Below are 72,089 nucleotides of genomic sequence, written 5' to 3'. Positions count from 1 at the left end.
TACATGGTATGTTTTTATTTCTATATTTTTAGGTGATCGTGATGTTGTGGATCCAGGTCATTTCACCAGTGAGAGTGCCCAGATCCTGATCGGGGAGATCATGGGGTGTAATAGGGACTTGGAAAACATCCAGTAAAACATCAATGATGTTAAAAACAAAATGAAGAACATCATTGATGTTTTAGGGAGAGTTTAAAACACCTCCAAATCCCTTCCTTTTTTGTGGTATTTGGAATGTAAAAATTTTAAACATTTTTTGCCATTTTATCGAAAAGCCAAATTTTGAAGATGCACACAGTGTGTCAACATGTGCTATCTGCCATCACGGGAGATCAATGTAGGCGTTTTGGGGGTGCAACCCCTTCCTCAATAATAAAGTAGCTGAGAGGAAGGGGTTGCATCCCCAAAACACATCCCTTGATCCACCGTGATGGCAGCTAACACATGTTGACATTCAGCAATTTGTGTGCATCTTCAAAATTTGGCTTTCCCAGGGGTGACTTCACCCCATCTGAACGCAATATTAAACACAGTTTATAAATACTCATGTCTGATATTGTCTTCAATTTCTACAAAAGTTGAACTTTGTAAGTTCCAGATTTGTGTATTTCTTGTTTGTTTGAAACATGCCTGTTTTACCTTAAATGGACATTTCATTATTAATTAATGTGACCGAAAAAATTGTTATACAAAAAACATGTTGGTTTGTTTTAAAAACCTTTTAGAAATGCACATGTGATTGTGCTGGTATTAAAAAGATTGATACTCAAGAATGTGTGGATTATTGTTTCAATGCTCCTAAAATTTTGTTGTGCTAAAATTTGTGTTTTCATTGACAATGGGGGTTATTTCCTAAGGGCAAATCCACTCCAGTGCAGTTTCAGTGCAGGCTCAAGTGCACTTGTAGTGCAAAGTGTATTTTCCTTTAGTAAATAACACCCAACAGTGCTTTTTAATGTTGCACAATCATGACATTTTCAGGACTCCCCACATTTCTGTCAGGGTCAGCTAAAAGAAACACAAGCAGTAAATGTCACCAAAGATTTTAGTAGTTAAAATGATTTTTTTTATTTTAAAAATGTATCAGACATTGTCTGGCATATTGATGGCCCCCCTACCTGCAAAGTAATCAAGGTATCTAAGACAGACCTCGCGGGCACTCAGGGGGGCAAGCCAGGACGGCCACTTTCAAGCGCCATCAGGGTTGGTTCATTTACATGAATTCCGGCCTCAGGCCCAACTGAGACAGCATAGTTGGCAGAATTTCTCCTTAAAAAGTTGTGGGGAACACAGCACGCCAGGATGATATGATTCAGTTTATACTCCGCCATGTGTATGGGTGTAAGAAATAGGCGGAACCGGCTGGCCATGATTCCAAACGTGTTCTCCACCACTCTTCTGGCTCTGGCCAGCCGGTAATTAAAAACCCTCTGGTCCGGGGTGAGGGTCCTCATAGGGAATGGCTGCATAAGATGGTCCCCCAGCGCAAACGCTTCATCCACAATGAGGGCGAATGGGAGTCCTTCCACATTGTCTTCTGGAGGTGGCAAGCCCAAGCTGCCATTCTGGAGATGCCTGTAGAACTCCGTCTGAGCAATGACTCCACCATCGGACATCCGGCCATTCTTCCCCACGTCCACATACAGGAACTCATAAGTAGCCGACACCACTGTCAACATCACAATACTATTGAACCCCTTGTAGTTGTAATAGTATGACCCCGAGTTGGGTGGTGGGACGATGTGGACGTGTTTCCCATCAATTGGCCCTCCGCAGTTAGTAAAGTCCCACCGCTGGGCAAAGTGGGAGGCCACAGTCTGCCATTCCTGTGGGTTGGAAGGAAACTGTGGAGTCAAACAAGAAAAAGAAATTAATCATTTTGCACATAAACATGGAAAGCAGATTAGACACAAACATTCTTGGCCAACATCAGTAAAACATTTATTTTAGGGAGTATTTAAAGACCAAGGTATAAGGTCCACCTATCAGATTCCTCCTCCCCCCTCTCATGGGCCATTTGTAAAATTTTATGGGGGGGATATGTTTTGGACAGGTAACCCTCTCCACTTCATTGAGAGATGAATGCCTAAATAATGTGTATTACTTTGGCCAGCCCCTCCTTGCTGACACTATTGGCAGCCCACTGGACAGGTAAGAAGTGTCATAATACAAAGAGATAAATACACACTGTACACATTTGAGCACATTTTTACATTCTGCTATTACCTATCAAGATAATAATAGGATACAAAAACTTTAAACAGTACCATTTGAAAGTATTCAGGCAGGCCCTTGCACTACATGCTTTAGGGAATTCATCCATGAATCTGACCACAAAAGAGGTGGATATAGTGTGTATGGGTTTGGCAGAGTCAGCAGATAGAGGACTGGTATCAGCTGAGTTAGCAGTTGGGGGGAGGGAGGGTTCCCAAAGATTTTGGGAGACCAAAAAAAAGCCTATGGCACTCTGCCTGAATTTAAAGCACAAAACACATTTTTAGACATTTTAGGGGGTATTTAGGGTAAAGCACTACTATGGAGCTGACAAAATACATTGGTGACTACATGAGGTGGATATAGGGCCAGGAGAGCATGCTGGGGAGGTAAGCGAAGGCAAATATGTATGAAGGTCAAAAAATAATTACCTAAAAATCCAACATACATGAGGACAAAGGGGACACATACATACAACATATTACAATCATGGTAATTAGGGAATGAGGAAAGAAATACAATACATTATCAAACATTAAATACAATAAAATGTGACGTTAAAGGATAAAAATCTTACCTTAATATACTCCTTCTGCAGGACCTGGATGATGGCAGAACAGGTCTCTGGGATAATGATCCCCAGAGCCTGGGGGGAGATGCCTGTCGAACTTGAGGTCCTGCAGGCTTCTCCCTGTCGCCAAGTACCACAGGGTGGCGACTAGCCTCTGCTTCGGAGTGATGGCTTGCCTCATGCAGGTATCCTGCCTGCTGATATAGGGGGTCAGAAAAGCCAACAAACGGTGAAAATTTCTCCGGAATTGGAACCCTGGGTTCTGGAGATAACATCATTACAGGGAGTGTGGGGGAAGCCTCTGATGACATCCCACTGGAAGAAAGGTTTGTAATACTCGTCAGGGACTGCACTTGTCTCACCAGGTGTTCATAGCTGTCCTGAAGGGATTTCACCTCTTGAGTGAGGACGGAGAGTAATTGGCAGATTTCATCAGTAGCAGAGGTCCCTCTTGCAGGCTCAGGCATGGCTGTTTGATACTGACACGTACCTCGTATGTGAGCCTGACGTGCAGAGGGAGACCTCTCGTACAGCCCTGGTTCCCAGATCACTGGAGTTGAGGACAGTGACCGTAGGAGCACAGCGGGGTATGAGTGCCTGGTGGATTCTCTGGAACTGGAGATGATGTCCACTGGGAGACACTGGAACTGGCTGGAGTGCCGGGTGCAGGTAAGCTGGATGCAGGTCAGCAGGGTGCAGGTGAGCTGGATGCAGGTCAGCAGGGTGCAGGTAAGCTGGATGTAGGTTAGCAGGGTGCAGGTAAGCTGGATGCAGGTAAGCTGAATGCAGGTCAGCAGGGTGCACACAGCAGGCAGAAGCAAGGTCAGACAAGCCGGGTCATACACAGTGGATCAGTTCAACAGAATCGGCAGGCAAGGAATAGTCAAGTTCAGGCTGGTTTCTGGTAACAGGAGATCAGGCAGGCAGGTAAACAGAATCAGAGTCAGGGAAAGCCAAGGTTCAGGATTGGAGACAGCAGCATGGTCAGAGAGCCAGGTCAGGTGATCGGATGCTGATTACAGGAACAGGTCACAGGTGAAGCTGCAGATCAAACAGCAAGAGCTGAATGGTGGAAGCCCCTCTTAAAGGCCACTGTGCGCCAAAGCCGCGTCACTGTGCGTGCGATCTCCACGATCGGCACATGCGCATTGGCGCTCGCCTGTTCGTTACTGGGAACCTGTTGGTGGGGATGCGCCTGAGCCCTGTTGCAGGTCTGGAAGTAGTATGTCCATGACACTGTCATCCGGAGAAAGTTCCTGAAATCATCAGGATTATTCTCACGGATCTCACGGAGCAAAGGCATGTGACAGAACTGGTCACGGTGGAGCAACCAATTCTTGGTCCATGAACTCCTCCCCACCCTGTTCATGGACTGGACTTGTGTCAAGGTAAGGACCCCGACACCAAGCCCCCGCACAGAACGAACTCTACGAGGAGTACGTATACGCAACATGGCTAGAAAACGGTTGGCTGCTCAGAACGAAGTAACAGAACGCACTGAAGAACAGCAAGGCCTGTGAAGAGCGACCTGAAAATCAGTAACGAGCGAACACGAACACAACGTCAAGTCATTTGTACTCGCTGCACGCACTGAAGAGCAGATACAAACCCACAAGCACAAACTGAACAGCAGAAAACGATCTGAAAACCACGAGTCTGAAAAAGCGCGAATCGTCTCTCACCAAACTAGAGATTAGCAAAAGCAAAAGGAGCCCAAAGGGTGCCGTGCTCGGTTTTGAACTGCCCTTTTATAGTCTTGTCGTACGTGGTGTACGTGACCGCGTTTTTGGCGATCGGAAATTCCGACAACTTTGTGCGACCGTGTGTATGCAAAACAAGTTTGAGCCAACATCCGTCTGAAAAAATCCATGGATTTTGTTGTCGGAATGTCCGATCAATGTCTCATCATGTGTACGGGGCATTAGGATAAATAGACATCCAGAAGTCCCATAAACGCATATGCAAGTAAGAAAGCACTAGATCATGTAAAACTTTTAAAATCATGGGGACAGCGTGATTAAAGACTTTAATGGATTGTTATGTTTAGCTCGAGTCTTGGTGGCTGAGCTTTGGTGTTTGGTATTTATTTCAAAATTACTTTTTTTGGTTATTAAACACTTCAATACTAGGCACGTGGTGCAGATGGGCTGTGATTGACCCTGTCTGTGCCATGTGATTACTGTGACTCATCACAGCTAGCAATACAATTGTACACAATGGACGGCATGAAACAAAGCCATCCGTTGTTTACAATTATCCTGTGATCTGCTGTGATTGGTCACAGCAGTCACATGGTACCGGCAGCGGGTCTGTACAGTGATCAGTCATCGACTGTGTCCGGCGGACACAGCTGGTGACAAATCACGCTACAGCGCAGCCACTGTGAAATCCACCTGGAATGACAAAAGTCCTACCCGACCATCAATTGACTATAGGTCAATATGATGTCCTGCGGGAATGCATCTCGCGCATGGCTGCCAGACACAGCCGATGACTGATCACTGTACAGACCCGCTGCTGGTACCATGTGACTGCTGTGACCACAGCAGCTCACATGACAATTGTAAACAATGGATGGCTTTTTTTCATGCCATCCATTGTGTACAATTGTATTGCTAGCTGTGATTGGTCACAGTGATCACATGGTACAGACAGGGCCAATCACAGCCCATCTGCACCATGTGCCCAGTATTAAAGTGGTTAATAACCAAAAAACACATTTTGAAATAAATACCAAACACCAAAGCTTAGCCACCAAGTCTCGAGCTAAACATAACAGTCCATTCAAGTCTTTATTCAGGCTGTCCCCCCACAAATGTGGGCGACAATACCCCCAACAAAGGATAGCTGTGACAGACGGAAGTGAGGCCAGGACAGCTTGTCTTGATAGAAGGTCAGTCTGCTAACAGACACCTCAGAGAGGAACTATTTAAAGGTGAGTTGTGATCTTGATGACAGGTTTTCCCTCCAAAAGTCCATGGCAAATTAAAGTTGCCAGGAGACTAGTTGATCTGCCCAGGTGACAGCTGATAACTGAAAGCCTGCCCGGATACATCAAGGGGGCACCTGAAACACAAAAGAGAGCTAAGAAACTGCCTGATACAAAAGACCCCTGGAAAAACTTTACATAGGCTTTCATTAAACTAAGAAGGGGTGCCAAGGACTTGCAATCCTATGGGGCCACTTCATAATACTTGTGGCCCTACCCTTAAGTACAGTACATAGGCCCCTACACTATGCTTGGGTTTATGAGAGTACCATCATATACCAGAGTAGAGGCCTGCACAGCCATTTATGCATGCTGCACCTGGACTGCTCAGATGGGGGGAAGATACTGAAATTTACGTTGAATGGGCTCAGTCCCCTGTGTGCAAAGACCCAAAAAGAAACTCATTAACAACACAATCTGTGTGTTCACTTCAGCATGTGCGTTTTCATGCATTTGCAGTGTATTACATAAGGCGACACACCAAGGATCATTAAAGAAGCCCTGCATGTACTTAAAAGATTGCACATTCCACTGTGATGTAATCACAGAATAAACTCTTGGACTTTAATTCAAAGATCTGTGGTGTTCTGGCGTTATATACTCTTGCTTATGATACTGGTTTACAACTGGTAGTTGCTTTAGCACCCGCTTAGGCCTCAGTCACATGGGGCGTATCAATGCATACCCTCTATGAAAGCCATGTTTAACCGCATGGTGAGGCATAGGTATTTCATGCAGGCAGTCAATTTGGAGTGGCTGCATGGACATGGCTGCTGTTCCCAATATAACATTTAAGTGTGTGCTGGTCCCTGGTTTACATCAATATGTGTGGTGATATGTGGGTGCTGGTCCCTGGTTTACATCAATATGTGTGGTGATATATGGGTGCTGGTCCCTGGTTAACATCAATATGTGTGGTGATATGTGGGTGCTGGTCCCTGGTTAACATCAATATGTGTGGTGATATGTGGGTGCTGGTCCCTGGTTAACATCAATATGTGTGGTGATATGTATGTGCTGGTCCCTGGTTTACATCAGTATGTGTGGTGATATGTGGGTGCTGGTCCCTGGTTTACATCAATATGTGTGGTGATATATGGGTGCTGGTCCCTGGTTTACATCAATATGTGTGGTGATATGTGGGTGCTGGTCCCTGTTTAACATCAATATGTGTGGTGATATGTGGGTGCTGGTCCCTGGTTTACATCAATATGTGTGGTGATATGTATGTGCTGGTCCCTGGTTTACATCAATATGTTTGGTGATATGTGGGTGCTGGTCCCTGGTTTACATCAATATGTGTGGTGATATATGGGTGCTGGTCCCTGGTTTACATCAATATGTGTGGTGATATGTGGGTGCTGGTCCCTGGTTAACATCAATATGTGTGGTGATATGTGGGTGCTGGTCCCTGGTTTACATCAATATGTGTGGTGATATGTGGGTGCTGGTCCCTGGTTTACATCAATATGTGTGGTGATATGTGGGTGCTGGTCCCTGGTTTACATCAATATGTGTGGTGATATGTGGGTGCTGGTCCCTGGTTTACATCAATATGTGTGGTGATATGTGGGTGCTGGTCCCTGGTTAACATCAATATGTGTGGTGATATGTGGGTACTGGTCCCTGGTTTACATCAATATGTGTGGTGATATGTATGTGCTGGTCCCTGGTTTACATCAATATGTGTGGTGATATGTATGTGCTGGTCCCTGGTTTTCATCAATATGTGTGGTGATATGTGGGTGCTGGTCCCTGGTTTACATCAATATGTGTGGTGATATGTGGGTGCTGGTCCCTGGTTAACATCAATATGTGTGGTGATATGTGGGTACTGGTCCCTGGTTTACATCAATATGTGTGGTGATATGTATGTGCTGGTCCCTGGTTTACATCAATATGTGTGGTGATATGTATGTGCTGGTCCCTGGTTTTCATCAATATGTGTGGTGATATGTGGGTGCTGGTCCCTGGTTTACATCAATATGTGTGGTGATATGTGGGTGCTGGTCCCTGGTTAACATCAATATGTGTGGTGATATGTGGGTACTGGTCCCTGGTTTACATCAATATGTGTGGTGATATGTATGTGCTGGTCCCTGGTTTAAATCAATATGTGTGGTGATATGTATGTGCTGGTCCCTGGTTTTCATCAATATGTGTGGTGATATGTATGTGCTGGTCCCTGGTTTTCATCAATATGTGTGGTGATATGTATGTGCTGGTCCCTGGTTTTCATCAATATGTGTGGTGATATGTGGGTGCTGGTCCCTGGTTTACATCAATATGTGTGGTGATATGTATGTGCTGGTCCCTGGTTTTCATCAATATGTGTGGTGATATGTGGGTGCTGGTCCCTGGTTTACATCAATATGTGTGGTGATACAGTGGGGATGGAAAGTATTCAGACCCCCTTAAATTTTTCACTCTTTGTTATATTGCAGCCATTTGCTAAAATCATTTAAGTTCATTTTTTTCCTCATTAATGTACACACAGCACCCCATATTCACAAAAAAACACAGAATTGTTGACACATTTGCAGATTTATTAAAAAAGAAAAACTGAAATATCACATGGTCCTAAGTATTTAGACCCTTTGCTGTGACACTCATATATTTAACTCAAGTGCTGTCCATTTCTTCTGACCATCCTTGAGATGGTTCTACACCTTCATTTGAGTCCAGCTGTGTTTGATTATACTGATTGGACTTGATTAGAAAAGCCACACACCTGTCTATATAAGCCCTTACAGCTCACAGTGCATGTCAGAGCAAATGAGAATCATGAGGTCAAAGGAACTGCCTGAAGAGCTCAGAGACAGAATTTTGGCAAGGCACAGATCTGGCCAAGGTTACAAAAAAATTCTGCTGCACTGAAGGTTCCTAAGAGCACAGTGGCCTTTATAATTCTTAAATGGAAGACGTTTGGGATGACCAGAACCCTTCCTAGAGCTGGCCGTCCAGCCAAACTGAGCTATCGGGGGAGAAGAGCCTTGGTGAGAGAGGTAAAGAAGAACCCAAAGATCACTTTGGCTGAGCTCCAGGGATGCAGTCGGGAGATGGGAGAAAGTTGTAGAAAGTCAACCATCACTGCAGCCCTCCACCAGTCGGGGCTTTATGGCAGAGTGGCCGACGGAAGCCTCTCCTCAGTGCAAGACACATGAAAGCCCACATGGAGTTTGCTAAAAAAACACCTGAAGGACTCCAAGATGGTGAGAAATAAGATTCTCTGGTCTGATGAGACCAAGATAGAACTTTTTGGCTATAATTCTAAGCAGTATGTTCGGAGAAAACCAGGCACTGCTCATCACCTGTCCAATACAGTCCCAACAGTGAAGCATGGCGGTGGCAGCATCATGCTGTGGGGGTGTTTTTCAGCTGCAGGGACAGGATGACTGGTTGCAATCGAGGGCAAGATGAATGTGGCCAAGTACAGGGATATCCTAGACAAAAACCTTCTCCAGAGTGCTCAGGACCTCAGACTGGGCCGAAGGTTTACCTTCCAACAAGACAATGAGAGCCCATTCACACAGGGGCAACTTTGGATCCGACTTCAAGTCGCCCCTAGTCGCCTCAAGTCGCGCTACATGAAAAAATAAATGTAAGTGAATGGATCTGTCTTAATGCACACTACTGCAGTCGCTCCGACTTCAGAAAAGGTTCCTGTACTACTTCAATCCGACTTGAAGGCAACTTGTACCCATTGATTTCAATGGAAGTTGCCTCCAAGTCTGATCACTGTTCATACTGAGGCAACTTTACAGGAAGCAGAAAGGAAACAGAAAGTAATTTCCTCCACTAAACAGCCAGCCCCCTCCTTCTCACACACAGCTGATAAGCTCTGATTGGCCACTTGTAAAGTTCCCTGTCCTGGAGGCGACTTCAAGTTGTGTTGTAAGTTGCCCCAAGTCGTGCTGTGATTCATACTCAAGTCGTGTCCAAGTTGCCTCCCAAAGTCGTGTTGGAAGTCGTGTTGCCCCTGTGTGAATGGGCTCTGACTCTAAGCACACAGCTAAAATAACGAAGGAGTGGCTTCACAACAACTCCGTTACTGATCTTGAGCCCTGACTTAAACCCAATTGAGCATCTCTGGAGAGTTCTAAAAATGGCTGTCCACCAACTTTTACCATCCAACGTGACAGAACTGGAGAGGATCTGCAAGGAGGAATGGCAGAGGATCCCCAAATCCAGGTGTGAAAAATTTGTTGCATCTTTCCCAAAAAGACTCATGGCTGTATTAGATCAAAAGGCTGCTTCTCCTAAATACTGAGCAAAGGGTCTGAATACTTAGGACCATGTGATATTTCAGTTTTTCTTTTTTAATAAATCTGCAAAAATGTCAACAATTCTGTGTTTTTCTGTCAATATGGGGTGCTGTGTGTACAATAATGAGGGGAAAAAATGAACTTAAATGATTTTAGCAAATGGCTGCAATATAACAAAGAGTGAAAAATTTAAGGGGTTGATTACTTTCCGTCCCCACTGTATGGTGCTGGTCCCTGGTTTACATCAATATGTGTGGTGATATGTGGGTGCTGGTTGCTATCAATGGGACTGCCTGCACGGAACTCCTGTGCCTCCTTGTGTGGGTAAACACGGCCCTCACAAGGGGTGCACATTGATATACCCTGTGGGAATGAGGCCTTTTCCGGGAGCATGTGTGATGGCAATATTTTTTTTTAGGAATATATATATTTTTTTTTTTAACCAAGTTGCATTTACATGTGTTTGTAATGCGTTCTATGCATGTTACGTTACATCTTCATGCGAAAAAATGCAGCATGCTGTGTGTGTATATGTGTGTGTGTGTGTATGTATGTGTGTGTGTGTGTGTGTGTGTGTGTGTATATATATATATATATATATATATATATATATATATATATATATATATAATGAGGTACACATAGATACACGAGGTACACATAGATACACGGGGTACACATAGATACACGAGGTACTCATAGATACACGGGGTACACATAGATACACGAGGTACACATAGATACACGGGGTACACATAGATACACGGGGTACTCATAGATACATGGGGTACACATAGATACATGGGGTACACATAGATACACGGGTTACACATAGATACACGGGTTACACATAGATACACATAGATACACGAGGTACTCATAGATACATGGGGTACACATAGATACACGGGGTATACATAGATACAGGAGGTACTCATAGATACATGGGGTATACATAGATACAGGAGGTACTCATATATACACGGGGTACACAGATACACGAGGTACACATAGATACATGAGGTACTCATATATACACGGGGTACACATAGATACACGATGTACACTTAGACATGGGGTATACATAGATATGTATGAACGAGGCCTTACACCTTGTCTTTTCCAGGAATGTATGTGACTGGAATAATGTTTATTGAGTTGCATATACAGGGATGTGTCATGTTCTCATGTGTGTCTTATCCCGTGTACATGTAAAGAAATGTTGTACTTGTATGTAATACATATGAAAACACCACAGTTGTGTGACGTAAGCTATGTAAAGTCCATGGATTTTCTTCCATATGGGTTTGTAGTGTGTGTAAAGGAGTCCTAAGAGAAGAGGGAATGTGGAACAGGAAGTGAGAGGAAATCCCCTAATGGACGGTTGTCACCATATTCCTATTGGAAAATTGGTGACAACTTTCATGATGTCCCAGTGATAATGGTCAGTGGGTGAGTGGTGGGGGGGGTCTCCTGAGTTCTGGTAATGTGTGAAGCAATTCCAGGATTGTCCCTGATGAAACAGGACAGCCCCTCCCCTCCTCTCCTCACACGTCACAGTTCGGAAATAAAAGGGCCGAGCAGGGAAAATTCCTGCGCTGAGAAGTGAGTGAGAAAGAGAAAACGTCTATTATGTCATTTCCCCTTTAACTGAATGAATCCCTAGACAGGGAAATTCCGGCAGTGGGGGAAGGGAGTTGTGCGGTGAGTGGGCGGGGACTGGACGTACAAAACCCTTTGAAGGTGTGTGAGCACATCAGAGGGGAGTGTGAAGAGACAGAGAGAGGAACGGACGGGGTCATTGTTTTCTACAAAGTTTTCATAGTCCGGATTAACTACACCAAGAGACGCAACATGAAGGTGTTCATCATTATCGCCGTCCTCATGTGTACAGCCGCCGCTGAGTCGGTGAGTGACCCGCCATGGACTGGAGACCGGGACTATCTATACACGGGGGGGGGGGGGGTGTACAGTGCGGGACTTCTCTACAATGAGAGTAAAGTGGAGGGGGATACTGATAGGAAGTGATTTGGTGGGAGTGGTGGTGATAAACATGGAGGTGTTGTGGGAGCATTTCTATAAAGTACAGTTATTTTTGGGGGGATGATTTAGTCAATTGAAATGTTGTATATTGATATGATGCTTCTACTTTTGTATGCGCCCACATGTTATCTGTATGCTTTCTTCTATGCTGTCTTCCCCCTATACTTCCAGCGTGGGGGGTCCTGGATGGGATGTACAGGGGTTTCCCCAGCAATGTAGTGGTTCCCTGGGGGATGTAGGGGCCTTTGGGGTATATGGGGGGTGGGTCCTTGCCCCTGGGGACGTAGTGGTTGTATAGGGGTCCTCTCCTCTGATGGAGTGGTCGTTGGGTTGTATAGGGGTCCTCTCCTCTGATGGAGTGGTCGTTGGGTTGTATAGGGGTCCTCTCCTCTGATGGAGTGGTCGTTGGGTTGTATAGGGGTCCTCTCCTCTGATGGAGTGGCCGTTGGGCTGTATAGGGGTCAACCCCCCCCCCCGGTGGTCTTTGAGGTGTATGTGTGCCCTTGCCCCTTGGGGGATGTAGTGGTCATTTCCCCCAGGGCATGTGTTTTTTGGGGTGTATGGGGGTCCTTTCCCCAGGGCATGTAGTGTTTATTGGGGGTGTATAGGGGGCCTCTCTTCAGATGTAGTGGTCTTTGGGGTGTATGTGGACCCTTGCCCCCTGGGGGATGTAGTGGTCATTGGGTGTATAGGAGGAGTCCTCAGATGTAGTGGTCATTGGGTGTATGGGGGTCCTCTCTTCAGATGTAGTGGTCTTTGGGGTGTATGTGGACCCTTGCCCCCTGGGGGATGTAGTGGTTATTGGGTGTATAGGGGTCCTCCTGAGATGTAGTGGCCATTGGGTGTATGGGGGTCCTCTCTTCAGATGTAGTGGTCTTTGGGGTGTACAGGGGTCCTTGCCCCAGGGGATGTAGTGACCATTGAACTGTTCCTGTGGAATGTCTAAGCAGGAGAAGCTCTCCTTATAAAAGCTTGCCTCTCGTTCTGTTTCTCCATCACAGAACATGAGGTTAGCTCTATGACCTGGCCCATTGTTCCAGCCAAATTCCAGCACCTTTCCCTTGCAGATGTCATTCCTTTGGTTAATGGGGTGTAGATAAGATGCCATCCTAGTCTCAGCCTCCCCCCTTCCTCCCCTGCCATGTGTAAATGTGGGGATGTCAGTAAAGCTGCACTATAATTTAAGAGGTTGTTCCCTGTAAGGTCTTTAGGTCTCACAAACTCAGGGATGCAAATCTCCTAAATACTGATTTGGGAACTATTGCTTACTCCAGTCATACAGACCACCAATGCAGTATGTGACCTAACTAACCATTTCTGTACAATACCATACTTTATTTATTTTTAGGCTTGTTCCATGACCTTGTTCCTTGCACCACATGCCCCAGGAAATACGGACTACGTCACTCATTCCTGCCTCTTGGCCAGATAACATTTTGGCACAGGAATTGTATTTGCGGTGACTTAGAAGATATTTAGATTCCAACTTGAGAATGGAATTTTTTTTGTCTGGCATAAAGTAAGCTCTTGACTGCCTTATTAGCAGATGTAGAGTCTTTTCCCCCAGAATGTATCATTCTTTTACTCTCAAGTAGTTCTGTAAAAGGAGAGGCTTTGGATAAACAGGGCAGGAGGAGGAAGCCAAGGATGTGGAGTGGTGGTGGTATACATTTTACCTGACCCCAGCTGTGTCTTCTGTTCAGGAGTGTCAGATTTAAGCATCTGTTAGTGTTTGGAAGAAAGTTCTGCCTAGAAATATGCAGACATTTCTGCTAATTATCATTGTACACTGAATGTACATGAAAGAGGGGAAACAAAATAGAAGGGAAAGAATCAACCACCGTCCCCTTGAAGATGCCTGGAGTTATTTGGCTTTGATGTCACGATAAATTAGTGTTGCAACATAGATCATCCTTTTCTTGCGTAACGTCACATGAGAACTTTGGAGTTTTTTTTTTTTTTTTTTTTTTCCTCCCTTCATTTCCTAAAATGGGTATCCTTCCTGATTTGTGATTTCCCAATACTTAATGCTGTAAAGCTTCAGTGCCAACGCGGAGATTGAGGTTTCCATTACTGCCCTGAAGAGTTTTTGGACTTCACGATTTTAAATTGAGTTAACTTTTTCTTGCAGTTTGGCCTGTTTTGTTTTAGGACTAGTGACCATTATGGAGACTATACAGTCCCAAATGCTTATAGAATTGGTCTATAGTCCCCATTTGCAATATTATTTAAGCATTTGCTATTCTATAATTTCCATGTTGGTCGGTCAGCCCTTTTTACTAAGGGTTATGATTCTGCAAAGAACTATAGCACATCATAGAGACCTTTAAAGTTACGAAGAAGTGTATAATAGTTCAGAAAGGGCCTTTAGATCAATATGTAGACAAAGGTTGCTAAGGCTTATATAATGGTGTAAAGCGGAGCTATAGGACATTGTGCAGATATTATTCACTAACACTTATATAATGGTGCAAGGATGGCCTCTAGACCAATGTGTAAAACATTCATCACTAAGGCTTGTATAATAGGGCAAAAATAAATTCTAGAACATTGGTGAGACAATAGTCACTTAGACTTGTGCAGAGAGGGACTATAAACCAATGTGAGCCTATGCAGTTGTTAACCATTATATAATGGTTCAGAAATTGACTTTGGACCGATGTAGAGACTACAGTAACAAGGCTTATGTAATGGTGCAAACAGGCACTATGAACCCATGTGAATTTTATGCAGCCACTAAGGTGAAAAAAAAAAAAATATATATATATATATATATTATGGTGCTGAGGTCTCTGGCCCTCAAGAATGAAAGTTTTGTCAGCAACGTTGCACAAGTCATTGAGTCCCAAACTTGCTGGACGAGGGTATGCCAAGTATGGGGTGGTAATGTGGTCTATTGCTTAGCCATGGTATTGCTATTGCACTGGGTTCTTTTTTTTTTTTTTTTTTTGTTTATAATCGTTCCCTGTGTACAGAGCTCTTGGTTTATGAATGTACAAAGGTGATCAGCAGGTCCTGGCTGTGAATCATTGCACATGGTCAGCAAGTCCCAGCCAATCACAGCAGGTGCCAGTGGGGAGGCATGCATGCGTGTGCCCTAGACCCAGAAGTAAGCAGTGATGTATGTTGCTTTGCCTATAGTGGCTGGGCGGTCGTTCAAGTGGAACTTCAGTCCTTTTTTTTTTTTTTTTGTTCTGCAAGTAAATACCTTATACAGCCCACTTCCTGTTTCTTGTCTGGAAAAAAGTCTAGGCTTATGACATGCACAGCTCTCACACTCAGTTTGCTAGGAAGGCAGGGGGATGAGTCATTAGAGGGCCAATTAGAGCTGCAGAGCTGGAGGTGTGCCTCTGTGTAAATCCAGGAAGTAAACAGGCAGCAGCTTCCCACAGTGAAAATGGTTGCAGCCAGACTTGGTGGAGAGAGATTTCTGCAGCATATTTGGCAAGTACAGAGTATAGGTATGGGAAGCTTCAGAATGGCAAATATGGTTTTTATTACAGATTATGTGAGCAGAGTGCAGTTCCTCTTTAAGCAGTTGAAGGAGGCCAAGCAGACTTTAAGCCTACGTTCACACGCATGCGGTCCAGGAAATGCAGTGTTTCCCACACCGCATTGCAATCGCACTGTTTGCGATCCATTGCTGCTGCCAATAAAATCTTAACACCTCAAACTGTTTGCTGGGGTTTACCAGTGCTCTTGGTGCCATGGGCATTATGTTTCATTTGATTATTGCCCTCTGTAGGAGCTGATTTCTTTCTTGTGCTGATGGGGAAACAAATATTAGTTACTGTGCGTGACCAACTTCATGACCCTTTTAATGCAGGCCCTATGAAGCACAACACTTTAAGGGCAGGGATTGTGCCCACGATCAGTGATCGGCATATAGAGTCCTAGTTCTCTAGGTAATATAGCATATGGACCTTAGAACTGGGTAAACTGTCCTTTTTTGTGGACATTGAATTGCAGGATGTGGTTAAATGTAAAACTTGAGTAAGAAATGCTCTTTTCGGAAGCAGTGAGGTATGGATGCTACAATGGTTCTGACCTATGCTTCTAAAGGGGGTGGAGAGGGGCTTCGATTTGCAGTAGTTCAAAACAAAAAGTCAGCCTGGCAGTTCAGAAAGACGACCGCTTATAGATTGAGGCCCTGCTAGGGTTATTATACTCTGGGTTCCCCTCATTTGCATATAAATGATACTGCAGTTTTATGAGGTATGAAAGTGTTCCACTTAAAACATAATTTCCGTTGGAAGGATTAAATTACCATACTCTACAAATCCAGCACAGGGCCCCTTGTTCGTTAGCTAAATCATTAATTGGCTGCATGTGAACAGAGTTAACCAGCGGAGCAGCTCGTACCCGACCCACCATCCTGTGTGTATGTTCTAGCTGCAGTCACATGGAGATTGCATCATGTTTGGAAGTATCTGGTTTTGTTCTAGTCTGACTTTAGTAGGCCATTCGATGTTTTAGCTCGTTTGGCTGACAGACGGCAGGTTCTTCATATATTAAGATTGCCAACACCAGTAGAATTTATTTTATTTATTTTTTTTTGAAACTTTGCTATTTCAGAATGTTGTCCAGATGTGGGTAACACAGAGCTCACAGCAATAGAAAGTGAGGGAATTCCACATCCTGGTAGCTAAATCATCATTTTGGTTAGGGTTCTATTTTAATTTGGATCAAGCTTCCTGACAATGGTTTGTTCAGCAGTACATCTCTTCTCCATATTCTAGTTCATTGTGCAAACACGGGAGGAGCAGTTGAGTACTTTTTTTTTTTTTTTTTTTTTTTTTTTTTTTTTTACACACCTCCACATGACTAATGATTACTGCACAAGTCAATAACTTCTTTATTTAAATTATTTCTTGTTGCCAGTACTGCACGTCAATTGCACGTTCCTCCCCTCGCTTAGTAATTTCACATGTGCATGACACATCTCTATGAACAGAACAGCTGCAGTACTATTCATTCCGAGCCTATGGTGAATGTTTGGAAGAGCTGGCTCTTGGCTTCCTGAAGGCCTTTGTTGTGCCTTCATAGAGTAGTCTTGTATGCAACGCAGGTGCCTCTACATGTAGGGTAAACAGCCTGTGCGTGTCTACATATTATGTGTTCATGCTTCACATCCTGACCACGTCATTCCTTAGGACTAAGACGACTCTTGTTTGTAGACATTTTGCTGTATAGGTCTTTACTTAACCAGGCTTGGCTGCTTGATTTTGAGTCCTGCATTCAAAACCAACTCCAGCTATAATCTAGTTCTGGATAGTGGGGAAGGATTGAAATTTTGTGGGGGTTTTAAATGCTGTGTCCATGGACTTCTACTCTGGTCTGATACCTGTCACTAGACCGGAAGTTAGAAGTCTTCCCATGGGGACATGAACAGCTGTAAAATCCTGAAGAATCTAACCATCATTACTCTTCTAGTTGCACCTCACTTCCTGTTTTGCCAAATCGGTGGGGAGAAGTCTTACGTGGGAACATCGCAGGCAATGAAATGTTGAGAGGTTAACTGTTCCCTACGTTTTAGATTAAAAATTTATCTTCAAACTTTCTATTACATTCATCACACCCTACTTTTTTTAATCTGGTACATTTTAGGTCCAAATGTTTGTCTTACTCCTGGAATACTTTGTCCCGAATGTGTGTGTGTTTTCATAACTGTGCAGGCATGTGAGATTATCTATCTCCAATCTTTATTGTTACTAGTGCATGTTGGCAAATGGGAGGCCCAGGTTGGCTGTTTATTGGCAACACGCATCATATTCCACAAATGTGCAAGGGTTTTTTTTTTGTTTTTTTTTCTTTCCTATTCTGAGCAAGTAGATGCTGCAAAGAGGTATTGTATCCACTGATGATCCCAGAGCTAACATACTCTGTTCCTTGGATTTAAGTGTCTATAAAGGGAACAGCCTCTGGTCCTCTTGGGGTGGAAATTGGGGAGAATAAAAGCTGCAGCATCAATAGACCACGCACATACTTTTTCATGGTATGGAGTAGCCCATGTTCTTCACTGCAGGGAACTGTACACTGCCGTGGGTACATTTTTGTTGTCATGGAATGTAAGTTCTTGGAACATTTATAATATGCTAAAATCCACACAACCATGAAAGCTGACCAGAAACTCTAGCTATGCAACAAACATAATATAGGCAAAATCCTACATGCCAAAGAATTTTGATTATGATCCAGGCCCCTCCAGCAGAGAGCATAGCCAGGTTGGTGACCTCACTTCAACTCTATTTAACACATACAGCTAGATGCCCAACCCCAGTCTGACTGGAAAGGAGCAGCAGTATGACTCTACTTTCTACTCCTGTCAGCAAACCTTCTTGTTATAGTAAAGTCTTAAGATTATTCAGCAGCAGTCAGTATATTGCAAAGTAAAAAATGGCATGTCAAATTATCCCCCCCCCCCCCTGAATCTGCTTTTATAGTGCTGTATTAGATTTAGATCTTGATTGTATCTGACCAGAGTCGGCCTCAAGATTGATATTTTGAAGGAACTATGTAGGGTGCCATTGCTGACCCCCTCCAGTTGTCATGCTGGTTAATTGTTGCTGAGTCAAAACAAGTATGCTTGTTAGGACTGCTGACTCTGACCTGCGTGCTTATTCCAGGTCATTGTTTCAATGGTTTGATTTCAGAGAGAGCCAGGAGGCTAGAAATTGGACAAAATCTGCAATAGCAGTCTTTAGTTTTCTCATCCTAGGCTTCCCCATAAGACTGGATGGCGGGTCACAAGTTGTCCATTTCTATGGACTACCGTCAAACTTCTTGGAATCCTGAGAACGGTCAGCCATTTATTTTGCCCAATATCATAAAGTACAAGGATTCTTCTGCTCTGCCCTAGGAAAATCTTGCATGAGTTGCATAAAGTTAACAGGTATCTTGTTTCCTTTTGAAATGGAAAAGTACAATTCCCTTTATACAGGTTTCACAATCGCGTACGGACATGTTTAACTGTTGAGAGTGAAAAAGAATAGCTCTATTGTACGGGTGTGCTTTGTTCCAACAGGTGCTTGTCCCGTGTTCCAACTGCGTTATCTCCTTTTACAGCTTTCGTTGATTTGCTTTACTTGATCAATTTGCTGATCTGAGATGAAGCTGTTTGCTTTATTCTAGGTTATGATTAGTTTTAGGGCTGCAACTGAAAACTATTTTCATAATCAATTAGTTAGTGATTTTATTATTTTGATTAATCGATCAGATAATAACCTTTAGGCTACTTTCACACTGAGGCGTGCGGGCACTGGCGGTACAGCGGCGCTAAATATAGCGCTGCTTTACCATCGTTTTAGCGGTGCTAGCGGGGGGGTTTTAACCCCCCCGCTAGTGGCCGAAAAAGGGTTAAAACCTCCCGCAAAACGCCGCTGCAGCGGCGCTTTGCGGGTGGGTTTGCAGTGCTGCCCCATTGTTTTCAATGGGAAGGGGCGCTTTAGGAGCGGTAAATATAGCGCTCCAAAAATGCGGCTTGCAGGACTTTTTAGACCGCCCTGCAAGCGCACCGCTCCAGTGTGAAAGCCCTGGAGTATGGAGTGCATTGAGCAGCTCTTTCGGGGTGCTTTGCAGATGCTATTTTTAGCACCTGCAAAAGCGCCTCAGTGTGAAAGGAGCCTTAAAGTGTGGTATACTATTTAGTTTATATGTAAAATTAAAAAAGGCAATTCTTAAATATCTCCATGCAGTGGTAAATATAAATAACCAATATTATGGTTAGGGAGCAAAATATTGAATCCTGAGAACAGAAGAGATATACGGTACTGTATATACTTTTAGAGGTTGAATCTGGTAGATATCATCAGACACTGACTGTGAAACAGTGAAGATAATGTATATTACTTAGATCATATATATATAAAACAACCAGAAGTAGGATATCATATTATTTATTTTTTTTTTTCTCTACCCCAAAAAATTCCTATAGTTCTATTTTAACTTGCCGAGTTGAATGATTGCCATGTGCGTCTCCTCCACTCAAAGTGCTGTGCCTATGACCACTTTTCTTGATCCAGGACCTACATTCAAGCCTGTGTGGATTGTGGTGTGTGTCCCCCCCTCTTCAACCTGAGCGTCTCTGCAGGGTTTCTCTACACCTGACTATGGTCAACATGCAGAATCCTTTTGTGTTTTGACTTTGCAGGCACTCCCATTAAATATGCAGTCATACTCCAGTTTTTGCACCTGAACTGCCCTACCTGGCCCAGCTCAAGACACAACAGCAGAAGCTTGAGGCTCCATGCACACTGGGCTTGCTTATTTCACATCAGTCCCTACCCTCAAGGAGCTTACAATCTAAGGTCCCTAACTCACATTCATACATATTGGGGCCAATTTAGACCGGATCTCATTAACCTACCAGCATGTCTTTAGAGTGTGGGAGGAAACCAGAGTACCCGGAGGAAACCCATGCAGGCACAGGGAGAACATGCAAACTCCAGGCAGATGGTGTCCTGTTCGGGATTCGAACCAGCGGCTTAAGTCTATTCTCTTTGGAGTAAAAAAAAAAAAACTTAGATCATTTTTTGTATAAAGTTTTTATGAGAGTTACTGGCAGAGAAAAAAAACACAACCCACAGCCGTGTACCGTAGAATAGAAGCAATATTCAAATGTAGCATAAAGCCTGCATTCACATTCATAGTGTTTTACAAGCTGTTTGCATGTGTATCAGGCTCTATAAGCACACTGGAGTAAAACGTTGCTTCTACAGGAGTTTTGTGTTCTGCCTGTAGAAGCAACACAATGTTGTGTCCATGTACATTAGGACGTTTAGGGGCTGGAAAAGCCCTTCTGATTCATGTTTGGAGCTTACACTTTTTTCCCCCTTGTATGCACTTTTCTGAACAACAATCCATTATTACTTGGAGCAACTAGATAAGGTGTTCTCCTGGGGAGGTAAACAGATTGTCTCTTTTCTGCATAATTACTTTGTGCCTATTTCTATGGAGCCTGGCACTATTGGTGTGCAAATGACTTTACACTGTAATCGGGAATCTCTGCATGATCCCAGGTCTAGGCAAACAACTGATTCATTACTGATAGCCACAGTCAATAGAATAGAGGTCAGGCAATGAAATGGATTTCACTGTAGACACTTTTATTATGCAGTCTACTAAAGTGTGTGTTTCCTGTTTCCGTAAAGACCAAATTGGGCATTGTTTGTCCAGCAGCAAATGTACTCCAAGATGTTGGCTGATGGTCTCCTGATCTATCCTGTACAACAATTGAAGGGTGAGCAACCTTGGCATGCCAGAAGTTGTGAAACTACAAATTCCATGAGGCAGCTACAAGCAGGACTTTCAAAGGCATAATGGAATTTGTAGTTGCCTACCCCTAGTCTATAGGCTCTTCACTGGGAATATAAACCTTTTCTGGTCACACATTTCCTTTTCTTAAAATATTGAACTATTCTAGTGTTCAGGATTTTTTTTTTTTTTTTTTAGGAGTAACAAATGACTTTCACTCTTCAGTTCAGACTTCATGTTCAGTGATGCTCCCAGTGTTTCTCATTAAGGCCATTTAGTTAGTACATCTCAGCTTCTAACTTTAAGATCCGTTCATCAATAAATTTGGAATGTGTGGTGAACGCATACATCTGTATGGTTACAGAAAGGGTGAAGAATCCCAACCCCCTGTGGATTTTGAAGTCTATGCAGAATAATTTCTGTTCTATAAATTCACTTCACCTTAAAACCACCTTTTTTGTGGAGGGTATTTTGTTGTGGGGATGCCTCTATCCTTAATGTGCTGTGATTACCTTTTTGCTGTTTTCACCAAACGTGTACAGACATATTCTGGGCTCTGTTCTACTCTTGGGAAGCGCTCCCCCCCCCCCCCCCCCCCAGGCTTGGAATCTCTCCCTATGAAGTTTACTTCATTCTTAAAGAAGGCATTTCCTGTCTCCAGTGCAGATTGAGAAGCTGGTTTAGCTTTCTTGTACAGCATGTTTTTTATTTCAGTGCTCTAATCTGTGTATAAAAAGACCTCACATGGATTTCTCAAAACTGCTCCTGGCCTGAAGTTACATTCTCAAAATGGCAGATATGAAGTTAACAAATGGCTACATTGCATTGGCAATATTTTGGCTTTGCTTGGATTCACTTTTTTTCCTCCCATTGACTTGCATGTGCCACTCTATGGCAGCCATTCTCACCGGGGTTCTGTGGAACCTTTATAGGGCCTGCATATTTCTGAGTCCAGTGTCACTTGGCAAAGCCAGCAGCATAACCAAAATAAATCATGTTTGCAAGGGGGCATTCTGACCATCACTTTAAAATTTGGCATTCTTTCCCCTTGCCACCAAATAATTTTAGCAGGGTTCCTCTGGTCAAATTTTGAAGGATGAATCGCATCACATAAAATGTTGGCATGTGGTCCGGACCCCTCACTTCAGTGCTATTGTCTTTCTTCTCCAGCAGGCTGTTGAAATGACACAATATTACCTGTGTTAACTGGCTGGCACAAGTGAGTAGGAGTAAACAAGTAGAAAGTTGCAAGATGCCATCTGTCTGCATGTGGACTTCATTGCAAACAGTGCTGCCTTGTCATGCAAGTGGACTGCACAGAGGACTTTAGACTAGTTTACAGCAACTCAATGCTTTAGTTTATCAAATCCTTGTTGCTACAATATAGTTTTTGTTTTTTGTTTGTTTTTTTTGTTTGTTTTTTAATTGCTAGTAGGCATGATTAGAAGGTTGGTGATAAATACCATAGGGGCTGGGCAGATTGGTGGGGGTTGGGTTTGTATGTGTGTTTGCAAGGATATAGGATAGTCAAATGCCCCATTGCTAAAAGTAAATAAAATATTAAAACAACTTGCAGATCTGCACCCTTGCCAGTTTTTTTTTTCTCTGTAGATGAGTAGGGTCTCTGCTCATAGGCTGTATTCAGTTGGCTGTTTTGCTGCCTGCCCTTAGGGAAGCCAAGTTCTTGTTAGATGGAAAGTGCAGACTTTCATAATTTTTTTTTTTTTTTTTTTTTTTTATTATTGCCTAAAAGCTCCCCCTCCCATCTTGGATGCTTTGCATACTTCAACTGTGTTTTCAATCAAGTTTGACCAGTAGGATTCCGTGAGAAGGAGAAAATTGAAGACTAGTATTTGAAACCATGTAAATATAGCTGGAGTACATTCTTGGAGCATGGTCTGTGTACATGATTTACTAGAAAGGAATGACTGTGCAAACCAGGGTGCTGCTCTCACTTATTGTCCCTAGTTATTAAAAGCAAATGTTTGTATTACCCCTTTGCCATCCATTGATATGTAATGTAAAATGTTAAATTCCAGCTTATTGCCTCTTTAAGTAATGGAAGCATGTTGAACTGTTCTGTCCCAGAGACTGACCTTGTTAGGAGTACAGCTTATCTTGAATGATAGTTAAATATTACCCACGTTGATTACTATATACAACATGGGGGGGGGGGAGACTTGTTTTTCTTGCTCTTGTAAAACTAGGCAATCCATATTGCAAGAACATACATGGAAAGCTGCAGATCTGTTAATGTACCTAATAACATTGTTAGATCCCCATTTTTGTCAGCCAGAGGTGCTGATGGGTTTCCCCCAGAGGGAGGGTTGAAGTGGTTAAATCAAACCCCCCCCCCTCCCCCCCCCGTGCCATTGTATTCTGACAGCAGGTTTTCCAACAGTTCTGCTCAACAGAAGTTGCTTGTTTAGATTGAGTTCTTCTGTCAAGGGGCAACAGCTGTAGATGTAGTGCAATTTTCAATCAATCTATTGGTAGCTTACATACATGTCCACTACTTAATGGTCCTGTAATCTCTGTTCATGAAATTTTACTGTTTGCGTTGCAACTTCCATGTTGCGATCTGGTTGCTGCAAGTTAAACTATTAGATGTTTCTGCCCTGTACTATAATACATCTGTTTGGCATTTACACATCTGGAATATTGGTAACATACTTGGCCAGTGATGTGGCTTGGCACATTTTGCTTGGTTCTCCAATGCTGCTGTTAGTCAGTTAGTGACTTCCATTAGTTCATGTCAGAAGACCCTATTATAGTGTCCTTCTTAGGGCCCTCTTTACTCGAGCATTCAGTCTCCATGTGTTTGTCTGTTTTTCAGACAGATCCAGACTGAACCAGTGTGTGCCTATGGGCAGGCAGATGTAAACGGGCATGTCCGTCTTGCATCCGAGTCGGTAAACTGATGCAACTTGGAACAGGAATTCATCATCTGTGCCTTGGCACAAAACATGACTCAAACAATGACTCCTGTGTGAGGCCCTCATAGGAATCTGCTTGTGTTCAATCAGCAAGAGCCTGTTTAGGCCTCTTATGATTCATATATTTGTAGTCACTAGAATTTTTACTTTTCAGCATTGTATATTTTCCCCCACCTTTTCATTGTAATGTTTTGTCATGCCTCCTATCATGCGCAGCAACTTATTGTGTCTTTTACATATTTTGTTAGGGCGTGTTCCTGTAAATCAGGTGTGGTTGTAACGCTTGCTGTAAAACTTCTTTACCAACCTGTTTTAATTATTGAAATATCTCCTTGGTAATGCTTTTAAATGCTGACATTAACTGTGTTCCTGCCAAAGGTATAGGTGCATTTGTAATGTGGCGTTTTGGTTGTATACCCCTCGCTTATTTTTTGGTTCAACCAGTGGGAGCCAATTCCCCCTTCCAGAGTCTGCTCTGTGAAAGGGGAATCCCTCTTGGTTATTGAGGGATTCCTGCTGGGTTATTGTCGTCTGACAGTGGGGAAACTTCCCTGCAGTCCAAATACACTGATCTGCACTGCTGGCTATAGCTGGTAGCGCTAATCAAGAGAACTTTCACACAGGCTGATTGTACTCAAGTTGATCGCTCAACTTGTGTACAACCAGCCAGCCCATACTTGAATTGAAATTTGACTGGTCCCTGCTAAAAGGCTTTAGTCCTTCTGAATGGGTTGGTCACCTTCAGCCCTCATTGACTTCTTATAGTACCAGGGTGGTGTCAATGGCAGATCCACCTAGAACCAATAACTTAATCTTTGGGAGATTGCGTGTTGATTACCTAGGGGCCACTTTATCCAGGGACTTGATCAGCAGTTTACAGCTATGTACACTGTAGTGGCTACTGCTATTGCCATGGGATGGCCATAGAAAGTTGGAAGTCTTCTGCACCAGTCAGTGGGGGTTTATCATCCTTGTGTGTCCCAACTATGAAAAGGCATTGTATAGCCCCCTTTTTAAACCTTGTAGTTCATGAGTTCAGTGTAATCTGTGGTTGTTGCTGCCATTCTATGAATGTATCTAGGTTTTGTGGCATATTTATAATTTTATTTTTTATACCCTACTGTAATGCAGATAAGAGAAACTGAGACAATGGACCCTAATGGAATGTTTGACCTTATGGAGTCCTCTGGGTCTCTACCAGATGATGAGGATTTGGATGACTATTATGATGACATGGATTTGGATTCAGATGAAGGGTCTGCCTCTGGAGGTAACTTGTTTTTAGATCAGTTCTGAAAATGCATAGAACCTCTAAAAACACTTTGTTCTAATGACGCACTGAGGTGCATAATGGGCCTATATATCCCCAATGTATAAATATACTGAGCATGCTCTGTAACCCAAAATAGGTTAGTCACTTTGTGAACACTTTGTACATGCTGGCTTTACATCTATAAAGATGTCATGTGGGACCAGTGCAGCAGGTTTATTAAAATGCCTACAAGGATAGTTTTAAGGCGCTGTTGTATGAAAGGGGACAGGTCCACTGTAAAGAGATAAATCCCTGCAATGGCCAGGAAGAAAAATAATTACTTGTGTTCAAAGCGTAAATGACTCTGCTTGTTTACTTCCCTCCTTGTATTTCTTCCTTACACGTAGGCTCCAAGTATATCTCCGGTGCCTACAGGACGTGTTGAAACATATTTGACACATAAATGCATAGGAAAGATAAACAAGGTGTGGTTAGAATAGACTTGGAAAAACAAGATTTGGCGCTCTGAGAAGCTTATGTCCTAAGCATACATGAGTCTTCTGAAATGTTATGGGGGATCTTTAGTAGTTATAATGGAACAGTGGTCAGCAAGGCACATGTTATGGAAATGCTGGTGAGCAGTGTGGGGAGCAGAAATATGTGCATAGGTGTTACAATTGCTAGTCAAGTGTGTGTGTTTGACTAATGGCTTATCTATGGCCAATACCGGTGCACATCTTTGGAGTCCTCTAGCATGATTCAGATTATCTAGTTTGATAGTGTATCTGTTTTAGCAAGTCTCAATTTTGAGATCCTATCACCGGTGCCTTTTTAAAAAAAAAAAAAAAAAAATCTCTCTCCTTTAAGAAACTACAGAACATTTTGTTTAATCCCATTGATATAAGTAGGTGTAATCTTGTCCTCCTGACTCATGTCATCCAAAGTAGTCTTGTCTGCCTACTACCCTTTTGGTTTTACTGAATGTGATAAGGCCTTTGAAATGTATACTGATATTTTATCTTAATCTGCTTTCATCCTTTGCAGATGAAATGGATGACCTTGAATCAACTCTGGACACACCCACTGTGAGTATTTGAGTTCAGAATGTACTGCTGCATTGCTCATTTGCTCAGGGGGGTTGGAACTGTTTCTTTTATGCTCCTTTTCTTTTGAGTTTTATTTTATTTTCTTGGATTTGTGATGTCAAGTATATGTCTAGTTTACGTTTCAAGTAGGTACGTGTTGCAAATACACACTACATACAGATGAGGCCAGATTATTTTCCAGTGTTTTTGATCTGTTTCTTCAGAATCCTTGGGAATATTTTTAATAACTGTTCTCATTTTATATGTGGATCTGTAGTTCTAATGTTTACACAGTATGCATTTTATTTTTGGCTTGGGGGGCAGGGGGGGGGGGGGGTCGAGAAATATGGTCGAGAAATATTGGAGTTGCTTAGTTAGCCATTTCTTGTTCATAAGCCCACCATACTTAAAACCAGGAGTATCTACCAAGCTGTTGTGGCAGATGAAACCTAGTACATACCCTTCCACAGAGTAGAGGAACACTGAGCTTTTTCTTGCATACTTTGCTGGAAAGTTGGACTATTTGAAATAACTAACTCCCCCCCCCCCCCCCCCCCCCCCCCCCCCATCAATTGCAGACTACTATGGGTAACAAGATTCCAGAAAACAATGTCATTGACTTGAAGAACGATGTCCTCCAGATTGAAAATGAGATAATACCCAGGAAGAATCTCATACCCGATGAGTCTGAACCATCCAACGAAATCTCCATGGCTAGCACTGCCAACAGCTTCTTCAGCAAGACTGAAGTTATAGTCGGTAGGTTCATTTTATTAACCCACTTCCTTCCATATAGTATGTTTAGATTTATGTACAGTTCCTGTTTGTACTATACTGCCAAATGAATCTAAACAGGCGTTGTGCACTTTGCTTTTCCTTCCAAAGGAAAAGCAGTGTGAATTATGGATTCTATTTGATCAAGTTCCTATTACAAAAAAGGCTAGTGGATGGACGCTGTTTAAGTCTGTGGAACCAGAAAAGTCCCTGGCCCTCACCATAAAATGCAGATGTGAACTACATCCATAGGAAACCATGTTAAATGGACTGTAGTAAAAGTTTCTGCAGAACTGAAAATGCACTAAATGCATTGGTGTGAACCAGGTCTTAAATTGAGTTTGGAGTATGCCAACTCATTGAAAACCATGCACTCCCTAGGGTTGGTTTTGTGAAACACAAATGGACTGCTCACTTTTCCAAGGGAAGCTGCACTTTGCAAGCTATTTTTCCCTATAGCTTAGTGAATGAGCTCTGACTTCCAACATCTAATCATGTACAAGCAAAATTCTGTGGTTTTATTTTCCTTGTGAACTATTTTGAGTACTTGTGAAACCTGTCCTTCTGTGATGGACAACTTGGCATCAACTGTTAAAATTCACAAGCTAAATAAAGATGCTCTGATTCCTATTCTCCCATTGGGAAGATGCTAGTTTCCTGATTATACCCTGGTGGTGTGGGTTTTTATTTTTTTGGACCCGCTGTAGTAACTATCCAAAGTTAATACAGCGATCTCGCTGAGCTGTTGTGATCCAACAGGGGGACCCCCCCCCCCACCAGAACAATCCAATCAGCACGCCATTGAGCGCTGATTGGGAGCCAGCTGCTGGTTTTCCAGCATGCTGTCCATCCAAATGGCCAGCTTCTGTCAGAGGGTGCCATACACAAGGGCTGAATGTCGGCTATTTTTTTTTTTTGAACCAGCCGATGTCTCCCAACATTTAGCTCGTGTGTGTGTGTGTGTGTGTATGGGGATAAAATCTGGTCAGACTTTATCCAACTGACAATAAATTTAAAAAAAATTAAGATAAAATGCACTGTTTCAGAAAACTGTTGTGCAAATGCTTTATCAGGGAACAAAGTATGTCTGTCTGTGAAATGTTAATAACATTTTTTTTTTTCTTTTTTTTTTTTTTTTTGTAACAGCTCTTGTGGCTGGTGCTCTAGTTGGCCTGCTGTTCGCCATCTTCATCATTGTTTTGTTGATCATGCGCATTAGGAGGAACAAAGGAGACCTCACCTATGATGCAGTGAAAAAGCCCATCTACAAGAAGGCATCTACAGTTGAGGCATAGAAGACTTTAAAATCTTTTGACTGAACTTTTTGAAATGCATTATGGACCCAAGAAACACTTTTTTGCATAAAAGTGCATTCCTATTACTGCATCAAGAGATATATATATATTTTTTTTTTTCTTTCAAGAAACCGTTATGACTGTCCCAGTTAAAGTGCATTGAAAGGATGCAAAATAAGCTGTTAAGTGTTGACTCTCAAGCTATGATGCTTGCCATAGTCTCATGACTGGCAAACTTCTTCTTTTTTCCCCTCCCCCAGATGTTGTATGAGAACTGTTGCAAAACAAATGTTGATGGTAAATGTTGGGGTACACTACATAAAAGATGGACTTTTATTTATGTTCATTATACATAACACTAATGCACATACTATTTAATTTGTGTCAGATTTTACACTGCAGTTTTTCTAGGATCAGCAATCATCTATTTTTTATTAAATACGTATTTTGTATTTTCCTCCACTGAGGCCAACCTGTTTGTAGACTGTCCGATAAATGCTGTATTGAGATCACATCTGGGTTTGGAGTTTGCAATTACCGTACCCAACACTTGGAAGCAGTGCTGTTTCCAGGGATTGGAACCAATGTGATTCATCACTGTTTTATTCTGCTACAGAGGGGTGCTCTGCCTTTGGGGATATTGTGAATGATGGCCACCATTACTGGAAGGAAACGCAGCCCTGCAGCATTTTTTCCCATTAAGATCTGTCCAGCCTTAATGTGGGCCACTGTTGGGCAGCCTATATCCTCAGCTATTGAGGCATTATATTGTCTAGTGTCTTTTTTTTTTTTTTTTTTTTTTTTGTGTGTGTGTGCAAAGAAGAAAAGTGGATTCTGTGCCTACAAAGTCTACGAATCTCCAATCTCCCCATGATTGCTGTTTTTTCTTTGAGCATCACAGTTGCCAAACTTAACATAAAAGCAACTTTTTTCTGACCAAGGGCAAAGCTCACTTTTTTTGTCTCAACGCATATCCTACCTGTTGGTGTGTTTTTCATATGTTTTAGAATGAATGACCGGGTGTGTGAAAATATGTGCAAAAAAATAAAATTGACATAGTTTTGGTACAACAGACTTTTTTTTTTTTTTTTTTTTTTTTTTTTTATTCACTTTGTTAGGTTAAGTGTTTAATATTGATCATGTTTGTAGAAATTTTGTTGCAAATAAAATTCTACTTTTTGTAATTTAACTTGTATATACGTATATACTTGTATATACGTATAATATATTTTTATACAAAGGGCATTTTCTTGTGAACCTGTCACCTGTTTCCTTATTTGGAAATCAACCCAGGTAAAAAAATAGAATGTTGAACTTGAAAGTGCATCAGAGGAGAGGTCTTCCAAAAAAATGTGGGGAACAGTCTTTTGCACTGCCTATGGTGCCAAAATAAGTGTGACAGGTTTACTTTAAATACATGTAGGGCAGTTGCTAAATTACATTTCCATCTTGTAAGTGCAGCCACAATGGTTTCCCTGTGTACAACTGCTCTGTATGTCATTCAGTTCTTCACACAGTACAGTTTAAAGGTTTGTTGTGTGTTTGTTTGTTTTTTTTTTTTTTTTTTGTTTTTTTTGTTTTATTTTATATCTTGTAAAATATTTTTATGTAGCAACTATTAAATATTTATATTTCACAACTTTTAATAGCATTTTCTTTTTACTTGCAGCCTATATTTAAAGTTGTTTCAAATGAGATGTGATTCAACTTTATGGGACTTTTTTTTTTTTTTTTTTGCGGCAATAAACCCAAACAAAATATTACATTGCAGTTCATCAATTTATTAGATTTAGTGGCTGCATTGAATTGCTTTTTGACAATCCAGCCAGCGATTCTGTTCAACTTAATTGTCCAGCAAGTGACAGGCTCCTTTCACACTGCTGGGCTGCGGTTTGGCTACGCCCATGGTTTTTCATTGATTTTTCTATTATGTCCTGTGTGTTTGGTGCATTTTCTGAAAGCACAAAGATGCAACATGCAAGATTCTTGATGCAATTTCAAAAGGTGCTCCAAAAACACAGGACATACCACACTATGGTAAACTGGGTAATCTGCACAAAAACCACAGGTGCGCTGCAGCCAAACTGTAGCACAGTGGTATGGAACCTCTCAAAGTTAAGACAAACCATTTACCACTGACAGGGTTCTTGCCATGGTCTGGTTTTAATCATGTAAAATTGCCCCCCCCCCTTTCATCCAGACACCCTAAGACAGGAAGTGTTGCTGGCCAGATTACAAGGTGAAATTTAAAGCGGGGGGGGCGGGGGTGGTTTCTAAAAAAAAAATAAAAAAATAAAATGCATTGAAGGATTTGGTAATCTATTTGGGTTTAATACTGATTGTGAGGCTCAGAGCTTGGGGGGGGGGGGGGGGCGCGCGAGAGGGAGGTGGAACATCTGTTTCAGATGCAGGATTTCTCACTTCTGCTTAATTGATGAAAGGAAGAGGAAAGTGTCCTAACATGTCGTCCACACTATTCAACATTCATTGGCTTTATTAACTGACTTTTTTTTTTTTTTTTTTTCTATTTGGATAGTGGGGGCAGATTCGAGAGTGGGTTTTAATTAGAGCTTTTCTGAAACTTCTCTCATTACAAAATGATGCAAAATCCCTCAAGTAGGGACTCAAATGCACTTTTTTTTTTTAATGTAAAATGGGCAAGGGTTAGCACTTCTGACAATGGGTTTTTATAACTATCCCAGTGACAACCACACCCACGATGTGGCCCTTTACTCCCACCACCTGCAGCCTCCTGGGATACACGTCACACATGCTTGTAGCTGCTGACTTTTTGCATATCTAGGTGACATTCTAATTCCTGCTAGAAGCAGAAAAATGGCTACAATTGGGTTTAAGGGCTTGGTAAGCATTCAAAAAGTTCAACATGCATTTGCTTAGATGCACACTTAGTGCATGCAGTGTCTGACAAGCTTTTGATGAGCCACCTTTCCTGTTAAAGCAAGCAGCTAGGGCAGTGCACTTGTACATAAATGAATGGGAAGGAATCTAAATGCCTAAACTTAATTTTGACATGGGTTAGTAGAAACATACATATCCCAACTACTTTGTGCACCCAGGTGGATTTTGTTTTTCCCTTTACCTAAATCACACACGCTTAAAAAAAAAAAAAAAAAAAAAATCAGATATACTGGCACTGACTTGGATCAAACCTTGATCTAGGTTTTTTACTTTATTTTTATATAATTTTTTTTTTTTTCGTTTTCAAGGAACGAGAAATACATTGTCTATCTCCATTCACAGAAAGGGGGGAGGGAAAGGAGAAACAAAGGTGGGCTTCACAGTGACTGATCAGACTACCGCAGATCAGGTGACCTGGAATTGGGAGTCCAGGTCTCGATCGTTGGTATTGGGGGCAGGGGCTCTCAGCGAGACCCTGGTCTCTGTGCTGGGAGCTTGCCCACACATTAATGTGGCACCACTTAAAAAAAATAAAGCCCAGTGTAGTAGGGCTGCATATGTTTCATCAGTGTGAAGGGGGTTGATGTGCACTAGGTCTGCAACTAATGATTATTTTCATAATCTATTAGTTGGCTTTTTTTTTTTTTTTTTTTGTTCAGTTCAGATCTGCCTGTCATATATTTTTTTTTTTTTTTTTTTTTTTTTTTTTTTTTTTTTTTTTTGGCGGACCTGAACGGACGCTCCATAGACCTCTATGAATGTCAGCGGTGACATGTCCACTGACATCCGGCCCAATCCAAAAAGTGTGACGGAGGAAAAATCTACTTTTCCATCTGTCATCGGATCGGTTGACGACAGACTCTACGGTCCGTCGTCAACCGATTCCCCCATAGGGGAGAGCGGCGCTCTGACAGGTTTGTCGCTGCACGGTGTGCAGCAATGGACCTGTTATCTGCCTGCTCAGCGGGGATCGACGGAACGATCCCCCGCTGAACAGAGTGGGCTCCGTACACGGAGACGTCCATGTGAAAGAGCCCTAAGTGTGGTATATAATTTAGTTAATATGTAACGTTTTAAAGAAAAGGCAATTTTTTTCTTAAATATTTCTATGCAGTGATAAATATAAATAACCAACTATATGGTTAGGGAGCAAAATCTCGAATCCACTCAGAATAGACAGATATACTATTAGAGGTTGACTCTGGTAAATATTAGACTCGGATCACGTTTTTTATTTAAAGAAAAAAATGCTTTTTCTCTAACCAAAATGGTACTGTTTTGCGTTTTAAGGACTTTTTTCAACTCTGCACAGTCTTTAACCTCCCTGGCTGTATGATTATGTCAGATTTGTGCATCTCAAAGCGGTACAATTATTTTGCATAGAAATTTGGCGTTTTATATTGTAGGCCTGTAATTCTTAGCAATAACGCACTTAAATCTGTCCACCAAGAGTCTAGTAGATATCCCGGGTATGATGAAGTTTGAAACACATTTCTGCAAGTGTTCTAATTTACTATTGCTGTTTTCTAGCTGGTCTAAAAACACTTTTGACGTAAAGGGAATCTTTTTGGTTGCTATGGACAATCTCCAGTTTCCAGGCAGAAAGAACAGTGTATATATAATATAGACTGCATGCAGGGCATAGGTCAAAGCACTGGGGACAAAAGGGATGTGAAATAATTTCATACAGTAATGTAATCTGTAAGATTACAGTGTACTGTATGTTATAATTTTTTGCTGACAGGCTCCAACCCCGTGCGTTGACGCTCGCAGGGAACGGAGTCCGGCACAGAGAGGCTTCGTGCGGAGGACAGAGCCCACGAACCACCGCGAGGGGGACAAGGTAAGTACACTGCACCAGGATCCCCTACAATGCAATCCCGGGTGTGGCTCAGGGTTACAGCTAATGGTGCTGAAATTTAACCCCAAGCCACACTCAGGAAAACCGCTAGGGAGGTTAACTGCTTGCCGCCTGGCCACCGTCAAATGATTTGCTAGGACACGGTGTGACCCTGATCTCTGGAAAGAGCCGCATCTGCGCTTTAACCATGTGATTGGCTTTGTCCAATCACAGCCGGTCACATGTAAACAAGTGTGGCGAGGAGAGCCGATCAGCGGCATCTCCACACAAGAGGACATCTAGGAATGTAATCAGGGCACTGATCATCAGTGCCCTGATTACAATATTGCAAAATAGTGTCACAAATCAGTGCCCATTAGCGATGCCCATCAGTACTGCCTATTGGTGCCCATCAGTGCAGCATATTCGTGCCTCCTCATCAATACCCACCAGTTCAGCTCGTCAGTGCTGCCTCATCAGCGCACATCAGTGAAGGCAAAAAATTAGTTACAAAGATTACTGACAGGAAAAAAAAACTTTTTTTTTTCTAAAAAAAAAAAAAAAAAAACCCAGCAGTGATTAACCACTTCCGCCTGCGTTATAGCCAAAAGACGGCTACAGCGCGGAAGCCAATTGCCGGGAGAGCGTCCCTCAACGTCCTGTTTACTTCCGCGATGCGTGCATCGGGGATATTCTGTGCTGGCCATGTCCCTTGGACACAGCCAGTCACAGATCGCTGTAAATGGCCAATCACAGTGGCCGTTTATAGTGCGATCGGAGCTTCCAATGTGAGATGATCCCCTATGTAAACATATAAGATCATCTCTCATTTCCGGCTGCAGCGATGAGTGTCAGGGAAAATAAAGTGATTACGGTACCTGTCAGTGCCACGTATTTAATGCCATCTGTCATCAGTGTTGCGTGTCTTCAGTGCCATCTGTCATCAGTGTCACATGTCATTGTCCTGGTGCTCCAGGGCCTTCAAAAGTGTAATAGGTAGTCAACAAGTTAGATGTGTAATTTATGCTCCTTGAACACCTGATGGTGCTCACTGCATGTTGGGCCTCTCTATGTGGCTTGGCTGTGAAAAAGTCCCACACATGGTATCATAATACTCAGGAGTAGCAGAATGTATTTTGGGGTGTCATTTGTGGTATACACATGCCATGTGAGAGAACCTATTACAATGACAATTTTGTGGGAAAAAAAAACCCTTCATTTTGCAAAGAATTGTGGGAAAAAATGACAACATCAAAAACCTCACCATGCATCTTACTAAATACCTTGGAATTTCTACTTTTAAAAAAGGGGTATTTTGGGGGGTATTTGTACTTTCCTGGCTTGTTCAGGTCGCAAGAAATGAGATTTTTATGATTTGCACCATAGCTTGTAGACTCTCTAACTTTCACACAGACTAAATAATATCCAGTAATTTGGGTTATTTCTACCAAAGATATGTAGCTGTATAAATTGTGGCCAAAATTTATGAAGAAAAATTAATTTGCAAATTTTTATCACAGAAACTAAGAAAAATGTGTTTTTTTTTTTTTTCAAAATTTTCGGTCTATTTTCATTTATAGTGCAAAAAATAAAAGACCCAGAGGTGATCAAATACCACCAAAAGAAAGCTTTATTTGTATGAAAAAAAGACAAAAAAAATCATTTGGGTACAGTATTACATGACTGAGTAATTGTCATTCAAAGTGTGAGAGCACCGAAAGCTGAGATTTGGTCTGGTCAAGAGGGGGGTTTAAGTGCCCAGTTGTCAAGTGGTTAAATACCACCAAAAGAAAGCTCTATTATTGTGAAGAAAATGCTAAAAAAAAAAATTGTTTGGGTACAGTGTAGCACGACCGCACAATTGTCATTCAAAGTGTGACAGCGCTGAAAAATGGCTTGGGCAGGAAGTGGGTGTAAGTGCCCGGTAGGCAAGTGGTTAAAGTGACTGTGGTTTAAAAAAAAAAAAAAGGTTATACTTGCCTGCTCTGTAATGGTTTTGCATAGAGCAGCCCTCATTCATCATCTGGGGTCCCCAACCGATGCTCCTGGCTCCTCCTGCCTTCAGAGTGCCCCAATAGTAAGATGCAAAGTATAGTATAGAGTGCAAGGCAAAAAACACTTCTGCCTTTTAGAACCACTCACTTCCTGCCCAGGACTACATGTCCCATGAGGTATTGCTCCTTACACATTCACAAGTTCTCGGGCACTTACTGACATGTATGAACGGTGTACTGAGCTGTATGTGTGCTGCACTGTAAACAAATAATGCATTCTGTATGCAGGCCAACTAATTGGCTAGACGATTAATCGATTAGTTGTTTCGGCCCTAATGTGCATTGCATTTGTTTTCTTTTTCCTACAATGTATGGATGTGTCTGTATCTGACACCGAGGCTTGTCTTTAGGTTGTTGACACCAGAGGCAGGCAGCATGGTATGCAATAAACATTCCATGGAGGCACCACTGGTTTAATGGAGTGGCAGGATTAGCATAAGTAACCTAGACTAGCCCCACCCTGCTTAAAATGTGAACACAAGTTGCGAAGATCCCTTTTTCTGTTCAAATAATTTTATTGGTGGATAACAAGCATTGGTTACAAGCCTTTCTGTACAGGGTATCATGTAAATATAAAGCAGTGTACATCTTAACAGGTTAGGATAACGATGAAGTTACAAGGGTGAAAGCTTGTAAACATTATATACTCTGTCAAATATCTCGAGATCCAGTGAAACTGTGCATGCTAGCATCAAGTGGGACCATAGGCCTTTAATTATATACAATATATCACTGGTGATTGTAGACTAGGGTCAGTCTCGGTAAACAACCGAGGACACCTCAACGGGGAAAGAAGAAAAAACAAGACAGAGTATACTACCCATATTACCAGGGATAATTAAGGGGGTAAGTGGAAAAAGTATGAGGAGAATAGAGAAAGGGGAAGCAGAAAGGAAAAAGTGAGGGAAAGCTGAGAAGAGGTGGAGTGGCGGTCGAGACGCGCGGGCGCCAGTACGGTCTCCAAAATCAAAAATGGTTATTAAAACTAATTCAGGGTTCTAGTAGGCTCGCGTCGATGTCTGGGGGCAAGAAGTGCTCTATCCAAGGCTACCAAACTTTGAAGTGTTGTGGGACTTTATCTAATATGGTTGCTTCAATTTTGCTGTGTATCATTGCCTGGGTAATTCTATTTTGCATTTCAATTATGTTAAGTGCAGGTGTCTTCCAGGCTTTGGCTATCGTTTGCTTAGCAGCCGTGAACAGGTGGAGAAGGAGACGGCGTTGGGCTCTGGTATAGTCTTGGGGTATGAGGTTGAGTAGAGCTATGGTTAGGTTAGGGTCCAAAGTGACCTGGTGGAGTGTGGAAGCCATCCGGAATGTTGCTGCCCAGAAACGTTGTACTAATGGGCATGTCCACCAGATGTAGATGTGTGTTCCTTTATCGTTGCAACCCCTGAAGCAAGTCGGGGGATACTCAGGTAGGAATTTGGCAATTCTGGATGGGACCAGGTACCATCGCATGAGCACCTTGTAGTTTGCCTCTGAGGCAACAACATTTTGGGATGAGTTTTTCGTGTTAGTCCATATGGTGGACCAGTCTTCTGCTTCGAGGTCGATATTTAAATCTTTGGACCATTGTTTTGCATAGGTGGGGAGATTTGTGGATGGTGTCGTGAGGTGAGTATATAGGCGAGAAATGATACCTGGCGCATGCGGGTCCGAGTCGCAAATATCCTCAAACTCAGTCAGGGTATCCAGTCCAGAACTGGATTTCAAATTTGTTTTGACAAAATGAGCAACCTGGAGGTAACGAAAGCACTCTCTAGGTGATAGGTGCGCTTGCGCTTGTATAGCTGGAAAAGATTTTATAGAGTTACCACTAAGTAGGTCACAAATGCGAGTCAGACCCGCATGGGCCCAGGTTTGGAACAGGGCTGGTTCGGTGTACGCTGGGTGAAACAGCGGGTGGCCCAAAAATGATAAGAGTGGGGTGTGTGGCGAGATCAACTTAAAAGGGGTTCGTAATCTGTCCCACAGCTTAAGGGTGCTATGCGTTATTGGGTTGGTTATAGTGCCACGTGCCGCTGGGGGGAGCCACAGTAAATTGGTGACTGTAATTGGGTGGAGATCAATGGCCTCGAGGCTGACCCAGAGCGGAGTTTCATTCTTAGAGTGATAGAGGGTAGCCTGGGCCAGTCGGGCTGCGTGATAATAATGTAAGAAGTTGGGTATACCAAGACCTCCATTGAGCTTGTGGCGGAGTAGTATTGGTCTGGCCACTCTAGGTTTAGTGGGGCCCCATATGTATTTAAAAACTCGGTTTTGTATGGTCCTATGATAATAAAGGGGAATCGCTATTGGGAGTACCCTATATAAATATAGTAATTTCGGTAGCAAGGACATTTTCACAGCTGCCACTCGTCCTAGCCAGGAGACACACAAAGGCTGCCAGGAATTAAGCAGAGAAGAGAGTTGGGTTAACATTGGGAGGTAATTGGAATAGAATAAATTTAGTGGGTCACTAGTCAGTTTAATCCCAAGGTAGGATATGGATGTTGTAGACCAATTAAAAGGGTAGTTTTGGCGAAGTAGCTCGAGATCGGTTTGTGGTAGTGACACATTGAGGGCCTTGGATTTCGCTTGGTTGACTTCTAATCCGGAGACTAGAGCAAACTTGTCTAAGATGTGCATGAGGTTTGGTAAAGTTGTGTGTGGCGACGTGATGAATAATAATGCATCATCAGCGAAAAGGCATAACTTGTGCGTGGTAGAGGCTATCTCCAGACCACGAACGTCAGGGTTTGCTCTAATCAGGGCCGCCAAGGGTTCTATTACTAGAGCAAATAATAGGGGGGATAAGGGGCAACCCTGTCTGGTTCCACGAGAGATGGGAAAGGGATTTGAGCGGAATCCTGAGTATTGTACATATGCTTGTGGTTGGTTATATAGGGCTTTGATCCAACCAAGGAAATGTGGGCCGAAGCCCCAGCGTTGGAGGATATATAGGAGATAGGGCCAGGAAACCGTGTCAAATGCTTTCCTTATATCTAGGGAGAGGAGGTGCATCGGTATTTTACGTGATTGGGCTAAATGTTGCAGTAGGATTACACGTCTAACATTATCACTGGCTTGTCGCTTGGGTATAAAACCAACTTGGTCCTTATGTATTAGACTGCCAATAATCGGGTTAAGGCGTAAGGCTAAAATTTTGGCCAGGATCTTTATATCAACATTTAGCAAGGAAATTGGTCTAAAATTAGACCACACTGTATTGTCTGTGTTTGGTTTCGGGATCATAGAAATGAGTGCTGTCAATGTGTCACGACCAAAGGAATGTTGTCTGAGCAAAGCGTTGAATTCGTTAGTGAGGAGAGGAGCGAGTTCAGCTGCAAATTTTTTATAGTAGAGACTGGGGAGGCCGTCCGGGCCCGGACGTTTATGCGGTTTAAGTGTCTTAATGGCTGATAGGACCTCCTCAATCATGATCGTGCTTTCCATGGACTCGCGGTTGTCATTGGACAGCGTAGGGATTAGCAAATTTTGGAAAAGCTTTTCTGCTTGACGTGTGGAAAAAGAAGCCCCTGCCTCATAAAGTTTCGACAATTGTCTACGGAACTCCGAGAGCACCTTGATCGGGTTACTAGTAACACTGTCTTTGGACAGTCTGAGTCTGATGGGGACACGAGCACGATCTGGCCTGCGAAGACGCAAGGCCAGAAAGGTATCTGGTTTGTTGGCTTTGGTGTAGATTGTGTGGTTGGTTCTACGTATAGTCTTATCAGCCGTTTCAGCTAGTAGTATGTCAAGTTCTAATTTGGTTTTGTCTAGAATTCGTTTATGAGTCTCAGTAGGGGAAGTTTGAAACTGGAGAAAACTCTGGTGATAGGCTGACTCAAGCTGTTGTTGTTTGTGGATTCTGTCTTTCTTGAGGTGGGTTGCAACTGAGATACATGTGCCTCTAATCACTGGTTTGTGTGCCTCCCAAAGGAGCGTGGGGGAGATATCCAGGGTGGTGTTTTGTAGCAGATAATCTTTGAGGGCAATTTGGATATCCAGACAATATGATTGGTTTCTTAAGAGTGCATCGTTCATGCACCATGTTCTGTTTGTGGGTTGTGGTATCAAGGAAGATACTGCGGTGATCACGGCACAATGATCTGTCCATGTGATTGGTTGGATATGGGACTGAAGTAGGATTGGTGCGAATGCTATGGAGATAAAAATGTGATCAATCCTGGAGAAGGATTTATGGGGGTGGGAGTAGAATGTGAAGTTTTTCTTGACGGGGTTGCATTCTCTCCATGTGTCCAGAAGAGAAGCCCTTAATATTTGTCTACGAAATTGCGCTGAGGGAGTATAGTGTTCAGGAGTATAGGGTGATTTGTCTAGGTGTGGTTGTAGAACTGAATTGGAGTCGCCACATAGGAATAGGGTTCCTTCACTGTGTGTTTTTACTACCTGTAAAAGATGTGAGAAGAAGAGATTGGGGTTTGTATTAGGGGCATAATAGGAAACAAAAGTGGCAATTGTATTCTGTAGTAACCCCACTAAGATTAGGTACCGACCCTCTGGGTCTTTTATTTCGGATTGTAGGGTGAATGGGGTGGTATGATGAAAAGCGAGTAAAACCCCTCTATGTTTTGTATCCGCTGAAGCGGTGAATGTTTGTGGGTATTTGGAGCTAAAGAAGCCCGGGGTGTGACGTTTGGAAAAATGAGTTTCTTGGAGGGCTACCACACTAGCTTTTAAGGATGCAAAGGTTTGGAAAGCCTTCACCCGTTTTTGGGGTGAGTTCAGTCCTTTAACATTTAAGGTTAGTATGTTTAGTGGGGCCATTGGTGGGTATAAGGGGGGATCCTATTAAGTGGAACGGGGCCCGCGCGAATCGACCGACCAATAAGAGGAAGGTGAGGAATAGTAAAGTAAGGTGTGAGAAAGAGAAAAGAGGGGGAAGGAGGGGGAAGGGACATAAGCGTAGGGCAATGTACCGGGACACAGTCCATATGGGGAGACTGCGGGTCAGTACTGCCCGACTGGGTAGTGCACCAACCCCACGACCAGTAAACTAGCCACAGAGCGGGTGCGCTGTAAAAAGGGGGTGCAATGACTGCTCCCCGCCGTGGACGGAGATAACAATCTCAATACTGTTTGTAGGTTCTGCTGACCTCAAAGTATATATAGATAGCCATAAATACTTAAGTAGGAATATGTTTAAAAAGCAGGTTATTCATATTAGGGGGTAAGGGGGGGGGGGGACTGGAGAGGAAGGGAAGGAGGGAAGGGGATGAGGGGGGAAATGGGGGGAGAGGAATGTGGAAGGAGAGGGGGGGGGGGAGAGGAAAAAAAGGGGGGGGGGGAGAGGAAAAGGGGGGGGGAGAGAGAGGGAAGGGGGGAAAAGGGGGAGAGGGGGAGAGGAGAGGAATGAGAAAGGGGGGAAGATAGAGGGAAGGGGATGGATAAAGGACTGGAAACGATGGGTTACATTAGGTATAGTATAAAATTTCAAAAACTAATAGCCTAGGCTGCGCTTATATTCCAACATTTAGTAAGAGGGGCACGAGCAGCAAAGACCATAAAGCTAAACAAATGTAGTATACTGGTACCTACTCAAAGTAGTTTGAGGGTATTCACTTAGCGTCACTTGTGTGACTTTGCGGAACAATACCATAAGGAACAATAAGACATAAAACGTAAAACATAAAAAAGAAAAGGAAATAACAGTAGTGATAGAACTGAACCTGAGAGGGCCCAATGGGGCCTAGGTGCCCTGGAGATTAATGTTCAGGACGCGAAGAAAATCTGACGAACTGTAGTCGCCAGACAGGTCTCGGCTGTTGTCATGTCTTCTTGGCGACACCAGCAGTCAGTTACTGTGGGTACCACCGAGGACCTGTGTGCAAAAAAGGAAAAGTGGACAAAAGGCAGTTCGCTGGTTATCAACGTAGAGCTTGGGACTTCGGGCTTTGATGGTAGCTTCCAGACGATCGGGCCGGGGTCCCCTTCCGGATTGATACAGGATCAGGGTTGCTTCGTTTCGGGGTCGTGGCATATGGGTGGGTAATTGATCGAGCCGGTGTGCGAGGAAGGGAAGTTTCTGATTGATGTGGCGGTGGTGTCAGATGGAGTGATTCCAGGAGCCTTTGGAGTGATTCTGGCGTAGTGCAGGTATGCTGTTGTCCCAGGTGGGAGAATTGAAGGGCAAACGGGAACCGCCACGCGTACTTGAGCTCATGCTGTTGCAAGATTTGCAGCTGGGGTTTCATAGCACGGCGCTTTGCGATAGTGAGGGGTGCTAGATCGGAAAACAGCTGGTACGTGTGGTTTTGGAACTGTAGAGAGTTCTTGTTGCGGGCTGCTGTTAGCAGCTGTTCCTTTGTATGAAAAAAGTGCAGCTTAACAATAATGTCGCGTGGTGGGCCATCTGCTTGGCGTCGTGTTAGTGCCCTGTGGATTCTATCGAACTCCAGACGTTTGATAGGTATGGGGGGTGAGAGTTCTTGGAACAAAGCGGTGGTGAAAGATTGGATATCATCAATCGACTCTGGTATACCACGGAGGCGTAAATTGGATCTGCGTGATCGATTTTCTGCGTCCTCTAAACGAGAGAGTAACATAGTGTTCTCTTCACGAAGAGCCGTTTGTTCTTGGGCCTGCTCCTGGATTGTTAGCTCCATATCGTCCACCCTAGTTTCTAAATCTGCTGTGCGCTGACCCAGTTCACGTATTTCACGAGTGAGACTGCTGGTGATCTGGTCAGATGTAGTTTTTAGGGCTTTGTGCAGCATGGATTCCATGAGTCTGATAAAAGCTGCCTGTGACATACCAGGCTGTGAGATGAGAGGAGAATCACCTGGGACAGGATGCATATCACTGTCTTCCTCACTATCCAGCGCATCTGAGCAGGCGGGTGAGGATGCAGGCTGTTCTGCTAGGGCTCGGGCCTTCGCCGCCATCTTGGAGGAGGCGCGGGCTAACGCTTCTTTGATAGGTTTAGGCTTTGTTTTGCCTCTGTGCCCCGTAAGAACCATACCGGAGGGTGCTCTGGCTTACGTGATAGCGATCCCTGAAGAAGGAAGCTGGTGGGGTGGTTCAGTCGTCCGTATGGGTTCCGTGTATGCGGCGGGGAGTGCGGAGCTCTACAGTGAAGCGTCTGCCATGTCGAGCCTCGCGCATGCGCCCCCGCGAAGATCCCTTTTTAACCACTTGACAACTGGGCACTTAAACCCCCCTCATGACCAGACCAATTTTCAGCTTTCAGCGCTCTCACACTTTGACAATTAGTCATGTAATACTGTACCCAAATTATTTTTTTGTCCTTTTATTCATACAAATAGAGTTTTCTTTTGGTGGTATTTGATCACCTATGGGTTTTTTATTTTTTGCGCTATAAATGAAATAAAGACACATTTTGAAAAAAAAAAAAAACACATTTTTCTTAGTTGATGTGATAAAAATTTGCAAATTATTAATTTTTCTTCATAAATTTTGGCCACAATTTATACTGCTACATATCTTTGGTAAAAATAACCCAAATTAGTGGATATTGTTCGGTCTGTGTGAAAGTTTTAGAGTCGTCAAGTAGTTGATATGGATAGGCGACAGTGTCAACAAGAAGGCACCAACATTCCTGAATAGTATGTATATGTAAGGGAGGAAATTTTGTGGTACTTTCAGGGTGCCTGGTATATAAAATGAACTGATAATACACCAGCAATATAAAAAAAATTATCAAAATGTATTAACCACTTAAGGACCAGCCTCGTTTTGGATTTTAGGTGTTTACATGTTTAAAACAGTTTTTTTGCTAGAAAATTACTTAGAACCCCCAACATTATATATGGTTTTTCTTCTAACACCCTAGAGAATAAAATGGCAGTCGTTGCAATACTTTTTTTTTGCACCGTATTTGCGCAGCGGTCTTAAAAGCGCACTTTTTTTTTTAAAAATTCACTCTTTTGAATAAAAAAAATAAGACAGCAGTAAAGTTAGCCCAATTTTTTTTATATTGTGAAATATAATGTTACGCCAAGTAAATTGATACCCAACATGTCACGCTTGAAAATTGCGCCCGCTCGTGGAATGGCGTCAAACTTTTACCCTCAAAAATCTCCATAGGCGACGTTTAAAAAATTCTACAGGTTGCATATCTTGCGGTACAGAGGAGGTCTAGGGCTAGAATTATTGCTCTCGCTCTACCGGTCGCGGCGATACCTCACATGTGTGGTTTGACCACCGTTTTCATATGCGGGCGCTACTCGCGTATGCGTTCGCTTCTGTGCGCGAGCTTGTCGCGTTCGGGGGGTTTTAAAAAATTTTTTTGATTTTTATTATTTATTTTATATTTTATTTATTTTTACACTGTTTTTTTTTTTTTAAATTGTGTCACTTTTATTCCTATTACAAGGGATGTAAACATCCCTTGTAATAGAAAAAAGCATGACAGGACCTCTTAAATATGAGATTTGGGGTCAAAAAGACCTCAGATCTCATATTTACACTAAAATGCAATAAAAAAAAGTAATTTAAAATAATGACATTTGAAAAAATATGCCTTTAAGAGGCGTGGACGGAAGTGACGTTTTGACGTCAATTCCGCCCAGCAGTGTCATGGAGATGAGTGGGCGCCATCTTAGCCTCACTCGTCTCCAGGCACAGGACGGAGACAGATGCGATCGCCTCCGCCGCTACCGAGAGGGGGTCCCTCTCCCACCACCGATAAAAGTGATCTTGCTGCGAATCCGCCACAGGGACCACTTTTATCTGAAAGCCGGCCGCCGCACGAAAACGGGGATACCGGGGTTATGGCAGCTAGCTGCTGCCATAACAACGATATCCCCGTTCAAAGTTTGAACGTACATCGTCATGCGGCAGTCAGTAAGTGGTTAAACAAAGGACGAAAATTTATTTAAAAAACAACAAAAGTGTTGGCTTATACAAACATTACGCAGATGTGGGTACACATCAAATGAAAAAAGGTCTTTCAGCAATAGTATCCTAACATGTTTCGCCCTCTAGGGCTTTCTCAGGGGATGTTTGTTGAGAGACAGGACTAGATGTGTTACTGCATAAGACAAAATACAATTAAATTAAAGGCGTAAAAAAAAAATATACAAAGATACAGAAAAGTGTGCCATTGACCATCCAAAGCCAATGTTCATTATCCGCCCACCAACTGGCGTTTACCTGCGCACCGATGTTTGAGCCACAAATGGAGAGACGAACACTGAGCTACACACAAGGAAGTGGCCAGGAGGAGCCCAAGGACAAGGCCACAGGCCGATATCTACCCAATGAAAAGGGAGAATAAATAGGGATCCACAAGTGCGGGGAAGGGGGGGAGGGAGAAGGAGATGGGGAAGGGAGAGGAAAGAGGAAGGGAAAGGGGGAGGAGGGGAAGGAAGAGCAGAAAGAGAAAGGGGAAAAAAAGGGGGAGGATGGGGGAGGAAATAGGGGGGAAGGGATTGGGTTGGGGAAGGAAGAGTGAGGGAAGGAAAGAAAAGGGGGAAGGTGTGAGGAGGAGAGGGAGGTGGAAAAAGGGGGGTAGGGGGAACAGGGGGGAAAAGAAAGGGAGAAGGGGTGTAGGGTGTGTGGTGAGTGTGTGGATACCGTGGGGGGGGGGGGAAATGGTGAAGATTGGAGTGAATGGTGGGGAAATGAAGACAACTGTGAATGAAATAATATAAAATAGTGTACTTACAGACCACAAAGCTGGGTCTTAAAAGAGCCAGGGGTGCCAAGGTGAGACAAGGTGTTATATAATTATAAAAGGGAGGGGGGGTAAGCCAAAATAAGAATTAAAAAAATGTTTACATGGATAAAGGGTATCTGTTAAATGTGCATTGCAATATAACAATCGATTTAATAAAGGCCATGCTCAGTAGCGATAAAAAGATGCGTATATATATATATATATATATATATATATATGTTTTGGTCATCTTCTATATTTGGAGAGCCATATATCCTATACACAGTTTGTTCGTCCCCACTTTAAACAAGGGTGGGGAAAATAAATTCAGACGGTAATAGGTAATTAAAAATTGATTAGATACCAAGCATATACCGGCTAACTTGATCAGATGCAGCAACACTTGCAAAGGAGCCAGAAAGACAAGTACACAGCCTGAGAGTAATAGGAAACAACAATCGCGCGATTGGATAAATTACCTCATATGGAGAGATGTAACAGCGTGGCAACCCCATCCAGTGTCTAACAAATAAAAGTGAAGGGGGTTAACTTTATGTGTGCACGTAATGACTGCGTCACACAGTGGACGGCGCACTGAACACATTGAGAGAAGTGAACGCTGGGTAGAGAACTACACTACCCATAAGACATTGCGGCCGGTGGGCGACAGGGGAGGCGGTGCTGGAGCAGCTGACATGCCCCAATTAATGGGCGCGCCTATACCCTCCATCTCCGCTCACCAGGCAGCGTAATAACAAGCCAGTGTCAGTTCCAGATCAGGCAGCGGTATGAACAGAATCGGTAGGCAGAAGCGTGGTCGAATAACAAGCCAGGGTCAGTTACAGAGCAAGTAGAGGCATAAGGGGTGTGAAGGTAAATGGCAGGAAGTGAGGGTTATGTTTACCATACTTCACTAATAATTTAGTGAAGTATGGTAACAGCGGAAACAGTCAACTATGCAGAGGCCTGGTTGGGAAGGACATTGGAGACAATAAAAAGAGGTGTCTCTTCTCACTCCTCCTTTGGTGCACACCCGGCATTTTTTCTTTTTTGGCCTGTTGGTCTGGGAGGGATTTTTTCGGGAAAGTGGCGCTCGGAGAGTCTGCTAGTCACATCAGATTGAATGTTTTCTGGTGGGCCGTTTGAGAATACAAGGGCAGTGGTGATTTCCTCCTGGTAGCCAAGGAAGGATTTGGGGCTTTCAGTGGATTTGTGGTAAATAACATAGCTGTTGCATATGGCCAAATTAAAACAAATAAATTGAAAATTTTTTATACCACTGGTATGTTCGTCTTGTGGCAAGGTAGTGTTCGAGCCCTTGGTCGTTGAAGTCGACACCCCCTATGAACATATTGTGTTCGTGGATACATGTTGGCTTTTGGATTCGGCCATTCCTCCTGGTGATCTCCATGACGGTATTATTGTGGATCGATGAAAGCACGTAGACATCCCTTCTGTCCCTCCACTTCACAGCCAGAATTTTCTCATTCCATAAACTCACCGTCTCCCCTCTTCTTAGCTTCTTGTTGACGAGGCTTTGAGGAAAGCCCTTCCAGTTCTTTCTTACGGTGCCACATGCTGGAGTGTTCTTTCTGTGAAGGTTGCGGAACAGGGGCAAACTAGTATAAAAATTGTCCACATACAAATGGTAGCCTTTCTCCAGGAGTGGGTTTATGAGTTCCCAAACAACTTTCCCGCTGGTTTCTATGTGGTCTGGACAATTAGGGGGATGCAGCTGGGTGTCCTTCCCTTTGTATACCTATACCATGAAGGCATATGTATACCCTGTAGCTCAGTCGCACAATTTATACATCTTCACCCCATAGCGGGCCCTTTTGGTGGGAATAAATTGTTTTATGCCCAGCCTGCCAGTAAATTTGACAAGGGACTCATCCACGCATATGTGTTGGTCTGGGGTAAACAACTGGGGGAAGATTTCAGAAAAATAATTTAGTAGTGGCCGAATTTTATAAAGCTTGTCAAAATTTAGGTCATTTTGGGGAGGGCACTGGGTATTATCATTGTAGTATAGGAATCTCATAATCATGAGATATATGGCCTGGGCATTACTGAGGAAAAGACGGGCATGTGGTGGATGGGGAGGGTAGACCAATACGAACGTAATACATTTATTTTGGTTAGTCCCATACAGAATGTGAGGCCCAAAAAATTTTTAAACTCCTCAACTGTTAGGGCTCTCCACTCGTAGGGACGGGCATAATAGGACGTTGGGTTACATGCTATAAATTGTTGTGCATACAGGTTGCACTAGCATGTCCTCAGTAAAAAATTTTCTGTGTCCACCTGGACTCCTTGCTGGGCAGTGAACGGGGGAATGATAGCTTCTCCTGAATTAGGAGGAAGCCACAATGGATTCTGAAGGGAATAGGGAAGGCTGGCATGGGACCTAACCATTGGGACTGAGGTGACACCCTACTGGTACGTGGCCTTTGCGGTGCTGGTGGATGACATTGCGGTGCTGGTGGATGGCACTGCCTCCTCACCAGTACACCTTCGTCTGGCAGGCGGACTCTCATCCTCCTCTGAGGCTTTCAGTGTTCCACTGCTTAGGACAGGCTCGTAGTCCACGTCAGACTCAGAATCTGAATATGAGGAATCTGAAGCGGAGAGCTCCCTGTTGCTCTTGTCGGCCGCAAGAATATTGTATGCCTCCTCAGCTGAAAGTAATCTTTGTGACATTCTTAGTGATGACAAATAGCACTGATGACACGTGACACTGGCAGATTGCACTGGTGACAGATGGCACTGATACGTGGCACTGATGACACGTGACACTGATGTGGCAGGTGGCACTGATGTGGCAGGTGACACTGACGACAGATGGCACTGACAGATGGCACTGATGACATGTGACACTGGCAGATGGCACTGATACGTGGCACTGATGACACGTAACAATGGCAGATGGCACTGATACGTGGCACTGATGACACTGGCAGGTGGCACTGATGAAACGTGGCACTGATGTGGCAGGTGACACTGACAGGCGGCACTGATATGGCAGGTGACACTGATGTGGCAGGTGACACTGACAGGTGGCACTGATGTGGCAGATGGCACTGATGACAGATGGCACTGATAGATGGCATTGATGACATAAGGCACTGTGACACTAACAGTGATGAGCATTGTGGCACCAATGGCACTGTATGGGCACTATTGGGCTCTGAGGTGTGTGTTTTCACTGGTTAAATGTATTTTCACAAAACGGTTGGCACTCAGATGCAGCACAGATCCTCTCTCTCCTCATACACGGTCTCTGTGTGAGGAGAGGGAGTCGGCAATGAGAGATGATCTCATATGTTTACATATGAGATCATCTCTCATTGGACACTGCGATCGAGTGCTAAATGGCCGCTGTGCAGAATTGGGATATGCTCCACACTCAGGATAGTGTCAGGTTGCAGCCTCCCCTAATCAGTACCCAAGAGGGAACTAACAAAGAATAGATAATAGGCAAATTGGGGTGAGTGGCACTACCTTACTGGCTGTCAAGTGAGGGTAAATCAAACAAAAATATATGTAACCAAATATATCTGCCTATATGGGAAAGAAGCTTGCAGACAGCTTACAATAATAACAGTGTGTATGATGTGCGAAACAAAACGTGGTAAAAAAATGTATATATACCCAGACCCACACTTGACTATTAAGGGCAAAGAGAGATCCCACAATTACTGTAGATTCTCAATAGGTTTTAGGCCTCATGGTAGCCTCCTTTGAGGCTGTACCCATTTGCCCTAATTAATTCAAAACCTCTCCAACACAACATTTTGTTGACCTGGAACAAGCATACTCCTCTTGACCTCCTTATGTTCCTGTCCAGACAAGCAAGGAATTTAATAACTTGGCGGATCTCCAGCCCAGTCTTAAAAATAAGAGTTGCCAGTCTTTCAGGCTGAGGAGGTGTGTTCTATTTCCTTATGGTGCAGGAAACATGGTGATCTGTGGAAGCTGAGCTCCCCATCAACATCCTGGAGCTCAGAGCAGTTTGGATGGTTCTGCAACACCGGACTTCGCTATCTTCTGTGGAGACACTTAATCAGGGTCCAGCCTGACAATGCCTTTACTGTGGCATACATCAACCACCAAGGGGGCACCAGAAGTCTTGCAGCCTTAAAGAAAACTAGATAGTCTCATGAATGCTTGCTTTTGATGAAGGCCTAAGGCCGAAACGCGTCAACATTTTTGGATGATGTTATTACTGTAATGCTTAAATAAGCATTTTCTATGGAGAAGCTGTCGAGTTACCGGCCTGTACTTTCTATGGATCTTTTGTGAGCTTAATTAGCCAGAGCACGGACTACTCTACACACCAACTATACTATATAGTGTCCAGTGATTTCTGTGGTCTGCATCCCAGGAGTTGACAACTGGAAACCTCAGCCACCACCTCCAGGATCAAGGGGAATAGACTCTTCACACTGAAGTCAACGGATGTAGGCAGCCTAGCCTCCAGATTCAGCAACAAATGTCTGGAGGCAAGAGTATGCCAGCGTGGCATTAGGGAGTGGCTCAGTGACATGACTCCACTATATATATCACTTCCAGGTTGAGCACTCACTTCCTGTTTCTTGCTTTGCTTGTTACTCAATACACCTGTGTGGATCATGCTCCCTCACCTAGGATTCAGGTATCACTTGGCTACACTGTTCATTTTGGCTGTTTTGTTTAATGTTTTTTTCTTGGTGCTTTTTTCCTACCATTTATTCCTTTGGCGAGAGCTACATGTTTTCATTTATATGTTATATACTTAGATTCCTCACCTGGGTTCACTTTTACTGACACCATGCTTTGGGCTTTGGCCTTACTATGTCATTTGACATGCACTATCTACATCGATATATATTTTATTAATCTCCACAGAGTGTCCTTTGTGACACACACTGCATCACTTTTGATTTCCAATGGAGACCCCACTCCCAGGGCAGTCTATTCATCACTGCTTGTGTTGTGTTTGTACTGCTGGTCACTGCCACAGCTCCCTGAGATGAGTCCCCCATTATACCTTCGGCTCTCAGCACCCCATTTGAAACCTATAGCTGACTTGTGAGTAACCAGGGGGGATTCTCCCCCTCCCCTTTTCCTTCCCCTCTCTTTCGTTGCATCAAATAAAAGATTACATGTACAGTGCTGTGAAAAAGTATTTGCCCCCTTCCTGATTTTTTGTTTTTTTGAATATTTCTCACACTTAAAATTTGTTTGATGATCTGAATCATGTATTATTACACAAGGATAACCCAAGTAAATCCAAGATTGCATTTATTAAGGGAAAAAAGCTGTTCAAAGCTGCCTGGCCCTATGTGAAAAAGTAATTGCCCATGCTGAATCATGAATGAACTGTGATTAACCACAATTTTTTGGAAAGCGGAGTTAAATTTCACTTGCAACACCTAGGCCTGATAACTGACAGACCTTTTGAATCAAGAAATCACATAAATAGAAGCTGTCTGGCAAAGTGAAGCACGCTAACAGATCACAAAAAGCCACACATCATGCCACAATCTAAAAAGAAATGCAAGAATGGATTAGAAACAAACATATATCGGTCTAGGAAGGGTTTCAAAGCCATTTCTAAGGCTTTGGAACTCCAGTGAACCATGGGGAGAGCCATTATCCACAAATAATTACTCCAAGACAATGATGACGACTCATCCAGGAGGTCATAAAAGAACCAAGAACAACATCTAAAGAACTACAGACCTCTTGCCTCAGGTAAGATCAGTGTTCATGATTCAACAATAAGAAAGAGACTGGACAAAAATGGTATCCATGGGAGAGTTCCAAGGCCAAAGCCACTGCTGACCAAAAAGAACAAATGCTCATCTCACATTTACCAAAAAGCAAATCTTGACTATCCCCAAGACTTTTAGGCAAATATTCTGTGGACTGATGAGACAAATATTTAACTTTTGGAAGGTGTGCGTCCCGTAACATCTGGCATAAAACTAATACAGCATTTCATAACAAGAACATCATACCAACAGTCAGACATGGTGGTAGAGTGATGGTCAGACTGCTTCGTAGCTTCAGGACCTGGATGACTTACCATAACTGATGGAACCATGAATTCTGAGCTCTACCAGAAAATCCTAAAGGAGAATGTCCGGCCATCAGTTTGTGACCTCAAGCTCAATTGCACTTGCAGCAGGACAATGATCCAAAACACAACAGCAAGTCCACCTCCAAATGGTTTAAACAAAGCAAAATTTAGGTTTTGGAGTGGCCTAGTCAAAGCCCGGACTTAAATCCAATTGAGATGCTATATCTTGACCTTACACAGGTCATTCATGCTGGGAAAACCCTCCAATGTGGCTGAATTAAAACAATTCTGCAAAGAAGAGTGGGCCGAAATTGCTCCACAGCAATGTGAAAGACTCATTGCCAGTTATCGCAAATGCTTGATTGCAGTTGTTGCCGCCAAGGGTGGCACAACCAGTTATTAGGTTTAGGGGGCAATTACTTTTTCACATAAAGCCAGGCAGGTTTGAACAGCTTTTTTCCCTTAATAATTTAAAAACTGCATCTTGGATTTATCTTTGTGTAATAATACAATTTGTTTGATGATCTGAGTCATTTAAGGGTGACAAATATGCAAAAAAAAAAAATCAGAAAGGGGGCAAATACTTTTTTACACAACTGTATATGCACTTTTTTGCAGCCCACCCTGCATTGGCTCCTGATGAGTGGAAAGAACCCACGATGCATGTAGAGCCTTTTTGCGATGCTACGCTATCGCTACCATCTGATCATACTTGCTTTTACAATCATAATTTATTATGGACTATTATATCCCTTAGAGAGGTCTAGGTTACCAACCAACATCACCCACACCACGGTGTTGCAGCAATATGTATGTATATATATGTACCATGTGTTACTAATAAGCAATACCATTTATTCACTGTATTGATATGATTCAATGTGTATATATGTACCAATAAACATGATGTATATCGATTTTTTTTTCTATCACAGTATAGCCGTGTGCTTCATTCAAAGTCCCAAATTTCACCTCTTTTTTGCAATGTCTGTAGGTAGGACCAAGGAGTCACAGGTGCTAGCTTTGGAGGCCTTGATAATTCTCTGAACTCAGCTCAGGCTAATCTAAGACTTCCCTCCAGTTCAAGTGCTACCTCGTCTGGACAACAGCAATTCTCATTGCACCAAACTGGCACAATAACTTGGTACATAGATGTACTCAGACCTCTAGCAGACAACACCTGACCTCTTCCCAATAGGTCAGATCTGCTGTCTCAGAGCTTCCATTTCATCCTGGCTCTCAGTCTCCTACCTTGCTGAAAGATCATTTATCGTACCTGGAAATCCTTTTTTATGCTACCAACATTCATCTGTGCTGTAAATTGCCTCCAGCATTGCTCCTGTTTCCTCTTGCTGGAGGCTGCTATTTTGCTGAAGCAAAACCCTGAACAGCAATAAAGCAAAACTAAACCTATCAATTTAACGGTTTCAAAAAACAATTACATTCCTGGAATGCAGGGATTATTATTATTATACAGGATTTATATAGTGATTGAAACAAGAAGGAAAGTGCCTGCTTGCTGATTGGTAGAAGTGGATGAGGACATCTCCCTAGATCGGTATCCAGGTGGTGATCACAGATGCCGACAGGCTAATGCAATAAGCCCATAAGATCTCTATGACCTGAGATCTAACTGATTCAGTGCTAATTTGGAAACCTAGAGAGCGATTTCTATTGACCAGATCCAGGTCCTGTGTGTTTATCGGGGGACTATGATGATCAGTGTCCTACATGAGATCCAGGCTTCAATCAGTTCCTAAGGAATCCAGGCTCATATGACCTCTATGACCTCCTATAATTAAGGGGTCCACCTTGTCCGGTAAGCGCATTCATTTTACTGGTTTGGAGAGTATTGGTGCTTGAGGGAACATTATCAGCTTTTTTCCCACCAAGGGGAATTACTTTTCTATGAGACCTTAAGGACATTTTCTTTTATCATTTGCGCTGCACTAGCATTGTTTTATTTAGGACTTATATAGTGCCAACAGTTTACGCAGCGCTTTACAATATAAAAGGGAGACAATACAGTTATAATACAGTAAAATACAAGAGGATTAAGAGGGCCCTGCTCAGAAGAGCTTACAATCTAATAGGGTGGGACAGGTGGTACAAAAGGTTGTAACTGTGGGGAATGAGCTGGTAGGAGATTAGTTGGAGATGTGATAGGCTTTCCTGAAGAGATGAGTTTTCAGGGATCGCCTGAAGGTAGCAAGAGTAGGGGATAGCCGGATAGATGCAGGTAGCGAGTTCCAGAGGATGGGAGAGACTCTGGAGAAATCCTGGATTACTAACTGTCACGTGCTTGTGTCTTCAACCAAACTGTCAAACCCTCAAATGGCTGGTGTCATAACTTATCACATTTGCAGCACCATGGCAGATCAAACAGAAGCAGCTTCCATGGCTGTAAAGGATTGGAGGGTTTAATTCTGGTTTAAGGATATCAGCAGATCGGCCTCTACAAATCCGGCAGTGCCTAAAAATGGAGAGCAACTGAGCATGTGCAGAGCAGGGTGAGATTGTGTATTACTGCATTTTAAACAGTATAGACACTTCTTTTCAATGTTTTACATATCTATACCTGCAGAAGGGGCCAGCCTGGAGTGATCTAGCAGGACTTCTTTTTCTGACTAATGTTCCACTTTAACCACTTCTACCCCCTTCCTGCCCAGGCCAATTTTCCGCTTTCAGCGCTGTCACACTGAAAATTTTGGAAAGAGAAAAAGATTTTCATAGTTTGTTATAAAAATTTGCAAACAGGTACTTTTTCTCCTTCACTGATGTGCGCTGATGAAGCTGCACTGATGGGAATTGATAGGATGCACTGATAAGTCGGCTCTGGAGGGCACTGGTAGGCGGCACTGATAGGTGACACTGATGAGGAGGCACTGATTGGCAGCACTGGTGGGAACTGTTGGGACTGCACTGATTATCAGTAGATGTTCCTCCTCTCCTCTCCTCATGCTGCCAGGTTAACCCTTTGCTTATTGGTCACTTAAACCCCCTCCTGCCCAGATCAATTTTCAGCTTTCAGCGCTGACGCATTTTGAATGACAGTTGCGCGGTCATATAACACTGTACTCAAATGAATTTTTTATCATTTTTTTCCACACAAATAGAGCTTTCTTTTGGTGGTATTTAATCACCTTTCGGGTTTTTATTTTTTGCTAAACAAGAAAAAGACAGAAATTAAAAAAAAAAAGTTTCATAGTTAGTTATAAAATTTTGCAAACGGTAATTTTTCTCCTTCATTGATATTCGCTGGTGAGGCTGCACTGATGGGCACTTATGGGCTGCACTGATGGGCACAGATAAGGCGACACTGATAGGCACAGATAAGGCGACACTGATAGGCACAGATAAGATGGCAATGATAGGCACAGATAAGACGGAACTGATGGGTGGCACTAATGGGCACTGATGGGTGGCACTGATGGGCAATGATAGGTGGCACTGATGGGCAATGATAGGTGGCACTGGTAAGTGGTATTGATCGCAGCACTGGTAATGATGCACTTATTAATTTATAGGCAGCACTGTGGGCACTGATAGGTGGCACTGTGGGCAATGATAGGTGGCACTGTGGGCAATGATAGGTGGCACTGTGGTGTGGCACTGAGGGCACTGATAGGTGGCACTGTGAGGTGACACTGTGGGCACTGGTAGGTGGCACTGGTGGTACCTTCACGATCGGGATCGATGTCCCTCTCGCAGCCTCCGGTGATTGGCTTTTTTTCCCTCCTCACACTATCAGCGTGAGGAGGTAAAAAAGCAGATTACCGGCTTTGTTTACATCACATGATCAGATGTCATTGGCTGTTGTACGAGGAGGATTTAGATCTTGTGGGAATTTCAGAGACTTGGTTCAACAGCTATCATGATTGGCTGGCAACCATTCAAGGGTATTCCCTTTATCGCAGGGATAGAGAGGGTAAAAAAGGGGGAGGGGTATGCCTGTATATTAAGAATAATGTACAAGTGAATATGAGAGATGACATCACTAAGGGAGCTAGGGAGCAGGTGGAATCCTTATGGGTAGAGCTCCAAAGGAATGAAAAGGGGAAAGTAACACTGGGAGTATGCTATAGGCCCCCTAACCTGAGGGAGGAGGGGGAGATGGACCTCCTATCACAATTTGGATTAGAGGCAAGGATGGAAAGGGTTATCATAATGGGGAATTTAAATTATCCAGACAGACTGGGCGGAAGGAACCATGCATTCGTCTAAGGCTTGCCAGTTCCTAAATGTCTTCCAGAACAATTTCATTGGTCAGATGGTAGACGCACCAACCAGAAACAAAGCGTTACTAGACCTACTGAATACCAACATTACAGACCTGATCAAGGATGTGGAAATACGGGGCAATATAGGAAACAGCAATCACAGGTCAATTAGCTTCAGTATAAATCACACAAATAGGAAACATAAGGGGAATACAAAGACACTGAATTTCTAAAGAGCCAACTTCCCTAAACTACGAACCTTGCTAGAAGATATTAATTGGTATAAAATTTTAGGAACAAAGAACACAGAGGAGAGATGGGTTTGCTTTAAGAGCATATTAAATAAGGGCATTAGCCAGTGTCCTGGGTGGTTTAACTCCAATGTAAAAATACATATAAAAGCAAAGGAGAAGGCCTTCAAAAAATACAAGGCTGAGGAATCATCATCAGCATTCAAACTTTACCAAAAGAATGCAACAAGAAATGTAAGGGTGCAATTAGGGCGGCTAGGATAGAACACGAAAGACACATAGCAGAGGAGAGCAAAAAAAATCCCAAGAAAAGAAAAGAAGTATATAAACAGTAAAAGAGGGAGGACAGACCATATTGGCCCCATAAAGAATGAGGAAGGGAATCTGGTTACAAAGGATGGTGAGATGGCGAAGGTATTGAGTTTATTCTTCTCCTCAGTCGAGGGAATCGGGGGGCTTCAGTAACCAAAACTACAGTGTTTATCCTCATGACACATCACAGAAAGCACCCTCATGCCTAACAGAGGACAGAATTAGAAATAGACTTGAAAAACGTAACATTAATAAGTCGCCGGGACCAGATGGCTTGCACCCGAGGGTCCTTAGGGACAGTGGCGGCTGGTGAAGTTTAAGGATGGGGGGCGCTGGACCCAGCCCTTCCTTTTTGACCCCTGCCACTTGGTGAAAATGGCCATGGTTTCAGCGAATAGTGGGCGTGGCTGTAAGGTGGTGAGGTTAGCGTCTGAGATGAACGAGGGATGGAGGGAGAGGGAGGGAGAGGGGGAGGGACAGCAGGCCCAGATCCTACACAACAATAGAAATAAGTGTATTCTAGAAAGTTTAACAATCAGCAAATAAAGATACTCCAAACACCTGGTGTTAGCACTTCAATCATCCCGGCACCATGGTTGGTATGGTGTCAGGATGATTGAAGTGCATTGTTTCTATTATTACATTGTAATATTAAATGAAATCATTCAACTCACCATAATGCAGAATCAGTGGGAGCCCTGAGCGTGAATGAATGAATGAGTGACTTGTATAGCGCTACCTATGCGAACTGAATCGCCTCAGGGCGCTTTTTGCTGCCGGTGTCCATCTGCAGTATAGTGCGGTCCTCTACTCCACGGGGTCCCGACATGCTTACAAACACATACAATATACACATATTTGGCCATTTTTTTTTTCAACAGGGTCTAATCAACCTACCAGCATGTCTTTGAAGTGTGAGAGGAAACCGGAGTACCCGGAGGAAACTCACACAGGCACAGGAAAAACATGCAAACTCCAGGCAGATAGTGTCATGGTCGGGATTTGAACCAGCGACCCTATTGCTGCTAGGTGAAAGTGCTAATCACTACACCACTGTGCTGCCTGTCACCTGCCATGTCGCCTGTCACCAGATGCCATCAGGTGTCCCCAGTGGAGTCCATCCTTACATCAGGTGCCCCCAGTGGAGTCCGTCCTTACATCAGGTGCCCCCAGCGAAGTCCGTCCTTACATCAGGTGCCCCCAGCGAAGTCTGTCCTTACATCAGGTGCCCCCCAGAGGAGTCCCTCCTGACATTAGGTGCCCCCAGCGGAGTCCCTCCTTACATCAGGTGCCCCCAGCAGAGTCTCTCCTTACATCTGTGTTCCCATCAGCGGAGTCCCTCCTTACATCTGTGTCCCCATCAGCGGAGTCCCTCCTTACATCTGTTTCCTTGTCAGTGGAGTCCCTCCTTACATCTGTGTCCCCATCAGCGGAGTCCCTCCTTACATCTGTTTCCCTGTCAGTGAAGTCCCTCCTTACATCTGTGTCTCCATCAGCGGAGCCGCTCCTTAAATCTGTGTCCCCAGTGGAGCAGCAGGGTCCTCCTCACATCTGTGTCCCCGGCAGCACACCCTCCTTCAAGCCACGTCTGTCTCTCCCCAGCTAGTTCCTGGCATTTTCTGTGTTTTCAGTGGAGAGGGGAGGGGCCTCCCCTTTCCAATTAACACAAAAGGATTAGTCCTCACGGCGGCCATCTTTTTGTAGCCTGCCAGAAGTGACTTTGTTCTCACAGTGAGAACAAAGCACCCAGCTGGGCGCCGGGCTGATGCTGCTCGATGCAATGGATTGCGCCGCAAAGCAGCTCCAAACCCCGCCAATGAAGCGTCGCATCTGCAATCTCTTGATTGCATTGATGTGGCGCTTCCCATAGTGCACTGTGTCTGGCGCCTGAACACAGTGCACTTAAGGACTTTTTTTCTCTCTTTTTTTTAAAAGGCCATGTTTAAATTTTTATTTTGTGACTTCCTGGGGGGGCGGCGCCTGCTATGGACGTGCCACCACTACTTAGGGAACTCAGTCAAGTAATTGCCAGACCATTGTTCCTAATTTTTACTGACAATCTATTGACTGGAATGGTACCAGCTTATTGGAGAAAAGCCAATATAGCACCAATATTTAAAAAAGGGCCAAAATACATCCCTGGGAATTACAGTCCAGTTAGCCCAACATCAATAGTATGCAAGCTCTTGGAGGGGATGATAAGGGACTATTTACAAAATTTTAGTAATGAAAACTGTATCATTAGCAGTAATCAGCATGGATTCATGAAGAATTGTTCTTGCCAAACCAATCTATTAACCATCTATGAGGAGGTGAGTTGCCATCTAGATAAAAGGAAGGCCTGCAGACATGGTGCATCTGGATTTTGACATTGACATTTGACATAACAAAAAGCATTTGACATTTGTTCCCGAAAAACGTTTACTGTACAAAATAAGGTACATTGGCATGGACCATAGGGTGAGTACATGGATTGAAAACTGGCTACAAGGGCGAGTTCAAAGGGTGCTGATAAATGGGAAGTGCTCAGAATGTTCCGGGGTGGAAAGTGGGGTCCCCCAGGGTTCTGTCCTGTGACCAATCCTATTTAATTTGTTCATAAACAACCTGAAGGATGGGGTAAACAGCTCAATCTCTGTATTTGCAGGCAATGTTAAGCTAAGCAGGGCAATAATTTCTCAGGATGTGGAAACCTTGCAAGTAGATCTGAACAAATTAATGGGGTGGGCAACTACATGGCAAATGAGGTTTAATGTGGAAAAATGTAAAATAATGCATTTGGGTGGCAAAAATATGAATGTGATCTACTCACTGGGGGAGAACCTCTGGGGGAATCAAGGATGGAAAAGAACCTGGGGGTCCTAGTAGATGATAGGCTCAGCAAACAGAATATTGGCATGCATTAAAAGGGGATTAACTCCAGGGATAAATCGATAATTCTCCCACTCTACAAGACTCTGGTCCGGCCGCACCTGGAGTATGTTGTCTAGTTCTGGGCACTAGTCCTCAGGAAGGATGTACTGGAAATGGAGTGAGTAGAGAGAAGGGCAACAAAACTAATAAAGGGTCTGGGGGACATTAGTTATGAAGAAAGGTTACAAGCACTGAACTTATTCTCTCTGAAGAATAGACGCTTGAGAGGAGATATGATTTCAAATTACAAGTACCATGTGACCCCACAATAGGGATAAAACTTTTCCGCGAAAGGGAGTTTAATAAGACACGTGGCCACTCATTAAAATTAGAAGAGGTTTAACCTTAAACTGCGTAGAGGGTTCTTTACTGTAAGAGCAGCAAGGATGTGGAATTCTCTTCCATAAGCGGTGGTTTCAGTGGGGAGCCTTGATGGTTTAACCACTTAAGCCCCGGACCATTTGCATATATTTATTGGTTTGCGCAAAAGTTATTGCGTCTACAAACTAGGGTACATTTTCTGGAATTTACACAGCTTCTAGTTTATGACTGCCTATCTCATTTCTTGAGGTGCTAAAATGGCAGGGCAGTACAAACCCCCCCCCCCAAATGACCCCATTTTGGAAAGTATACACCCCAAGAAAATTTCTGAGAGGCATGTTGAGCCCATTGAATTTTTCATTTTTTGTCCCAAGTGATTGAATGACAAAAAAAAAAAAAAAAATTTTTACAAAAAGTTGTCACTAAATGATATATTGCTCACACATGCCATGGTTATATGTGAGAATTGCATCCCAAAATACATTTTGCTGCTTCTTGGGAGTACGGGGATACCACATGTGTGGGACTTTTTGGGAGCCTAGCCACGTACGGGGCCCTGAAATCCAAGCACCGCCTTTAGGATTTCTAAGGGCGTACATTTTTGATTTCACTCCTCACTACTGTGACAGACCTAGCCAGGACAGAGGCTTTTGGAGGGGACTGAATGCTAGTCTCTTACCATTGGCCCTGGCATTTGGGGGAATGGTGCTCTTTGTGAGCTGTATGCCTGGGGACCCTTGAGGTGGTGTTAGTTTGGATTCAGGTCCATATCCCCCCAAGACACACAGACTCTGGGAACCCTGCATATGCCATATTAGAAATAGTGACTGATTCATACTGTTGGGACACATACTGTTAGATGCTAATGTCATCAACTCCAGCCACCTGTATGTTGTCTTCTATAATGTAAATGAGTCTAGTCTGGCTTGCTACAGCTTCTAAGAGTATTTCATCCATTGTTGTTTGTGCTAATTAACCCTGCAACTGTATGAAGGAGTTCTGTGTTTATACTTATAATCTACTGTGTGAAGCTGGGTGACAACAAGTCTGACCTGTAGTGAAATCCTGACTAATCATAACAATGCTCAGGAGGGCACGGAGTCACATTGGCTGCTTTAAGGAATTAGTTAATTAGGTCTCTGGTTACAGTTGTATTGTTAGAGTAATATGAGCAGGAGGTAGGAACCTCCTCTTTAACTGTATATAAAGACTTGTCCGGATAGCAGAAGAGGAGAGGAGAGGTACAGATACCAGCCACCATGGAAGAGGAATTCAGAAGGAGGTTGCAAGAGATGCAGATACAGCACAGAAGACCAGTATCAGAGCAGGTCCTGCTGGGATGGTTGGATTCTATCCGCTGCGAACTCTGGAAGAAAGCGCTAGCCCGTGAGCAGTGACACCAGGGAAAAGTTCTCCCCTCCATCCAGGAAAGGTACTGGTCACAGTATGGATTGCAGGTGCTGTTTTTGGGAGACAAACCGCACAAGGAGCAGACAGCTGAATTAAGCAGGCTGGCCTGGGCAGAGATGCAGCTAGATGAGAGCTACAGAGCCCTCCGGTGGCATGTATCCCAAGCATGCCCTTGGATAACGGATGACAGCCCAATGGAAGGCTTTGGCTACGGGGGCCTGGGACTGTTGTATGTGAAGCTGACAGGGGACCCTAACTTTGGGAGTGATTTGGAGTGGCGGTTGGACGAAATTATGGATTTCAGAGAAGGGCTACTGAATGTCTCGGAAGTGCACTGGGCACTGGAAGATATAGAGTTTCTGGCCGTTCAGGAATGGGGGCTGGAGATCGCCTACAGGCGGCTGCTAGACTCTGCTCAGCGCCATAGCTGGGCTCCCTTTGTCTGGGACTTTCAGGAAATACCAGTTGACAACTCTGAAATCCTGGCTGAAGTGTCGGCAATGTGGCAGAGTAACAGTGTGCTTTGTCAACCTTCCCCCGCAGCTATGGACGCGGAGGTCTTATGGTGGATGGAGCAAGTGCTGACTGACCTTGATGATCCTGTTTCTGCATGGGATGATCTTGGATGGAGGAATGTGCCTGTCCAGCAGCATGCCAGAGAATCAGCAGTGGAAAATCTGGAGATTGCCATCCCCAAAGCTGAAGTGCTGACAACAGGGCAGAGCTCTGCTAACTTCTGCTCAGCACTGATAGCATCTTCTGGGTTCCACGGACAGGAGATGGTGAACCTCTATCCCCAGACACCAGTTGCAGAGACAGGGGATTTGATAGACTTTTCTGCTGAGGAAGAACAACCTGATGAGCCTCCAGCAGAAGAGCTGGTATCAGGGCCAAACTTCACTGTGCTCTGCCCAGCACCAACAGCAGTATCTGTGGAGTTACAAGGAACGTCCCCAGCTGAAGCGCTGGTCACCGGACAGAGGGTCCAAGACCTCTGCCCCACACCTGTGGCAGTTTCGGAGGCTCAGGGTGAGAAGGTGGTAATCACTTCCCAGCAGCAGATACAGGGGGAGAAGGGAGAGGAGGTGTTCGTCGTCCCTCCCCAACAGTTGGCCAGGGTGGAGGAAGCGGTCTTTCCTCCCCAGCCAAGATCCGTGCACCTTGGAGACAGTACCATAGACATGTCATTCCAGCAGAGAGATGAGTGAACGGAAAATTAAGCAGCCAGCTCACCTCCCCATTGGCAGATACACAGTTTGGGAGTGGAGGAATCCAAACCCTGACCCAACAGTTAGCTGAAGTGGATGATGTGGAGTCCCCAGCAGAAGTGCTGGCAAAGGGGCAGAGTGCTATCAAACTCTGCCCAGCACCAACAGCAGTATCTGTGCAGTTGCAAGGAACTTCTCCAGCTGAAGCGCTGGTCACTGGACAGAGGGTCCAAGACCTCTGCCCCACACCTGTGGCAGTTTTGGAGGTCCGAGGTGAGAAGGTGATGGTTCCTTTTTCCCAGTGGATTTCAGTGATGCAGGGAGGAGAAGCAGCCATTTCCCCTCCCCAACAAGGGTTCATGCACCTGGGAGACAATGCCAGTGAAAGGGAGTTCCAACAGCAGACGGCGCCCCAGAATGATGACACCAACCCAGCTGAAGCGCTGGCAACCGGGCAGAGTGCTACCAACCTCTGCCCAGCACTGGCAACAACTACAGAGTTCCAGTGAGCCAGGGCAGTCAGCCTACCTCCCCAACAGTTAGCCGGAGCAGATGGTGTGGGGTTTCCAGCAGAAGGGCTGGCAACAGGGCAGAGTGCTGCTGGCCTCTGCCCTCAACTAACAGAGGACGGATTTCCTGCAAAGGTGGATGGTACTTTGGTCTCCACCTGTATACCCCAGGGATGCTGGGCAGTCAGCCCAGATGCCCAACAGCATGACGGACTGAGCCCAGCCACCCTGTCTTCTCTCCTGCGGCTAAAGGGACTCCAGGGGGAAGGACCAGTCCACACTCCCCCCCAGCAGCCAGTATGTTCTATGAGAGACGCAGAGGTTGGCTGGGTGAGTAATGCTCTGTTTGGAACAATTTGTTTGGGGTACTGTGTGGGTACAGGCATTAGAGGACTGGCACTATGGATTAACTTCGGAGTCAACCCGTCTGGGGTCTCCTCCTGTGTTAGTCTTCTGCCGAAAGGGGAGAAATATGACAGACCTAGCCAGGACAGAGGCTTTTGGAGGGAACTGAATGCTAGCCTCTTGCCTACCGATTATGAGCCCTGGCATTTGGGGGAACGGTGCTCTTTGTGAGCTGTATGCCTGGGGACCCTTGAGGTGGTGTTACTTTGGATTCAGGTTCATATCCCCCCAAGACACACAGACTCTGAGAACTCTCTATATTCCATATTAGAAATAGTGACTGATTCATACTGTTAGATGCTAATGTCATCAACTCCAGCCACCTGTCTGTTGTCTTCTATAATGTAAATGAGTCTAGTCTGGCTTGCCACAGCTTCTAAGAGTAAAATAAAATAAAAAATCTGCAGTCACCAGTGATGCACCTCCATCCCTATATATACATATACAAAAAAAAGAGAGTCGCCCTGGGACTTTAACCACTTCAATACCAGGCACTTAGACACCTTCCCGCTCTGACCAATTTTCAGCTTTCAGCGCTGTCGCATTTTGAATGACAATTGCGGGGTCATGCTACACTGTACTCAAACAATTTTTTTATCATTTTGTTCCCACAAATAGAGCTTTCTTTTGGTGGTATTTGATCGCCTCTGCATTTTTTATTTTTTGCGCAACAAATAAAAAAAGACCGAAAATTTTGAAAAAAAATACGTTTTTCTTTGTTTCTGTTAAAATTTTTTGTAAATAAGTACGCTTTCTTCTTCAATGATGGGCACTGATATGGCTGCACTGATGAGTACTGATGGGCACCGATGAGGTGGCACCAATGAGGTGGCACTGACGGGCACTGATGATGGGCACTGATGGGCACAGATAGGTGGCACTGGTATGTGGCACTGATGGGCACTCATAGGTGGCACCGATGGGCACTCGTAGGTGGCATTGATGGGTACTTATGGGTGGCACTGATGGGTACTTATGGGTGGCACTGATAGGTGGGCAATGATGGGTGGCACCGATGGACACTGTGTGGCACTGATGGACACTGATGGGTGGCACTGATGCCCCTAAGGGTGGCATTGCTGGGCATCACTGCAATATACTGGTGCCAATTTGTGGGCACTGATTGACACAGATTGGGCACTGACTGGGCACATTGGGCACATGTGGATGGCCATGGGGTACATACCTGGCCATTCACATGTTGCCCCTCTCCCTGGTGGTCCTAGTGGCGATCCCTGGTGATCCAGTGTGGTCATCTGAGGGGGGCTGTGCTGATAAACAATCAGCACAGACCCCCCCTGTCAGGAGAGCCGCCGATCGGCTCTCCTCTACTCGCATCTGTCAGACGTGAGTGACGAAAAGTCGATCAATGGCTCTTCCTATTGACATCGTGATCAGCCGTGATTGGACACGGCTGATCACGTGGTAAAGAGCCTCCGCCGGAGGCTCTTTACCAAGATCGGTGGAACGGTGTGTCAGACTGACACACCGCTCCACCGATCGCCACGATGCGCGCCCCCGGGGTGGCATGTTATCCTGCTGGACATCATATGACGCCCAGTCAGGATAACTGAACCACCGCCCGGCAGTCATCTGCTATGGGCTGGGAAGTGGTTAAATGAGGTGGTCACAGTTAGCTACTGAGTAACAATATTTATTAAAATTAATGTACATACATGGATAATATAGCATATTAGCTCAGCCAATGGATTTGCACATAAATAAAGTTGATACAAACGTTATACAATGCAGTATATACAAATGCACACATCATAAAACCTTGCGTTTCGCAAGATCATTGCTCGCTCATCAGGGGTGGATGTGGATGAGATGTATCTAAATAGACAAAAAGATGTGTCACAGTGGGAAATGTAAGAACAATGGCAGAATGAGCCAGAGCAAAACGGCCCAATACTTACCAAAGTACGAAACCAGAGTTTCCATCTGCTGAACCCCCAATTGGATGGCAGCAGCCAGAGTATGGCCTGGAGCTGAGAGGGAGAAGACGGACACGGGTACCCCCGGGGGGATGCCAGGCGGCAGACATGGATAGGTGAAGGTGAATGGTCCTAATTGTCTCAGTATGTAGCTTGATAGATATCAGCTGTAAACATAGATGTATATGCCCCAATGATTTGCCAAATTTAGTAAGATGAACATCAAGTAATAATATTTTTGTATGAGAGCATGTATACTCTAGCATTAATATATGTGTCATGCTTTACTAAAAAAGCAGAGTAGACAAAAGTTGTACAATTATTTGTATAGAAACATATGTGGACTAACCTGATCCAATAATGAAGCAGACATAGAGACCACAGGTAAGAAAATAAATCCTGAAAAAATGTGTTTGTCTGGGAAAGAAAAAGGAAAAGGTTGTGTGAAAAGCAGTGTTATAAATGAAACAAAAAAGTGCAGGGAATGCAGATGAAGCACCAGGTGAATGCTAGGGTGGGGAGAGTGTATTTACATCAATATGCAAACAGCTGAACAGCAATGGAAATCTCTGTGATGTGCATAGTATTGGTGAGTGAAGGAAGTGATCTCAGCCATGTCTAACTCCTGACTTATATCCCCAAAGGGGTCCGGTCCGCTCTGCCCCCAGCGCCATGCGAGAATGGATTGGTGCGCTGACGCCCAGGGCGTCAGCTACCAATGGGAGTATGCATGCGTAGTGGACTCCCGTCCATCCAAGATGACAAACTGCACTGCCACTGGGTGACAGCACAACTGCGGAAGCCACCCAATGGGTGTAGGGCAATAGCGCTGATATGCCAGTGGCCCCTCCACAAAGTTCAGAGGACGAGGGGGGACAGCAGGAGAAAAGAATCTCCCTTAGCATATCACAGCTCCCATGACAGACAAAAAAACGCCAACCGCCAGAGGAGACTGCAAAGGACACAAAGGCCACAGAACACCACTACTCTTGGAGGCAAGGTCAAAGGGTAAAACATGTATTTGAAATGTATTTGTAAAAACAGTGGCTGGTGGTGACAGCAGGTGAGTATTTTGCAGCTCTCATTTGTTTTTGAAAATGAAGAAAGAAAAGAAAAATGTAAATTTTGTTTTCTTTTTTCAATTTTCAAAACTTTGTGACGAAAAGCGAGGTCTGCAAAATACTCACCATACCTCTCAGCAAATGGGGTAATTTGGGGGAGTTTTGTGTCATCAGGGCATTCCATGGCCTCTGAAACTGTGATAGGCAGTGAGGAGTGAAATCAAAAATTTACACCCTTAGAAAGCCTGAAGGCGGTGCTTGGTTTTCGGGGTCCGTACGTATCTAAGCTCCCAAAAAGTCTCACACATGTGGTATCCCCGTACTCAGGAGAAGCAACAGAATGTATTTTGGGGTGTAATTTCACATATACCCATGGCATGTTTGAGCCATATATCATTTAGTGACAACTTTGTGCAAAAAAAAAAATAGTTTTTTTCCTGCAACTTGTGTCAAAATATAAAATATTCCATGGACTCGACATGCTTCTCAGCAAATAGCTTGGGGTGTCTACTTTCCAAAATGGGGTAATTTGGGGGGGGGGGTTGAACTGTCCTGGCATTTTATGCGCAACATTTATGCCCTGTACACACGACTGGTTTTCCAGTCAGAATAAACTCTGAAGGTTTTTCCGACGGAGTTCCGATGGAATTCCGCTGAAACTGTCTTGCGTAAACACGACCACACCAAAGTCCGACCGTCAAGAACGCGGTGACGTACAACACGTACGACAGGACTAGAAAAAGGAAGTTCAATAGCCAGTAGCCAATAGCTTCCGTCTTGTACTTGCTTCGGAGCATACGTCGTTTTTGGTACGTCAGAACAGCATACAGACGAGTGGTTTTCTCGATAGGAGTTGGTTCCGTCGGAAATATTTAGAACATGTTCTCTTTCGACATAAAAAGTCTGATGAGGCATACACACGATCGGAATATACGATAAAAAGCTCCCGTCTGACTTTTTCTGTCGGACATTCTGCTCGTGTGTACGGAGCATTATAAGCTTATGTCACACATCACCCACTCTTCTAATCACTTGAAGACAAAGCCCTTTCGGACACTGTTTGTTTACATTAAAAAATATTTTTTTGCAAGAAAATTACTTTGAACTCCCAAACATTATATATTTTTTTAAAGCAAAGGCTCTACAGATTAAAATGGTGGGTGTTTTATTTTTTTTCACATTTTATTTGCGCAGCGATTTTTCAAACGCATTTTTTTTGGAAAAAACACACTTTTTTAAAATTTTAATGCACTAAAACACACTATATTGCCCACATGTCCAAGTACATGTATACCAAACACGACATGCTTTAAAATTGCGCACAAACGTGCAGCGGCGACAAACTACATACTTTTTTATAAGCCTTTAAAAGCCTTTACGGGTTACCACTTTAGATTTACAGAGGAGGCCTACTGCTAAAATTACTGCTCTCGATCTGACCTTTGCGGTGATACCTCACATGCATGGTGCAATTGCTGTTTACATATGATGCCAGACCAACGGTTGGGTTCGCCTTTGCGTGAGAGCAGGGGGGGACAGGGGTGCTTTTTTTTTTTTTTTTTTTAATTATTTATTTTGCTTTTTTATTTTTAAACTGTTCCTTTAATTTTTTTTTAATTGTTTTTCAATAAAATCATTTTTATTGTTATATTGTTATCTCAGGGAATGTAAATATCCCCTATGAGCAATATGTAGTAACAGGTACTCTTTTTTGAAATAATTGGGGTCTATTAGACACAGGATTTCTCCTCTGCCTTCAAAGCATCTGACCACACCAAGATCCGTGTGATAAAATGCTTTCCCAATTTCCCAATGGCGCTGTTTACATCCGGCGAAATCTAAGTCATGAAATGCTCATAGCTTCCGGTTTCGTGGGACACAGAGATGATTGGAGCCATTCTGGTCTCTGATCGGCTCTATGGTCAGCTGGTGGAACCACGACTGCATTCTCAGGTTCCCTGTTGGGACAGGAGAGCCAAAGAAAACCATGGAAGACGGTGGGGGGAGACATTCCCTCCCACTGCTTGTAAAAGCAGTCTAGAGGCTAATTACCTGCTAATCACCTCCTACAGCGCTGGAGTCACGGCTTTATGTATCGTGGAAGCAAACGCTGTTGTTGTCAAGATAAATAAATTTGCGCTGCAACTGAATGGCGTACCTGCTAAACAAATGATGGTTAACAATAAAACAAAGTAACATTACAGTATAACAGTGAGACATACCTGCACAGCAAATATAAAAAAAACATAGTAAAAATAAAACATTTTTTAACGCAATCTGTACCTGAAATATATATATGCCGAAGCATGGGGGCATCCGCCCCAAAAGTTAGGAGCAAATCGCTCCTCCACCCCTGCTGCCCCCATGCTTCGGCATATATGCTTTTTTTTTAACTGTGGTGGTGAAATCAACTCCTACAGTGCTGGAGTCACGGCTTTATGTATCGTGGGAGCAAACGCTGTTGCTGTCAAGATAAATAAATTTGCGCTGCAGCTCAATGGCGTACTTGAAAACAAAAAAATGGTTAACAATTATTCACAGTAAACAGTAAAGTATAAAAAAATTACATACCTGAAAAGCAAACATGATAAAACATAATAACAATAAAACATTGCAGAATAGAATACAGTAAAAAAGAGCAGAACAATAGAGAGAGAATAGAGAGAACAATAAAACAACAACTATTTTTGTTTTTTTTATTTTATATATATATATATATTTTTTTTTTACTTTTTTTTGTTTTTTACACTTTTATTTGTTATTTGTAACTGTAACTGTAATGGTTCAAGTTCCAGGTTCGGGTCTCTCAAAATGCTATGGCAACTTGGGAGACCATGTGAAAGTGTGTCCTAGTCTGTGCAGTGCTGTACCCTACGCTAATACTCCACTAGTGTATGGTAGCGTTAAAAACATTCACCAATGCAAAGACCAGGATTGTCAGGACAGGAGGGACAATAGCAGCGGGTGTCATGCCTATATCTGCGCTTGCTACAAACACGACATCTTCTTTGGGGGGGGGGCTCATTGGGTACAGAAAATGCCTCTCATGCAGCCGGCTTACTGCATTTGGATTGGGAAGGTGAGGTGAAGCACCGTCTGCAAACAGAAGGGCTCTGACCATCTCTTCCTGGAATTTAAGGAAGGATCCAGTCTTTCCTGAAGCTCTGTATAGCATATGAGCGTTCAGCAAAGCCAATTGAAATAAGTATACAGACACTTTTTTGTACCAGCGCCTGGCCTTACGGGCAACTAGGTACGGCACCAACATCTGGTCGTTGAAGTCCACCCCTCCCATATTTTAGTTATATTCGTGGACACAGAGGAGTTTCTCCACAACACCAGTTGATGTAGGAATTTGGACCGTCGTGTCTGCATGAAGGGAGGACTGAACGAAAACATTCTTATTATCCCTCCACTTCACAGCGAGCAAGTTATTACACTTCAAGCATGAAATGAAATGCATGAACCGCAAAATTTGCTCGTATCGTGCTCTGGTTATGGAGGCAGAAAACACAGGCATATGGTAAATTGGGTCAGTGGACCAATATGACCGCAACATACTCATTTTTACTATGCCCATGTCGAGGGATAGGCCCAGAAAGGTCTTAAATTCGGAAACCGTAATTGGTTTCCAATCTCTGGCAAGGGAGGACTGGGGATTCGTGGCAATGAATTGACCAGCATACAAATTACTTTGGTCCACAATAGATCTATAGAGCTCTTCAGTGAAAAACAGTGAATAAAAATCAGGTGACGTAAAGTCAACTGTTTACACCTGAATTCTGGGTTGACCAGTGAATGGGGGAAGTACGGGTGCTGCAGAAGTGGTGGGCTCCCAATTAGGATTGGCAATTTCTGCAGGAAGGACACTATGGGCACGACGGGCCTGTCTTTGTCTTCTTGGTGGCAGCGGGACACTACTTTTGCTTGCCACCTCGCCAGCTTGAACTGCACTTATGGGACTCGCCACGTCACCACGTGATACTGCAGTGCTGGATGTACGACCAGGGTGTACTAGGCTGCTGTTGCTTGCCAGTTCACCAGAAGGATGAATGGCACCAGTACTTCTCTGCTCCATACAAGAGCCCCACGGTTCTTGCACCTCAACAACAGCAGAAGAAGATCGGGGTCTGGTACGCCTGACCTTGGCAGGGACCACAACTTAGTCGTCAGAGCTATCATGGAGCTGCTGTCGTCTACAGGTTCGTATTCTGAGCCTGAATCTGACAGATGAGTGACTTCCTCTTCACTATCTGTCATGCTCAGAAACATGTAGGCCTGGGTTGGGAGGCAGGATGTGATGTGACGTGCCTGGTTTGGGGGAGGAGCCTGACGGTGGGGAGGTGGTGGTGAGCTGAGGAGCGAAGACGATGGCGGGAGGGACAGCGTGGGGTGAGAGCTTGCGCTGGTCCTGCTAAACCGCCACAGCCATACAGCACACAGCAGGGGTAGCCCGAAGAGGAGGTCGGCGGATACGTTCCGGGACAGAGAGAGTACAGGCGGGAGGTCCACGCATAGTTCCCGGCATCCCTCGAGACTGACACTCCTCGCTGATACATCCTCCGGAGCCCGGCTCCCGGTCCCCGCTCACGTCCCGGCTCCCCGTCCCTGCGGGTGCCCATGTCCCCTCCCCCTCTCTCTCTCACCCACGGACTCTGAAGAATGTAGACCTAACGGTCGGCTGCCCGTTGCTGCAGTTCAAGCACAGAGCGGAGTGGAGATCACGCGGAAGCCCACGGAGCCCCAAGCCACTGTAGAGAGCGCCCCCGCCAGCCCGACCGCACCTGTGAAAAATTGGGATCGATTGCCAGCGGACTGGTAAAAAGAGTCCTCCACTCTCTGCCTCTCAAAGTAATGGGGGGTGGAGGGAGGAACACCTCGCCCACTGTGAGAGCTCCACCCTATGGCACAGGGGGGTCGTAGGCGGTGATGACGGTGATTTGGTCGCCGCGACCTCATGGTCAGGTATTGGCAGGGGGGGAGGGAGAGGGAGGGGTGGAGGGGGAGGTGGGCAGTAGGGGGTGGGGTTTCCGCAGATTCCCTGAATTTTTTTTTTTTCTCTCCCAGTTTGGCCTTTGGGTCTAACTTGGGGTAAGGTTGAGGGGTGCAAGAGGGATACAGGAGAAATTCCAAAGATTGGGGGAGATGGAAGTTAGGTGCTTGTCTTATAATGTGAAGGGGTTAAATTCACCTGGGAAAAGGTGAAAAGTTTTAAAAGAATTACAGATGTATGGCGCAGATATTGTTTTCTTGCAGGAGATGCACCTGGTGCTGGAGGAAGGTATTAAGCTGGACTCCAGAAATTTCCTAGCTTGGATATACTGTGATACACCCATCAAAAGGGCAAAGGGAGTGGTTATCGGGTTCTCGAAACGGATTAAATTCACACTGATAGAGAAGAGGGTGGATACAGAGGGGCGTTTTTTGTTTTTAAAAGTTAAGCTAGGGGATAGGATCTATACATTGGCCAATGTTTACTGCCCGAACAGAGACCCGATAAAATACCTCTCCCGGACCCTGAATAGTTTGGTTGCATTTAAAGAGGGGGAAGTGATCTTAGCAGGAGATTTTAATCTTTGTTTATGAAGAGAAAAACACATGTGGGAGAGACGTATGCGCTGCACACCCCGAAACAATAATGGTAAAAAATGGACAGTTTCCCCGGTGGGGCTTTAGACAGCAATATCTTGAAATCCAGAATAATATGAAATGTGTAACCAGTAAGTGCATTTATTTGAACCATGAACAATTGTAATGTTGTAATTCAATTGGCATTATAACATATGGGCGCTGGCCAAGTAGTACAATACATATTCCACAATATAAAATCGACACATCTTTACACAAAATTATATACAGTCATACATTTCCGGGCTGTTGACGGTATAAATCCCCGACGCGTTTCGACCTGTGTACGGTCATCATCAGGGGGATAGTTGGTTCTATAAAATACATTGAATATCTTCAAAATTTAAGAGCATGTAATCATAAATCTCATTGTAAGGTAAAAAGTAGTAGTATATTTACCGCTGAAAAGTAGAGGGAATAATCCTTTGACCAGTAAAAGCCGTAAGTGGATCCGGGGGGCCCCCATATTCACCCCTGCCTCCCCAGAGCGCATGAGTCCAGCCCGAGGGGCTTGCAAGGAGCCACAGTGACGCCCTCCAGGGGAAGGAGAAGTCATCACCTGCGATAAATACAACATAGGTCAAAATGTTCTCAGCACATTTGGCAAGAGTATAAAGTGTATGGGCTAACTGCAATCCTAGTGATCAATATATATTGATCTAATGTCCTAAGGTTTCATGAATGTAATTAATTATATAGAGTGTGACAAAACCATAAAAGAAATGGTTGTATA

At 43.9% G+C, this 72,089-nt stretch overlaps 1 protein-coding gene across 1 annotated transcript; it reads left to right on the top strand.

Moving 5' to 3' along the window:
• The first annotated feature begins 11,768 nt into the window (after positions 1-11,768).
• On the top strand, positions 11,769-30,315 carry LOC141113188 (syndecan-4-like). The gene is made up of 5 exons (XM_073606132.1): positions 11,769-11,947; positions 25,402-25,540; positions 26,567-26,607; positions 27,186-27,366; positions 28,528-30,315. Exons 1-5 carry the CDS (start codon positions 11,894-11,896, stop codon positions 28,674-28,676), a joined length of 564 nt encoding a protein of 187 aa, XP_073462233.1. The 5' UTR covers positions 11,769-11,893; the 3' UTR covers positions 28,677-30,315.
• Positions 30,316-72,089: the final 41,774 nt, after the last annotated feature.

This window comes from Aquarana catesbeiana, linkage group LG12 (assembly GCF_042186555.1).
Source record: "Aquarana catesbeiana isolate 2022-GZ linkage group LG12, ASM4218655v1, whole genome shotgun sequence".
Taxonomy (NCBI): Eukaryota; Metazoa; Chordata; class Amphibia; order Anura; family Ranidae; genus Aquarana; species Aquarana catesbeiana.
The sequence above is the reverse complement of the archived record's forward strand: the minus strand, read 5'-3'. Positions and strand labels throughout refer to the sequence as shown.

Excerpts from the sequence above, each read along its gene's own strand:
- LOC141113188 (XM_073606132.1), top strand. The coding sequence starts at position 11,894 with ATGAAGGTGTTCATCATTATCGCCGTCCTCATGTGTACAGCCGCCGCT. Across the intron at positions 11,948-25,401 it reads GTACAGCCGCCGCTGAGTCG|ATAAGAGAAACTGAGACAAT; the intron begins GTGAGTGACCCG and ends ACTGTAATGCAG. Across the intron at positions 25,541-26,566 it reads TGAAGGGTCTGCCTCTGGAG|ATGAAATGGATGACCTTGAA; the intron begins GTAACTTGTTTT and ends CATCCTTTGCAG.